This window comes from Giraffa tippelskirchi, chromosome 10, assembly GCF_054371585.1.
Source record: "Giraffa tippelskirchi isolate mGirTip1 chromosome 10, T2T-mGirTip1v1.2.pri, whole genome shotgun sequence".
Taxonomy (NCBI): domain Eukaryota; kingdom Metazoa; phylum Chordata; class Mammalia; order Artiodactyla; family Giraffidae; genus Giraffa; species Giraffa tippelskirchi.
Window position 1 is genome coordinate 48716056 of NC_137284.1, and position 72089 is coordinate 48788144.

Sequence of the window (72089 nt, forward strand, 5' to 3'; positions counted from 1 at the left end):
TCTTGGGAGGGTTACAAAATAACAAGATGCAGAATATCATCAACTATTCTAATGCATAATATTATCAAATAGTGATAGTTATATTTAGCACAGGTTTTGGTGTAAGTTCTTTGTGCATGTTTTCTGTTTGACTCTTCTTAACCTGATGAATTGAAAATGAAAGTGCAGTCGCTCAGTCATGTCCGACTTGCGACCCCATGGTCTGTACTTTCTAGGCTCTTCCATCCATGGGGTTTTCCAGGCAAAATTACTGGAGTGGGTTGCCATTTCCGTCTCCAGGGAATCTGATGAAATGTATACCCATTATTAGCCTCATTTTTCAGAGGGGGAAGTTCAGACACAAAAAAAGTCAGTTGCCTAAGGTCACACAGCTGGTAAGAGGTGAAACAGGATTTAAACACAGACAGCCTATCTCTAGGGCCCATATGATAGCTTATGGTGAACGATGTCAGATTCATGATCTCAGAAGAAGAAAATTTAGCTTTGGGACCAGGGGACCAGGTGTGATCACTCAGGAGCTTTTGTGTAGCAGAGATTTATTAAAGTATAAAAAGGGAAAGAGAAAGCTTCAGACAGACATCAGAAGGGGAACAGAGAGTGTTCCCCTCATTAGTGTTAGCAAGGGAGTTATATACTTTTTTAATTAGTTGTGACAATAAGTCGGACTTTGCTTCTATCACCAGTCACATCCACAGCTGGGTGTTGTTTTTGCTTTGGTTCCATCCCATCATTCTTTCCGGAGTTATTTCTCCACTGATCTCCAGTAGCATATTGGGCACCTACCGACTTCGGGAATTCATCTTTCAGTGTCCTATCTTTTTGCCTTTTCATACTGTTCATGGGGTTCTCAAGGCAAGAATACTGAAGTAGCTTGCCATGCCCTTCTCCAGTGGACCACATTCTGTCAGACCACTCCACCATGACCTGTCCATCTTGGGTGGCCCCACACAGCATGGCTTCATTTCATTGAAATAGACAAGGCTGCGGTCCGTGTGAACAGACTGGCTGGTTTTCTGTGATTATAGTTTCAGTGTGTCTGCCCTCTGATGCCTTCTCACAACACCTACCGACTTACTTGGTCGTGGGGTATCTCTTCACGGCTGCTCCAGCAAAATGCACCCGCTGCTCCTAACCTTGGACCAGGGGTATCTACTCATGACAGCCCCTCCTGATCTTGAATGTGGAGTAACTCCTCTCGGCCCTCCTGTGGTCAAACAGGAGATGGCAAGAGTGAACGTCGACATTCTAGGAATCAGCGAACTAAGATGGACTGGAATGGGTGAATTTAAATTAGATGACCATTGTATCTACTACTGTGGGCAGGAATTCCTTAGAAGAAATGGAGTAGCCATCATCATCAACAAAAGCATCTGAAATTCAGTACTTGGATGCAATCTCGAAAATGACAGAATGATCTCTGTTTGTTTCCAAGGCAAACCATTCAATATCACGGTAATCCAAGTCTATGCCCCGACCAGTAATGCTGAAGAAGCTGAATGTGAACGGTTCTATGAAGACCTACAAGACCTTTTAGAACTAACACCCCCCCAAAAAATGTCCTTTTCATTACGGGAGACTGGAATGCAAAAGTAGGGAGTCAGGAAACACCTGGCATAACAGACAAATTTGGCCTAGGGGTACAGAATGAAGCAGGGCAAAGGTTAATAGAGTTTTGCCAAGAGAATGCACTGGTCATAGCAAACACCCTCTTCCAACAACACAAGAGAAGACTCTACCCATGAACATCACCAGATGGTCAACACCAAAATCAGATTGATTATATTCTTTGCAGCCAAAGATGGAGAAACTCTATACAGTCAGCAAAAACAAGACCGGGAGCAGACTGTGCCTCAGATCATGAACTCCTTGTTTCCAAATTCAGACTTAAATTGAAGAAAGTAGGAAAAAACACTAGATCATTCAGGTATGACCTAAATCAAACCCCTTATGATTATACAGTGGAAGTGACAAATAGATTTAAGGGGCTAGATCTGATAGACAGAGTGCCTGATGAACTATGGACAGAGGTTCGTGACATTGTACAGGAGACAGGGATCAAGACCATCCCCATGGAAAAGAAATGCAAAAAAGCAAAATGGCTGTCTGAGGAGGCCTTAAAAATACCTGGGAAGAGAGGAGAAGTGAAAAGCAAAGGAGAAAAGGAATGATATTCTCATCTGAATGCAGAGTTCCAAAGAATAGCAAGGAGAGATAAGAAAGCCTTCCTCAGCGATCAATGCAAAGAAATAGAGGAAAACAACAGAATGGGAAAGACTAGAGATCTCTTCAAGAAAATTAGAGATACCAAGGGAACATTTCATGCAAAGATGAGCTCGATAAAGGACAGAATGGTATGGACCTAACAGAAGCAGAAGATATTAAGAAGAGGTGGCAAGAATACACAGAAGAACTGTACAAAAAAGATCTTCATGACCCAGATAATCATGATGATGTGATCACTCACCTAGAGCCAGACATCCTGGAATGTGAAGTCAAGTGGGCAATAGAAAGCATCACTATGAACAAAGCTAGTGAATGTGATGGAATTCCATTTGAGCTATTTCAAATTCTTAAAGATGATGCTGTGAAAGTGTTGCACTCGATATGCCAGCAAATCTGGAAAACTCAGCAGTAGTCACAGGACTGGAAAAGGTCAGTTTTTATTCCAATCCCAAAGAAAGGCAATGCCAAAGAATGCTCAAACTACTGCACAATTGCACTCATCTCACACGCTAGTCAAGTAATGCTCAAAATTCTCCAAGCCAGGCTTCAGCAATACGTGAACCGTGAACTTCCAGATGTTCAAGCTGGTTTTAGAAAAGGCAGAGGAACCAGAGATCAAATTGCCAATATCCGCTGGATCATCGAAAAAGCAAGAGAGTTCCATAAAAACATCTATTCCTGCTTTATTGACTATGCCAAAGCCTTTGACTGTGTGGATCTCAATAAACTGTGGAAAATTCTGAAAGAGATAGGCATACCAGACCACCTGACCTACCTCTTGAGAAACCTGTATGCAGGTCAGGAAGTGCCAGAATCCAGCTCCGGCAGCCAGGGAAACGCCCTGAAGGGATGAATGGAGTCGGCGAATGATGCAACCTCTCACTCCTTTGGACTTCACGTTTATTTTAAGCATCAGGTTTTCTTTTACACTTTTACAAAATCATTGGGTCAGAGGTATGACATCTTCAGTTTCCCGTCACCCAGATTTACTGTCTCCATAAATCATTGTTGTCCTTCAGAGTTCCCTCTTACATGTCCTTGTGATAACATTGTAACTCAAGTTTGTCTCTGGGCTGTATACCACATTCCTCTGTTTATTTCTTATCTTTCTAAATCTTGCTTGAGCTCATTAACTCCTAAAAAGACTTCTAGCTATTAGTATCTCTAAAATTCCTAGTCTCTATAAGCTATAGTAAAATACTACAACATACCTTAAACTTTGAGCTTCTAACTATTCTTAATTATTCCTAACCCCTAAACTCAGCAAACTTCTTTTGCCATAAACATTTCTCTTACAGGAAGGTTTCAGATAACAATGTTTCCCATGGCCTCAAGCTGCAGCCTATGTGTTCATCCTGGAACATTCTTTGTAAAGATCCTTGAACAAATGTCAATAGTTACCTTTATGGATTATAACATTCTTTCCAGCCAACTCAACCAGAGGTAGGAAAGGACAAGTCAGAATCACAAGACCTAACTCCTTCATCCCAGGACCGTGCCTGCAAGATGAAGAGAGGGGGTTGGGGCCGTGCTTCCATTTTGTCAATAATGCCTATCATGGCTCCCGACAAGGAAGCAACAGTTAGAACTGGACATAGAACAAAAGACTGGTTCCAAATAGGAAAAGGGGTACGTCAAAGCTGTATATTGTCACCCTGCTTATTTAACTTATATGCAGAGTACATCATGAGAAATGCTGGGCTGGAAGAAACGCAAGCTGGAATCAAGATTGCTGGGAGAAATATCAATAACCTCAGATATGCAGATGACACCACCCTTATGGCAGAAAGCGAAGAAGAACTAAAGAGCCTCTTGATGAAAATGAAAGAGGAGAGTGAAAAAGTTGGCTCAACATTCAGAAAACTAAGATCATGGCATCTGGTCCCATCACTTCATGGCAAATAGGTGGGGAAACAGTGGAAACAGTGTCAGACTTTATTTTGCGGGGCTCCAAAATCACTGGCAGATGGTGACTGCAGCCATGAAATTAAAAGACGCTTACTCCTTGGAAGGAAGGTTATGGCCAACCTAGATAGCATATTTAAAAGCAAAGACATTACTTTGCCAACAAAGGTCCGTCTAGTCAAGGCTATGGTTTTTCCAGTAGTCATATATGGATGTGAGAGTTGGATGGTGAAGAAAGCTGAGCACCGAAGAATTGATGCTTTTGAACTGTGGTGTTGGAGAAGACTCTTGAGAGTCCCTTGGACTGCAAGAAGATCCAACCAGTCCATCCTAAAGGAGATCAGTCCTGGGTGTTCATTGGAAGGACTGATGTTGAAGCTGAAACTCAAATACTTTGGCCACCTTATGCGAAGAGTTGACTCATTGGAAAAGTCCGTAATGCTGGGAAGGATTGGGGGCAGGAGGAGAAGGGGATGACAGAGGATGAGATGGTTGGATGGCATCACCGACTTCATGGACATGGGTCTGGGTAAACTCCGGGAGTTGGTGATGGACAGGGAGGCCTGGCGTGCTGCGACTCATGGGGTCGCAAAGAGTCGAACACGACTGAGCACTGAACTGAACTACAGTAAGTCAAAAGAATGTCTCAAGTTTGTGAAAATTTTACCAGACCCACTCCCACAATTTACATTTTAGGATAACAGGATTAGAACTTAACAATAGAAATATCCTACCAGATCCACTCCCATAATATACATTTTAAGATATCAGGATTAGTCAGAACGAGAAACTATCCTCAAGCAGGGTACACCGTTGTTATATAATCCCTAGTACAGAGTTTAATCTGAGTTGCTTTTTGTGTAATCATCAGTTTGGAGCATAAAGAAAAAAAATGTTTTATGTGACTAAGACTAACTAATGCAGAGGGAAAACACACATACACAAAACCACACATTGTCCTTTCATTTTCCTTGAGAATTCCAGACCCCTATCTCCTCCTCGAAAACCCCAGACCTCTTTCTCCTCCTCAGGGACCCTGGGCTTCTTATCAATCTGCCTAGGAATTGATTCTCTCACACACTGTGGTCTGGTTTGGGAGAAAAGGATTTATGAAGAGACAAAGTCACCTAAATATGAGGGCAAAATAAGTATATATTTTAGACAGGCCAAGACTGAGACAGCTTGTTTGATAATATTGCATAGAAGGAGAATAACTGCACAGAGGAAAAAAATCAAGCATCAGCTCTGAGAATTCCAACATATAGATGTTGTTGGAACACTAAGAGAATCAGGAGAGTGGAGAACTAGGAGAGTGGAGTTCCACACCCTGAGTGAAAGTGTTGCAAGAAAAAGGATTGGACTGCAGTATCAAATGCAGCTATCGGGTTGAAAGTGGAGAAGCTAAACATGTGTGTGTGCTAAGTTGCTTCAGTCTTGTCTGACTATTTGTGACCCTATGTAGGATAGCCCATCAGGTTCCTCTGTCCATGGGATTCTCCTGGCAAGAATACTGAAGTGGGTTGCTATGCTCTCTTCCAGGGGCTCTTCCAGACCCAGGGATCAAACCCCATATCTTAATGTCTCCTGCATTGGCAGGCGGATTCTTTACACTAACACAACCTGGGACGCCCCTGAAGCTAAGCATAGCCACTGGATTTGATAATGTGGAGATCACCAGAGAAGCTGGTGGAGAGTAGACATCTGACTGGTGCAGATTCATGAGGTAATGGGACAGGAAGTAGAAACCTTACCTGACTACACATCCATACATGACCATGTCCACGCATGGCATAAAGCCAGTCTACCTTGATGAAATATCTAACCTTTAAGTACAAAATTTTAGAATACTGGATAACAGTATGTAACATTCAATCATTGTGTCCACCTCTTCATGATCCTATGGACTGTAGCCTGCCAAGCTCCTCTGTCCATGGGATTCTTCAGGCAAGAATACTAGAGTGGATTGCTGTGCCCTCTTCAGGGAATCTTCCTGACCCAGGCATTGAACCAGTGTCTATTACATCTCCTGCAATGGCAAGCGGATTCTTTACCACAAGTACCACCTGGGAAATCCCAAAAGTATGTAGGGGTATACTATATCTTATACTTAGTGGGACCAACTTAAGCAGGTCATGAAATTGGGAAGTTGAACTAGAGAAAAAGTGAATATAATTGTAATCAAAAGTTAAAAAGCAACAAAAGTCTAGTGAAAGTATTTGCCCTCAATAAAGTAAGGAAAATATTTCGATTTTCAACAAAAGTAAAACAAATAAATATGAAAGCTTCAAACAATTTGAAAACACAGTTTAAAGTAGACAAAGTACAAATAAATATTACAAATATAAAAATAAAAATCTCATACATAGGACACATGGGAATACAAATTAATAAAATAAAATGTCATTCTTGTCCATTAAATTAATAAAAATTAAGACAATTTAAAATTCGCTACCTTGGGGATGATGTGAGAAAAAAAAATTACTCTCACACATCATTTCTAGAAATGTAGATTGATAAAATTTTTTTCTGCTATTGGTTTGGAGGTCTTTGTAAAATTTGATATTTAAATTTTATGATTTATTTATGCATATATAACTCATGTAAAATAAGATACGGACAGAAATGTTTATTATAATGTTATTTGCAATAGAATAAAAAAAAACTGGAAACAAGTTAAATACCAATGTTTGGCTGCCCTGTTAAATGCATTGTAGAACAGCCATACTCTGGAATATCATGCAATTTTAAAGAAAAAATATTAAATTACTTTAGTAACATGAAATTACCCTCAAGTGTTAAGTATGATAAAGCAAGTTTTGGTATAATATATTAACCAAATCTGATAACAAAATAATTAAATATTGCACATTTAAATGTAATGATATTTTTAAAAATATCTGGACATCTACATGAAAAATATGAACCTGGTAATATCTGAGTTGTTGGATTTGGGTGTGGGGGAGAAGCAATAATGGATCAATATCACATTTACTCACAGTGTAACCAAGCAGGACCCTATGAGGCCTTCCCAGAGAGAACTCCCCCCATATCTTCTGCCTGCTTCTTGTCTGTAGAAAACTTAAGCCTCCTAGGCATTCCCTGATTTCTAAAGAATAAATTTAATTAAAAGCAAACAGAAAGTCAAACAGTCAGGTAAGACAAAGTAATAATATTTTACCCATTGAATAAAATCAAAGCCATTTAGTTCCTTCTCAAGGGCTATACCTAATATCCTGAGTTATGCCCTTTGAGCTCTTTTGCAGATACTGACATCCCCACCAGGTAGAAGAACTTAACTGTATGCTGCCCATAAGCATGTAGACCCCAGGCCAGTTGGAACCAGAAGGTCAATGATATTGACTCTCAGTTACTGCACCACCAACCAATCAGAAGAATGCCCATGAGCTGAACACACAAACCAAAACCTCTATCTCTCACCCTGTCTTTAAAGACCTTTACCTTAAAGCCAATAAGGAGTTCAAGCTTTTTGAACACTAACTGCCTGGACTTCTTGCTTGATACCTGCAATAAACCCTGCACTTTTCTTTACCACAAGCTGGTGCAGTAGACTGGTTTTACTATGCATGAGTGAGAGGACCCCAAGTTTGGTTGGTTAAAGAAAGGTTTATTGCATCACATAAACTTTTTAATAAGTAATGCTTTTTTTCCTAAATTTTAGAAGAAGAGAAGCATTTTTACACCAAAAGCAATTCCACATAATTAAAAGACATAGATAAGAAGTGAAATCTAAAAGATCTAAGTGAAAGTGAAAGTGAAATTCGCTCAGTTGTGTCCGACTCTGTGACCCAATGGACTCTACAGTCCAATGGAATTCTCCAGCCCAGAATACTAGAATGGGTAGCCATTCCTTTCTCCAGGGGATCTTTCCAACCCAGGGATCAAACCCAGGTTTCCTGCATAGCACATGGATTCTTTACCAGCTGAGCCACAAGGGAAACCAAGAATGCTGCACTGGGTAGCCTATCCCTTCTCCAGTGGATCTTCCTGAGCCAGGAATTGAACTGGAGTCTCCTGAATTGCAGGCAAATTCTTCATCAACTGAGCTATGAAGGAAGCCTTAAAAGATCTAAAGACTATCACAAAATTAGAAGATTCACAATAAAGTTAAAATACTGGAAAACATTATTAAGAAGAGTGTTTTTGTTTAATATGTACATTTGCATAAAGTATCCTTGCATATTTTAACATATGCAAAGAAAATTAGATACATGGAAAAATGCAATAATGGTGACTGTTTCTTAAATGACAGCATTTTCTACTTTTACATATTTCTGTAATCTTTCTTTTTTTTAAAAATAGTAGTGATTGTGTTTTATAATAAAGTAGAATATTGTATCAAATTTATTTTATATAACTGCTTTGTAAGGATTAAGAATCTGCCATAGCCAACAGCAGAGCAAATGTGCAGCCAAACATCCAAACAGAAAGTAGATTGGCCCTGAATTTTGTGCCCATGTTTACTTTGTCATTATTAGATTCAATAATGAGAACTTGAACTGGGGGACTGGATATTGATTATTTTCATTCTTTGTTCTTAGCAGCTTGAACAAGGGAGTAAACTGTAGCTGGGTCATCATCCTCGCACAGAAACTAAGTAGGGTTTTAGATTCTGAACTCTTCCCATTTTGAATTCTTTGACTCTTCTTCCTTGGAAGTGCATCTTCCCAATGGAGGGGAAGGTGCTGCCTTTGTGTTAATGGGGCCCCAGTTCATCCGGAGAGGCCAGGTCACCACAAAATCATGTGGCTCTGAGGCATTTTGTTTGGTGAGTCTGTATTTGGGAACCTCCAGTCAAGTGCAGGGAAAGCTGCTCTAAGTTCCTTGTATTCCTGTTTCTCCTGACCATAACTCTTCATTCAATAGGAAATAGGATAACCTGACACTTCTATGGAGCAGTTGCTATGGCAGGTCTTCAGATTTCACATTTGTACCATCATGGGAAAGGCATTAAGTTGATAACTTGATTACAAGTCTAATAAGAGCTGCAAGATTATGGGCTGATTGTGTTCATTCAAATTAATTTGTTGAAGCTCTAACACTTCCAATACCTCAAACTGAGACTGTATTTGTAGACAGACCCTTTTTTGTTGTTCAGGAACTCAGTCATGTCTGACCCTTTGAGACCGCAGGGACTGTGGCACAACAGGCTTCCTTGTCCTTTACTAGCTCCTGGAGTTTGCTCAAAATCATGTCCGTTGAGTTGATGATGCCACCCAACCATCTCATTCTCTGTCACCCCCTTCTCTTCTAGCCTCAATCTTTTCCAGCATCAGGGTCTTTTCCAATGATTGGCTCTTTACATTAGGAGGCCAAAGGATTGGAGCTTCAGTACAGTATCAGTCCTTTGAATGATTATTTATGGTCGATTTCCTTTAAGATTGACTGATATGATTTCCTTGCTTTCCAAGGGACTCTAAAGAGGCTTCTCCAGCACCACACTTCGGAAGCATCAGTTCTTCGGTGTTCAGCCTTCTTTATGGTCCACATGCTCTCACATCCACACATGACTCTTGGAAAAATTGTAACTTTGACTATACAGACCTTTGTCAGCAAAGTGATGTCTCTGCTTTTTAATACTCTTTCTAGGTTCATCATAGCTTTTCTTCCCAAGAGCAAGTGTCTTTTAATTTCATGGCTGCAGCACCATCCACAGTGATTCTGGAGCCCAAGAAAATAAAATCTGTCACAGTTTCCATTTTTTCCTCATCTATTTGCCATGAAGTGATGGTACTAGATGGCATGATCTTAGTTTTTTGAATGTTGAGTTTTAAGCCAGCTTATTTACTCTCCTCTTTCACCTTCATCAAGAGCCTTTTTAGTTCCTCTTCACTTTCTGCCTAATATTAGGGTGGTGTCATCTGCATATCTGCAGTGCAGTCTTTAAAAGGGGAGTAATGAATAAATCTGAGAAATGTCCAGCCAGGACATCATGGCCAAATTTTCTGAAGCTGTTTCTTAACTTACATGTTCAAAGATGTTTGATTTTTGGTGTGTTTATTCCTCTCCATCCACTCCCAACACATGCCCTGCCCCATGTTGACATTTTGTAATATTTATTTGTGCATTCAGTTTATTTGAGAATTAAAAAAAAATTAATAACTTCTTTCTATGTGAACCTCCCTGTTATGTGATTATTCAAATCTTTGCAGTTTTAAGCTCTGAAATCAAATTGTCTCCTTTAGATTAACATTCATATACCCATCATGTGTTTCTGATGCCTCTGGATTCAACAATGATGTCTTCTTTATATTACCCTTCGTCATCACTTGCAAATGTGGATGGTAATAAAGATTGAAGACCACATTCTCCCGAATGTTACATATAGGGCTTAGAAGAATGACTATAATTATGACATAGCTAATCCTGACATGAGATCTGGACTATGGTAGATCTACTTATTTGATAGTTTCAGGCACTCCTTCAATACTACGCAGTCTCTGTGTGAACTTGATCTTGTTTAGTTTTATAAGTCTCATGTGCAAAAAGACTCTTTCGTTATTTTCCTTCTTAGTAAGAACTATAAAATAACCATAATCTTTTCCTCATGTATTCAAAATAGTCTTCCTGAAAATGTAATTAAATTCTAGAAAGCTTTATACTAACTTAAATTACAATGGCACCATAGTTTGTGCTTGTCATTATCTTTCCTAGGCTTTGTCACTTCCATGGCAACACACACTGTATTTTACTTTGTTTATAAATTATTTATGCTGAGCAATAAACTAGTTTTTATGAATATTCAACAATGCCCTCTAAGTGGTGAAATGTTCTGAGCCTTCTCTTAAATCCTTCCCACATACAACTTCTGAATTAATCCTTTGAAGTACAGCTCTGATCCTGTCACTCCCCTGCTCAAAAATCATCAATGACTCCTGGCTGTTTACCAAGTAAAGCTCACTCCTTGGTCTGATTTCTGCCTCCTTGATAATCTTATGTTGACCTGCTTTTACAGCCTTATTACATTATATCTAACTTCCTGATGTTATCAAGACCAAGCTTGTATTACTTCCTGTGGGACAGGCCAATAAATTGAGAAACGAGTTGCTGGGGCAAGGAATAATAACTTCATTCAAAAAATCAGCAGACTGAGAAGATGGTGAGCTAGTGACCCAAAGAACTATCTTGCTTAAATTAGAATTGAGGCTTCTTTTATACTTAAAAATGAGGGAGTAAAGTCAAACATTTCCTGATTCTGGTCAGCCTTGGAGAAGTTGTTAATTTCTTCCTTCTTGTAGCCATTTACAGGTGGGCCTGGTCTGGATGTTTCCTGTGAGCTAAACAAAGTTATTTTAGCTTAATACCTATTACCTGGAAGACAGGGTTCTTAGAGATGGCCCATTATGTATAATTTAAGCTTATAGAAAACAACCCTTTAGGGATTAATTTATAGTGGAATACAAAAGTTCTCCCCTATTACACTAGCATGGTCTGAGAATGCTTTGCCTACCAACAAGAGAATGATACATTAAAATGGTATAAACAACAACAACAAAAATATTCTATCACAGAAAAAATAAATAAGAAAGTGAGGGACAGTGGTAGTTTACTTGAAACTCTTATCATCATGGGCTGGCTCACTGTCTCTGCAGCAATCTCCATATTCCCTTGGTACTGCTGGCATGAGTATTTCCAATCAAATTGTCACACTGCACAAAGAAAAGAGACAAAAATCCCCATCTGTCATCAAGGATGAGAAAAACCTTCCCAGGGCTTTTCAGCAAACACCCCTTCATCTCTGCTGAGCTGGGTTTGTTTCACACCCCACTGGAACCACACACATAGTGAGGGGACTGAGGCCCTCACACTGTATGGATGGTGAATATGCAGCTCCTGGCTCAGGGAAGAGTCCAGCTTCCACAAAAGAAGGGCATGATTGCTCAGAGGAGGGTGCAGGAGTTCAAGGTTCAGCTGCTGAGGAAATGAAGAAATGGCCATGATGTAGACAACGAACTGTCTTGCTCATCAACTAAGCTGTTCATTTTAAGTTCAGTTCAGTTCAGTCGCTCAGTCGTGTCCGAATCTTCATGACCCCAAGAATCGCAGCATGCCAGGCCTCCCTGTCCATCACCAACTCCCGGAGTTTACCCAGACCCATGTCCATCGAGTCGGTGATGCCATCCAGCCATCTCATCCTCTGTCGTCCCCTTCTCCTCCTGCCCCCAATTCTACCCAGCATTAGGGTCTTTTCCAATGAGTCAACTCTTCGCATGAGGTGGCCAAAGTATTGGAGTTTCAGCTTCAACATCAGTCTTTCCAATGAACACCCAGGACTGACCTCCTTTAGGATGGACTGGTTGGATCTCCTTGCAGTCCAAGGGACTCTCAAGAGTCTTCTCCAACACCACAGCTCAAAAGCATCAATTCTTCAGTGCTCAGCTTTCTTCATTGTCCAACTCTCACATCCATACATGACCACTGGAAAAACCATAGCCTTGACTAGACGGACCTTTTTTGGTAAAGTAATGTCTCTGCTTTTAAATATACTATCTAGGTTGGTCATAATCTTCCTTCCAAAGAGTAAGCGTCTTTTAATTTCATGGCTGCAATTACCATCAGCAGTGATTTTGGAGTCCCCCAAAATAAAGTCTGACACTGTTTCCCCATCTATTTCCCATGAAGTGACGGGACCAGATGCCATGATCTTAGTTTTCTGAATGTTGAGCTTTAAGCCAACTTTTTCACTCTCCTCTTCCACTTTCATCAAGAGACCCTTTAGTTCTTCTTCACTTTCCGCCATAAGGGTGGTGTCAATCTGCATATCTGAGGTTATTGATATTTCTCCTGGCAATCTTGATTCCAGCTTGTGTTTCTTCCAGCCCAGCATTTCTCATGATGTACTTTGCATATAAGTTAAATAAGCAGGTTGACAAAATACAGCCTTGATGTACTCCTTTTCCTATTCGGAACCAGTCTGTTGATCCATGTCCAGTTCTAACTGTTGCTTCCTGACCTGCATACAGGTTTCTCAAGAGACAGGTCAGATGGTCTGGTATTCCCATCTCTTTCAGAATTTTCCACAGTTTATTGTGATCCACACAGTCAAAGGCTTTGGCATAGTCAATAAAGCAGAAATAGATGTTTTTCTGGAACTCTCTTGTTTTTTCGATGATCCAGCAGATATTGGCAATTAGATCTCTGGCTCCTCTGCCTTTTCTAAAACCAGCTTGAACATCTGGAAGTTCGCGGTTCACGTATTGCTGAAGCCTGGCTTGGAGAATTTTGAGCATTACTTTACTAGCGTGTGAGATGAGTGCAATTGGGCGGTAGTTTGAGCATTCTTTGGCATTGCCTTTCTTTGGGATTGGAATGAAAAGTGACATTTTCCAATCCTGTGGTCACTGCTGAGTTTTCCAGATTTGCTGGCATATCGAGTGCAACACTTTCACAGCATCATTTTTCAGAATTTGAAATAGCTCAACTGGAATTCCATCACTTCCAATAGCTTTGTTCGTAGTGATGCTTTCTAAGGCCCACTTGACTTCACATTCCAAGATATCTGGCTCCAGGTGAGTGATCACACCATCGTGATAATCTGGGTCGTGAAGATCTTTTTTGTACAGTTCTTCTGTGAATTCTTGTCACCTCTTCTTAATATCTTCTGCTTCTGTTCGGTCCACACCGTTTCTGTCCTTTATCGAGCCCATCTTTGCATGAAATGTTCCCTTGGTATCTCTAATTTTCTTGAAGAGATCTCTAGTCTTTCCCATTCTGTTGTTTTCCTCTATTTCTTTGTATTGATCACTGAGGAAGGCTTTCTTATCTCTCCTTGCTATTCTTTGGAACTCTGAATTCACATGAGAATATCTTTCCTTTTCTCCTTTGCTTTTCGCTTCTCTTCTTTTCCTAGTTATTTATAAGGCCTCCTCAGAAAGCCATTTTGCTTTTTTGCATTTCTTTTCCGTGGGGATGATCTTCATCCCTGTCTCCTGTACAATGTCACGAACCTTTGTCCATAGTTCACCAGGCACTCTGTCTATCAGATCTAGTCCCTTAAATCTATTTGTCACTTTCACTGTATAATCATAAGGGATTTGATTTAGGTCATACCTGAATGGTCTAGTGGTTTTCCCTTCTTTCTTCAATTTAAGTCTGAATTTGGAAACAAGGAGTTTATGATCTGAGGCACGGTCTGCTCCCGGTCTTGTTTTTGCTGACTGTATAGAGTTTCTCCATCTTTAGCTGCAAATAATAGAATCAATCTGATTTCAGTGTTGACCACCTGGTGATGTCCATGTGTAGAGTCTTCTCTTGTGTTGTTGGAAGAGGGTGTTTGCTATGACCAGTGCATTCTCTTGGCAAAACCCTGTTAGCCTTTGCCCTGCTTCATTCTGCACTCCAAGGCCAAATTTGCCTGTTATGCCAGGTGTTTCCTGACTCCCTACTTTTGCATTCCAGTCTCCTATAATAAAACGTACAACTTTTTTGGGTGTTAGTTCTAACAGGTCTTGTAGGTCTTCACAGAACCGTTCAAGTTCGGCTTCTTCAGCATTACTGGTCGGGGCATAGACTTGGATTACCGTGATATTGAATCGTTTGCCTTGGAAACGAACAGAGATCTTTCTGTCATTTTTGAGATTGCATCCAAGTACTGCGTTTTGAACTCTTTTGTTGACCATGATGGCTACTCCATTTCTTCTAAGGGATTTCTGCCCACAGTAATAAGTCATCTGAGTTAAATTCACCCATTCCAGTCCATCTTAGTTCGCTGATTCCTAGATTGTCGACGTTCACTCTTGCCATCTCCTGTTTGACCACTTCCAATTTGCCTTGATTCATGGACCTAACATTCCAGGTTCCTATGCAATACTGCTCTTTACGGCATCAGACTTTGCTTCTATCACCAGTCACATCCACAGCTCGGTATTGGTTTTCCTTTGGCTCCATCCCATCATTCTTTCTGGAGTTATTTCTCCACTGATCTCCAGTAGCTTATTGGGTACCTACCAACCTGGAGAGTTCATCTTTCAGTGTCCTATTTTTTTGCCTTTTCATATTGTTCATGGGGTTCTCAAGACAAGAATACTGAAGTGATTTGTCATGCCCTTCTCCAGTGGAGATTAGGTTTAGGCCATGGAAAATTTAATTTCATGAGTATTGTAAGAAATGATTTTCCCCCTATTACTCTATCTCTAGTAAACATAGCTTAAAAAATACATGCATTAACTCTGTCAATGTTTATACTATTTGAAATACTATACAAAGCACACAAAATTACATTTTCATTTCATGATATCATTGAATTTCTTGATACTGAAATATCTCTTCAGTAATCTAAGAAAAACTAAATACAATACCTAGTTATTCTTTCTTATTGTGCCTGTGTTGAATGTTGCTTTAATCTGATTTTTTAGGTCATGCTTAATAAATGATTTATTTCTTTCAGAGACATTAACTTTTAGAAAATAGTTACCATGGCTAAAAATTTTATGTTTTCTTTGAAAATTTATATTTCCAGGTAAGAAACAAAAAGTTTTGGCATTTTACATTAATAACTTGTCTGTTTTAATTTGTGTCAAATATATCTTTTTCAAAGTTGGTTTTATCAGGTATTCAACAATTAACATACATATTATATTTTTGAAAACTTTGTTTTAGTAATAATCTGAAGAAAGATAAAATATGTTTTAATCTTCCTCCCAAGGTGTGTCTTCTTAATTAATATGTCACACATAAACGTTAACGATTCAATGGCCTTTTCTAATAAATTACATTATATCAAATGATTTCAGCGAATTTATGATCTGTGATGATTTTTAATTCAGAGGAACTACTGAAAATGGACTTATTCAGAAGCTCCTTGCCAGTCTATGAAGCTCCTTACTTGAGTTTGCATCACAAAAGTGGCCTTTTAATCTCCAACTAGTAGGTAGCCATGAACTTGCCTCACACCTGCCATAAACCACAACACAGGGAGTCTGCTGGGGCAGGAATCCAATTTTCTCTTCTGAATCTCTACAACTCACCTGAGCTCACCTGATTTGAGAGCAAAATTGCTTGACTGACAAGGTATGCTGACACCACACAAACATACACATACAAACAGGTATACATACACACAATCTGATAAACGGTAAGAAATATTGGTGGTAAATAAACTAATGGTCTAACTCACTAGGAGAAGAGATCAACAATTAATAAAAGTTTTAGGAGGAGCTGCTTACTTGCTCTTTCTGTGTATTACTAGGTGAAACTTTATCTAAAACTTTTTAGAATGTAAACCCTGACAAGGTCCACTTTTGGCAGATGTCTTCCATAAAGAAAAATGACTGTGAGTGGCATGGTAGAATAGAATAGCATTTTCTGGTGGGGGCACTTGATAAGGATGCTCAAGTAGAATCCCATTGAGTTTTACTGGAAACCATTAAGGATCCCTGGTCCAGAATTTCTTTCTGAAGTCACCCTGTTGGCCATCAGTCTCCTCTTTTTCGTGGGGATGGGCCTTCATAATAGTCACTGTGTCTCTCTCAGAGATACTATGAGCCTTCTTTTCTCTTAAATTATTTAGTAGTATCCATTTCACAGAATTTTGTAGTCTCAGCTGGGACTCTTCAAATTTGTGTACTCTTGTGGCATTCAGGGTGATTTAGATCAGTTATATTTCAGATTCATCTGGAAGCTTTCCCAATATTAATGGATAAATGATTCAATTCATAAATCCTAAGAGCCCAGGTAATCGTGGCCAGAACTGTGGCTGGAAACTTCAATTACAATTAACTCTCAGTTGACAGTCAAGGTTCCTGACTTGTTGCCTTTCTCCTGGCAATACTCCTGGCCCCTGTGATGGACTGTTACAATGTGGCTCGACCTGAGAGTATTAGTGACAAATATTGCAGTGGATCTATGCTTTTCAATATGGAACATATCGATTGACTCCTGGAGCTAAGTTTTTGGTGTCTGAAAACCTCATTTCCATGAGTAGGAAGCTATCTATACATTTTTGTAGCACCATGTACTTCTCCTTTGCAGCATTACTGTTTAGAGTACATTATTTTTCATTACTGTCTCTATTAGAAATCTGAGACTTCTCTGCTGTGTTTATCACAGCTTTTTTAGTGCCTAGTAAATAACAAGTGACTTAGTAGTCAAATGTCTTCTTATAGATTTTAGAGACTGCAGTATTCATGTACAATGTATTTTCAAAAATATCTTGTCTTGAAATATTTTCCACTTATCCAGAAATATTTGAATTATTTGATCATTATTACTATGAATAGATTTGTTTTTATAATTACTCAGTTGCAGATACATCCAGATACTAATAATTGTATTAAATGTTCTTGAATATCAGAATTTGTCCACTCCTTAATAATTAGGCAATATGTAAATTCCAGGAGTTATTGGATTTTCTTCAGGCTACTTCATTTGCATTAACTATATGGAGTAGATTGTTTTATTTGACCCCTTCCTTGTACTAACATAGACATTAACATGTCTTTAAATTTTAAGTTCTTTTTGGCCTTTTACATAACAAACTAAGAAATGTTGGTATGTCCCACTAGGTTTTTCAAAGTTTTGTGGACACATTTGCTATAACTTTTAATGAAGATGTATAGTGCTTTGTATGCCATAAGGTGGTATATCAGTGGATTCATGGGCACTCTGTCTAGAATCACTGACACATAACCCTTTATCCTTTCAATCATTTATTTTCATGTAACCGTCTCTTGTTTTTCTGGTTATGTGAAAACTTACATGTTGCTTACTGAATAGATCAATTATATATTACTAATCTTTCCCCCCTTCAAGGATCACTGCCTTCTTGTGGAGAAGGGGCTTGTATAACTCAGTGAAGCTATGAACCAAGCCATGCAGAGCCATCAAAGATGGACAGGTGGTAGCAGAGAGTTCTGACAAAATGTTATCCACTGGAGGAGGGAATGGCAAACCACCCCAGCATATTTGCTGTGAGAACCACATGAACGGTATAAAAGGCCAAAATGATATGACACCAAATGATGAGTCCCCAAGGTCTGAAGGTGTCCAACATGCTACTGGGGAAGAGCAGAGAAGAATTACCACTAGCCCCAGAATGAATGAAACAGCTGGACCAAAACGGACATGATGCTCAGTTGTGAATGTGTCTGGTGATTAGAATAAAATCCAGTGCCACAAAGAACAGTATTATACAGGAAACTGGAATGTTAGGTCCATGAATCAAGGAAAACTGGACATGGTCAAGTGGGAGATGGTAAGAATAAGCATTGACATTGTAGGAATCAACGAACTAAAATGGATGGGAATGGATGAATTTAATTCAGATAACTATATCGAATACTGTGGGCAAGACTCCCGAAGAAGAAATGGAGTAGCCTTCATAATCAACAACAACAAAAAAATCTGAAATACAGTACTTGGGTGCAACATCAAAAAGGACAGAAAGATCTTGGTTCATTTTCAAGACAAGTCATTCAACATCACAATAATCCAAGTCTATGCCCCTGCCACCAATGCCAAAGAAGCTGAAGTTGATCAGTTCTATGAAGACCTAGAAGATCTCCTTGAACTAACACCTAAAAAAGATGGCCTATTCATCATCAGGGATTGAAATGCAAAAGTAGGAATTCAAGATATACCTGGAGTAACAGGCAAGTTTGGCCTTATAGAACAAAATGAATCAGGGCAAAGACTAATTGAATTCTGCCAAGAGAAAGCACTAGTCATAGCAAATACACTTTTTCAACAATATGAGAGACAACTTTACACATGGACATCACCAAATGTTCAATACCAAAATCAAATGATTCCGTCTCTTGTAGTTGAAGATGGAGAAGCTGTATAAAGTTAGAGAAAATAAGACCTAGAGTTGACTGTGGCTCAGATCATCAGCTTCTCATAGCAAAATGCAGGCTTAAACTAAAGAAAACTGGGAAAAATACTAGGCCAGACAGGAATGAATTAAATCAAATCCCATATGAGTTTGCAGTAGAGATAATGAATAGATTTAAGGAACTAGATAAATTTAACAGTGTGCCTGAAGAACTATGGACAGAGGTCCATAATACTGTACAGGAGGTGGTGAACAAAACTATCCTAAAGAAAAAGAAAAGCAAGAAGGCAAAGTGGTTATCTGAGAAAGCTTTACAAATAGCAGACAAACAAAGAGATGCAAAAAGCAGAGAAGAGAAAGATACATCCAATTAAACACAAAATCCTAAAGAATAGTGTGGCGAGAAAAGAAGGGCTTCTTCAATGAAGAATGCTTAATAATAGAAGAAAACAACAAAAGGGGAAAGACTAGAGATCTCTTCAGAAAAATTGGAAACATCAAGGGAGCATTCCACCCAACAATGGGCACAGGAAATGATAAAAACTGTAGAGACCTAGTAGACAATGAAGAGATCAAGATGAAGTGGAAAGAATACACAGAAGAACAGTATAAGAAAGATCTCAGTGAACCAGATTACTATGATGGTGTGGTTAGTCACCCAGAGTCAGATATTCTGGAGTGTGAAGTCAAGTGAGCCTTAAGAAGCAGTGCTGTTAATAAAGCTGATTATTATGAATGAGATGAAATTCAAGTAGAGCTATTCATATCCCTAAAGGATGATACCATCAAGGTTTTGCATCATTATGTCTGCAAATCTGGACGACCCAGCTGTGGCCACAGGACTGGTAAAGTTCAATCCCTATCCCAATTCCCAAGAAGGAGAGTACCAAAGAATGTGCTAACCATCAGACAATCACATTCATCTCCCATGCTACTAAGGTCATGCTTACAATCTTGCATCCTAGGCTTCAGCATTATATGAATCAAGAACTTCTATATGTCCAAGCTGAGATTAGAAAAGGAAGAGGAACTAGAGATCAAATTGCCAACATTCCCCGGATTGTTAAGAAAGCAAGGGAATTCCAGAAAAAAACATCTACCTCTGTTTCATTGACTATGCTAAAGCCTTTGACTGTGTGGATCATGACAAACTGTGGAAAGTTCTTCGAGAGATGGGGATAACAGAACATCTTTCTGATCTCTTAAGAAACCTGCATGAAGGTCAAGAAGCAACAGTTAGAACCCTGTATGGAATAACTGATTGGTTCAAGATTGAGAAAGGAGTAAGACAGGGCTGTCTGCTATTCACCTTGTTTGTTTAACCTGTACACTGACCACCTCATGAGAAATGCTGGGCTAGATGAGTTTCAAGCTGGAATCAAGATAGGCAAGAGAAACATCAACAGCCTCATATGTGTGGATGATACCACTCTAATGGCAAAAAGTGAAGAGGAACTGAAGAGTCTCTTGATGAGGATAAAGGAAGAGAGTGAAGGAGTTGGCTAAAGACTATACATATATATATACCCCTAAGATCATGGCATCTGGCCCCATTACTGCATAGCAAATAGAAAGGGAAAATGTGGAAGGCGGTCCTAAGATGGCAGAGGAATAGGACGGGGAGACCACTTTTTCCCCCACAAATTCATCAAAAGAACATTTAAACCCAGAGCAAATTCCACAAAACAACTTCTGAATGCTGGCAGAGGACATCAGGCACCCAGAAAGGCAGCTCATTGTCTTCAAAAGCAGGTAGGATAACATATAAAAGATAAAAAGAGAGACAAAAGAGGTAGGGAAGGAGATCTGTTCCGGGAAGAGAGTCTTAAAAAAGAGAGAAGTTTCCAAACACCAGGAAACTCTCTCTGGCGGGTCTGTGGTGAGCCCTGGAATCCCAGAGGGCAAAATAACCGGGAGAAAAAAATAAATAATTAAAACCCACAGATTACGTGCCTAACAGCAACTCCCAGTGGAGCAGCAGCCCAGACGCACGCATCCCCCACTAGCAAGAAGGGGCTGGACAGAGAGGCGCGGGCTGCATTGCTTGGGGTAACGACTGGGCCTGAATGCCCCGAGGGCAGTCTGAGGGAACTAGCTTGAGATAGCAATCCAGACTGTGGGATAACTATCCCCCGGAAAGCCTTAACCTAAGACACCGCCAGGCCCGCTCACAGAACAAAGGACTGAGCAGAGCTAGCCTGCTGCCGACTGGCCCATCCCCCACCGGAGAGAAATAGGCTAGGGTAGCCAGAGCTGAAAGGGGGCAATCACGGCCCCAGAGAGGCATCCTATACCAAACTGTAAGCAGACTTCATTGCTAACCAAGACTTCTTGGGATCCTGGATGGTCGACATCCTCTGGGAGGGTTGCAGCCAGAGATCAGCTTCCCAGAAGAGACACATGGCACACCTGAGAAGGCGTGCCAATGGTACACCCAGAAAACTGAGAGGCTGGGATGGAGAGGGGATAAGTTGCAGCCCCCAGCTGCGCTCGCGAAACTCCTGGTCACCTGAGCTGCTTGGACCTGGGAACGGCACAAAACGCAGGCCCAACCAACTCTGCACCTTTGTGGAGTACCCGAGAACATGAACCTGAGTGGCTTAGACCTGGGAAGTATAGGCAACCCAGGGGTCAGCCTCAGACAGTTCCTGGCAGAGAAACCTAGAGCCTGAGCAGTGTAGACTTGGAAAGCACACAAGCCGTGAGCACGGCAAACCCAGTGTGACTGAATCACTGTGAGCACACACCAGTGATACTTGTTTGCAGTGTTCCTTCCTCCCCACAGCACGACTGAACAAGTGAGACTAAAAAAAAATGACCACCACTACCCCCCTTGTGTCAGGGTGGAAATTAGACACTGAAGAGACCAGCAAACAGAAGAAGCTAAAAGAAATAGAGGGAACTGCTTTGGAAGTGACAGGTGCAATAGATCAAAACCCTGTAGTTAGCACCGACTACATAGGAAGGGGCCTACAGACCTCGTACAAGCTGGACCAAGGAACTATCTGAAAATGAACTGACCCACACAGTCTGCAACAGCTCCAGAGAAGGTCTTGGATATATTTTTACTATTATCACTTTTTAAATTTTATTTTTAAATTATTTTTTATTATTTTTATTGTTAAGTCCCCTATTACTCCTTCTACTTTCATTTTTATAACCTACTATTACCTTGCAAAAAAAGGCCCTATTTTTAAAGCAAACTTCATATAGATATAGATATAGATATAGATAGATATAGATATATACATATGTATATATATATATTATAATTTTGGTGACTCTGTTTTTTTTTTTTAATATTGTATTTTTAAGGATCTAGATTTTTAATCTTTGCTTTTTGGTATTTGTTATCAACTTTGTATCTTTAAGAACCCAATCTTCAGTACCCACTTTTACTGGGGAGCGAAATCACTGGCTTGAGTGCTGTCTCCCCATTTTGACTCTTCTTTTTCTCCACCAGGTCGCCTCTATCTCCCCACTCCCCCTTTTCTTCTCTACCCAACTCTGTGAATGTCTTTGTGTGTTCCGGGCTGTGGAGAACACTTAGGGTACTGATTACTGGCTGGATCTGTCTCTTTCCTTTTGATTCCTCTTTTTCTCCTGCTGGCCACCTCTGTCTCCTTCCTCCCTCTTCTCTTCCCTGCTTAACTGCATGAACATCTCTGAGGGATACAGACTGTGGAGAGTACATAGGGAAGTGATTACTGGCTAGCTTGCTCTCTCTTTTGATTTCCCTCTTCTCCTCCTGGTCACCTCTAACTCCCTCCTCCCTCTTTTTTTCTCCATGCAACTCTGTGTACCTCTCCAGGTGTCCGTCACTGTGGAGAAACTTTTCATCATTAACCTAGATGTTTTATCATTGGTGCTGCATAGATGGAGAAGTCTTGAGGCTACTGTAAGAATAAGACTGAAAACCAGAGGCAGGAGGCTTAAGTCCAAATCCTGAGAACAACAGAGAACTCCTGAATCCAGGAAGCATTAATCAATAGGTGCTCATCAAACGCCTCCATACCTACACTGAAACCAACACCACCCAAGGGCCAACAAGTTCCAGAGTAAGACATACCATGCAAATTCTCCAGCAACACAGGAACATAGCCCTGAGCTTCAATATACAGGCTGCCCAAAGTCACACCAAACACACTGACATCTCAAAACTCATTACTGGACAATTTGTTGCACTCAAGAGAGAAGAAATTCAGTTCCACCCACCAGAACACTGACACAAGCTCCTCCAACCAGGAAACCTTGACAAGCCAACCGTCCAACCCTACCCACAGCAAGGAACCTCCACAACAAAGAGGAACCACAAACTGCCAGAAAACAGAAAGGCCACCCCAAACACAGCAATATAAACAAGATGAAAAGGCAGAGAAATACTCATCAGGTAAAGGAATGAGATAAATGCCCACCAAACCAAACAAAGGAGGAAAAGATAGGGAATTTACCTGAAATTGAATTCAGAATAATGATAGTGAAAATGATGCAAAATCTTGAAAACAAATTGGAGTTACAGATACATAACCTGGAGACAAGGATCGAGAAGATGCAAGAAAGGTTTAACAAGGACCTATAAGAAATAAAAAAGAGTCAATATATAATGAGTAATGCAATAAGTGAGATTAAAAACACTCTGGGGGGAAGCAACAGTAGAATAATGGAGGCAGAAGATAGGATAAGTGAGGTAGAAGATAGAATGGTAGAAATAAATGAAATAGACAGGAAAAAAAAATTGAAATGAGGACAACCTCAGAGACCTCTGGGACAATGTCAAAAGCACCAACATTCAAATCATAGGAGTCCCAGAAGAAGAAGACAAAAAAGAAAGACCATGAGAAAATACTTGAGGATATAATAGTTGAAAACTTCCCTAAAATGGGGAAGGAAATAATCACCCAAGTCCAAGAAACCCAGAGAGTCCCAAACAGATTAAACCCAAGGTTAAACACCCCAAAACACATATTAATAGAATTAACAAAGATCAAACACAAAGAACAAATATTAAAAGCAGCAAGGGAAAAACAACAAATAACACATAAGGGGATTCTCATAAGGATAACAGCTGATCTTTCAATAGAACCTCTTCAGGCCAGAAGGGAATGGCAGAGCATGCTTAAAGTGATGAAAGAAAATAATCTACACCCCAGATTACTGTACCCAGCAAGGATCTCATTCAAATATGAAGGAGAAATCAAAAGCTTTACAGACAAGCAAAAGGTGAGTGAATTCAGCACGACCAAACCAGCTCTCCAACAAATGCTAAAGAATCTTCTCTAGACAGGAAATACAGAAAGGATGTGTAAACTTAAACCAAAAACAATAAAGTAAATGGCAACGAGATCATGCTTATCAATAATTACCTTAAATGTAAATGGGTTGAATGCCCCAACCAAAAGACAAAAACTGGCTGAATGGATACAAAAACAAGACCCCTATATATATTGTCCAAAAGAGACCCACCTCAAAACAAGGGAGACATACAGACTGAAAGTGAAGGGCTGGAAAAAGATATTCCATGCAAATAGAGACCAAAAGAAAGCAGAAGTGCCAATACTCATATCAGAAAAAATAGACTTTAAAACAAAGGAGGATATTGAAGAATCCTTGCAACCCTGGGAAAAAGCCCACTTGGTCATGATGTATGATCTTTTTAATATGTTGTTGGATTCTGTTTGCTAGGATTTTGTGAAGGATTTTTGCATCTATGTTCATCAGTGATATTGGCCTGTAGTTTCTTTTTTTCTGTAGCATCTTTATCAGGTTCTGGTATTAGGGTGATGGTGGCCTTATAGAATGAGTTTGAAAGTTTACCTTCCTCTGCAATTTTCTGGAAGAGTTTGAGTAGGATAGGTGTTAGTTCTTATATAAATTTTTGGTAGAATTCAGCTGTGAAGTCATCTGGTCCTGGGCTTTTGTTTAATGGAAGATTTCTGATTACAATTTCAATTTCTGTGCTTGTGATGGATCTGTTGAGATTTTCTATTTCTTCTTTGTTCAGTTTTGGGAAGTCATACTTTTCTAAGAATTTATCCATTTCTTCCAAGTAGTCCAATTTATTTGCATATAGTTGCTGATAATAGTCTCTTATGATCTTTTGTATTTCTGCATTGTCTGTTGTAATCTCTCCGATTTCATTTCCAATTTTGTTGATTTGATACTTCTCTATTAGTTTCTTGATGAGTCTGGCTAATGGTTTGTCAATTTTATTGATCTTCTCAAAGAACGAGCTTTTTGCTTTGTTGATTTTGGCTATGGTCTCTTTTGTTTCTTATGCATTTATTTCTGCCCTAATTTTTCAGATTTCTTTCCTTCTACTAACCCTGGGGTTCTTCATTACTTCCTTTTCTAGTTGCTTCTGGTGTAGAGTTAGGTTGTTCAATTGACTTTTTTCTTGTTTCTTGAGGTGAGCCTGTATTGCTATGAATCTTCCCCTTAGCACTGATTTTACCAATATCCGCAAATCAATCAATGTAACACATCACATAAACAAATTGAAAAATAAAAACCATATAATTATATCAATAGATGCAGAGAAAGCCTTTGACAAAATTCAACACCCCTTTATGACAAAAACCCTCCAAAGAGCAGGAATAGAAGGAACATACCTCAACATAATAAAAGCTATATATGACAAGCCCACGGCAAACATTATCCTAAATGGTGAAAAACTGAAAGCTTTTCCCCTAAAATCAGAAACAAGACAAGGGTGCCGACTCTCACCATTACTATTCAACATAGCTTTGCCAGTTTTGGCCACAGCAATCAGAGAAGAAAAAGAAATAAAAGGAATGTGGATTGGAAAAGAAGAAGTAAAACTCTTACTGTTTGCAGATGACATGATCCTCTACATAGAAAACCCTAAAGACTCCACCAGAAAATTACTAGAGTTAATCAATGAATATAGTAAAGTTGCAAGATATAAAATTAACACACAGAAATCCCTTGCATTCCTGTACACTAACAACGAGAAAACACAAAGAGAAATTAAGGAAACAATTCCATTCACCATCGCAATGAAAAGAATAAAATAATTAGGAATATATCTACCAAAAGAAAGAAAAGACATATATATAGAAAACTATAAAACACTGATAAAAGAAATCAAAGAGGACACAAATAGATGGAGAAATATACCATGTTCATGGATCGGAAGAATCAATATAGTGAAAATGATTATACTACCCAAAGCAATCTATAGATTAAATGCAATCCCTATCAAGCTACCAACAGTATTCTTCAGAGAACTAGAACAAATAATTTCACAATTTGTATGGAAAAACAAAAAACCTTGAATAGCCAAAGCAATCTTGAGAAAGAAGAATGGAACTGGAGGAATCAACCTGCCTGACTTCAGGCTCTACTACAAAGCCACAGTCACCAAGACAGTATGGTACTGGCACAAGGACAGAAGTATAGATCAATGGAACAAAATAGAAAGCCCAGAGATAAATTCACACACCTATGGACACCTTATCTTTGACAAAGGAGGCAAGAATATACAATGGAGAAAAGACAATCTCTTTAACAAGTGGTGCTGGGAAAACTGGTCAACCACTTGTAAAAGAATGAAACTATAACACTTTCTAACACCATACACAAAAATAAACTCAAAATGGATTATAGATCTAAATGTAAGACCTAAAACTATAAAACTCCTAGAAGAAAACATTGGCAGAACACTCTCCGACATAAACCACAGCAGGATCCTCTATGATCCATCTCCCAGAATACTGGAAATAAAAGCAAAAATAAACAAATGGGACCCAATTAAAATTAAAAGCTTTTGCACAACAAAGGAAACTATAAGCAAGTGAAAAGACAGCCTTCAGAACGGGAGAAAATGATAGCAACAACGCAACGGACAAACAATTAATTTCAAAAATATTCAAGCAACTCCTGAAGCTGAATTCCAGAGAAAAAACGACCCAATTAAAAAGTGGGCCAAAGAGCTAAACAGAACTTCTCCAAACAAGACATACGGATGGTGAACAAACACATGAAAAGATGCTCAACATCACTCATTATTAGAGAAATGCAAATCAAAACGACAATGAGATACCATTTCACGCCCGTCAGAATGGCTCCTATCCAAAAGACTACAAGCAATGAATGCTGGAGATGGTGTGGAGAAAAGGGAACCCTCTTACACTGTTGGTGGGAATGCAAACTAGTACAGCCACTATGGAGAACAGTGTGGAGATTCCTCAAAAAACTGGGAATAGAACTGCCATATGACCCAGCAATCCCACTGCTGGGCATACACATTGAGGAAACCAGACTTGAAAGAGACACGTGTACTCCAATGTTCATCACAGCACTGTTTGTAATAGCCAGGACATGGAAGCAGCCCAGATGTCCATCAGCAGACGAATGGATAAAGAAGCTGTGGTACATATACCCAGCAGAATATTGCTCAGCCTTTAAAAAGAATACATTCGAATCAGTTCTAATGAGGTGGATGAAACTGGAGCCTCTTATACAGAGTGAAGTAAGCCAGAAAGAAGAACACCAATACAGTATACTAGCACATATATATGGTATTTAGTCAATTAGTAAAGATAACCCTGTATGCAAGGCATCAAAAGAGACACAGATAAATAGAACAGTATTATGGACCCTATTGTAGAGGGCAAGGGCGGGATGATATGGGAGAATGGCATGGAAGCATGTAAATTATCATATGTGAATCGAATCGCCAGTCCAGGTTCAATGCATGATACAGGGTGCTCGGGGCTGGTGCACCAGGATGACCTGGATGGGTGGGATGGGGAGGGAGGTGGGAGGAGGATTCTGGAGGGGGACAACATGTACACCTATGGTAGATTCATGTCAATGTGTGTCAAAACAAATATAATACTGTAAAGTTAAAAAATAGAATACAAACTAATTAAAAAATAAATAAATAAATAAAATAAAACGAAGGCAGTGAAAATAGACAAAGATGGACACCACATAATGATCAAAGGATCAATCCAAGAAGAAGATATAACAATATAACAATAATAAAATATATATGAACCCAACATAGGCGCACCGCAATATGTAAGGCAAATGCTAACGGGTATGAAAGGGGAAATTAACAATAACACAATAATAGTGGGAGACTTTAATACCCCACTCACACCTATGGATAGATCAACTAAACAGAAAATTAACAAGGAAACACAAACTTTAAATGATACAATAGACCAGTGAGACATAATTGATATTTATAGGACATTTCACCCCAAAACAAGGAATTTCACCTTTTTCTCTAGTGCACATGGAACCTTCTCCAGAATAGATCACATCCTGGGCCATAAATCTAGTCTTGGTAAATTCAAAAAAAAATTTAAATCATTCCAAGCATCTTTTCTGACCACAATGCAGTAAGATTAGATGTAAATTACAGGAGAAAAGCTATTAAAAATCCCAACATATGGAGGCTGAACAACACACTGCTGAATAACCAACAAATCACAGAAGAAATTTAAAAAGAAATCAAAATATGCATAGAAACAAATGAAAATGAAAACACAACAACCCAAAACCTATGGGACACTGTAAAATCAGCGTTAAGGGGAAGGTTCATACCAATACAGGCTTATGTCAAGAAACAAGAAAAAAGTCAAATAAATAACCTAACTCTACACCTAAAGCAACTAGAAAAGGAAGTAATGAAGAACCCTAGGGTTAGTAGAAGGAGAGAAATCTGAAAAATTAGGGCAGAAATAAATGCAAACGAAACAAAAGAGACCATAGCCAAAATCAACAAAGCCAAAAGCTCGTTCTTTGAGAAGATCAATAAAATTGACAAACCATTAGCCAGACTCATCAAGAAACAAAGAGAGAAAAATCAAATCAACAAAATTAGAAATGAAAATGGAGAGATCACAACAGACAACACGGAAATACAAAGGATCATAAGAGACTATTATTAGCAACCATATGCAAATAAAATAGACAACTTGGAAGAAATGGATAAATTCTTAGAAAAGTACAACTTTCCAAAGCTGAACCAGGAAGAAATAGAAAATCTTAACAGACCCATCACAAGCACAGATATTGAAACTGTAATCAGAAATCTTCCAACAAACAAAAGCCCAGGATTAGACGGCTTGACAGCTGAATTCTGTCAAAAATTTAGAGAAGAGCTAACACCTATCCTACTCAAAGTCTTCCAGAAAATTGCAGAGGAAGTTAAACTTCCAAACTCATTCTATGAGGCCACCATCACCCTAATACCAAAACCTGACAAAGATGCCACAAAAAAAGAAAACTACAGGCCAGTATCACTTATGAATATAGATGCAAAATTCCTTAACAAAATTCTAGCAAACATAATCCAACAACATATCAAAAAGATCATACATCATGTCCAAGTGGGCTTTATCCCAGGGATGCAAGGATTCTTAAATATCCACAAATCAATCAATGTAATACACCACGTTAACAAATTGAAAAATAAAATAAAAAGCATATGATTATTTCAATAGATGCAGAGAAAGCCTTTGACAAAATTCAACATTGATTTATGATAAAAATCCTCCAAAAAGCAGGAATAGAAGGAACATACCTCAACATAATGAAAGCTATGTATGTCAAACCCACAGCAAACATTATCCTCAATGGTGAAAAATTGAAAGCATTTCCCCTAAAGTTCATCGCAACACTATTTATAATAGTCAGGACATGGAAGCAACCTAGATGTCCATCAGCAGACGAATGGATAAGAAAGCTGTGGTACGTTTACACAATGGAATATTACTCAGCCATTAAAAAGAATACATTCAAATCAGTTCTAATGAGGTGGATGAAACTGTAGCCTATTATACAGAGTGAAGTAAGCCAGAAAGAAAAACACCAATACGGTATACTAACGCATATATATGGAATTTAGAAAGATAGTAAGGATAACTCTGTATGCGAGAGAGCAAAAGAGATACAGATGTATAGAACAGTCTTTTGGACTCAATGAGAGAGGGGAAGGGTGGGATGATATTGGAGAATGGCGTTGAAGCATGTAAATTATCATATGTTAAACGAATCGTCAGTCCAAGTTTGATGCATGATACAGGGTGCTCAGGGCTGGTGCACTGGGATGACCCAAAGGGATAGGATGGGGAGGGAGGTGGGAGGGGGCTTCTGGACGGGGAACACATGTACACCCGTGGTGGATTCATGTCAATGCCAATACAATATTGAAAAGTAAATTAAAAAAAAAGATACATTCACCGCTATATGTTCATAGCAACACTATTTTCAATAGTCAAGACATGGGAACAACCTAAATGTCCATTGACAGATGAATGGATAAAGAAGATGCAGTACATATACATACAAAATGGAATATTACACAGCCATAAGAAAGAATGCAATAATGCCATTTGCAGCAACATGAATGGGCCTAGAAATTGTCACACTAAGTGAAGTAAGTCAGAAAAAGACAATTTCATATGATATCACTTATGTGTGGAATCGAATATATGTCACAGATGAACATATCTACAAAACAAAAGCAGACTTAGAATATAGAGAATAGACTTGTGATCGCTAAGGGGGCAGAGGGTGGGAGAAGGAAAGATTGGGAGTTTGGGATTAGCAGATGCAAACTGTTATGTGCGGGATGGACAAACCATAAGGTCCTACTCTATAGTACAGGGAACTATATTCAATATCCTGTAATAAACCATAATGGAAAAGAATATATAACTGAATCACTTTACTGTATAGCAGAAATTAAACACAACACTGTAAATCACCTATATTTCAATAAAATTTAAAAAGAAAAAAAACGAAAGGGAAAATGTGAAAGTAGTGACAGATTTCCTCTTCTTGGGCTCCAAAATCACTGTAGATGGTGACTGCAGCTAGACAGTTGCTTCTTGGTAAGAAAGTGATGACAAACCTAGACAGTTTGTTGAAAAGCAGAGACATTACTCTGCCAAAAAATGTCCATACAGTCAAGGCTATATTCTTCCCAGTGGTCATGTACAGTTGTGAGAGCTAGACCATAGAGAAGCAGCCAAAGAATGGATGCCTTCGAACTGTGGTACTGGAGAAGACTCCTGAAAGTCCATTGGACAGCAAGGAGATCAAACCAGTCAATCTTAAGGGAGATCAACCATAAATACTCACTGGAAGGACTGATGCTGTTGAAACTACAGTATTTTGGTCATCTGATGTGAACACACCACTCATTGGAAAAGTCCGATGTTGGAAAAGATTGAGGGCAGAAGGAGAAGAGGACGTCAGAAAATGAGATGGCTGGATGGCATCACCGATGCCGAACATTAACTTGAGCAAACTCCAGAAGATGGCGAGGGATAAGGAGGCCTGGCGTGCTGTACTCCATGGGTTTGCAAAGAGTTGGACATGACTGGGTGACCGAACAACAACAACAATCTTTTTCCAATGCAAGGAATAGTGTAAAGCTATCAATCTTTCACAAACATAGCAATTGCAAGTAGTGAAGTGAGATAAATGTGGCCCTGAATACAGAATAGATAAAAACATGTCATTACCTTTCCCATAATCAAATGGCCCTGAAAAAAAATCTCTCTCTGCTGGTTCATATGATTAAACTGAGATAAAACTATGACATGGTCATCCACAACTTTCATTTCCTCTGAACTGACAACTAATAAAACTCGTAACACTTAACAAGGTACTTTATTAAGGGTAAAAGAGGCAGAAAGAGAGAGAGAGGAAAAAGAAGAGGAAGAGGAACGACTGAAAGGGAGGTGAGACAGTGTCCTGAATCAAGAGAGCATTCAAACAGGTACATGCAGCAGAGGGCACAGGCAGGGTGCATGAACCACCTGGGAAAATGGAGAATGAATGGCAGTAACATAGTTATTGCCTCAAGGATCTATAATACATCATGAATGAGTCATTCAAATAAAATTCCATCTCATTCTAAAATGTCAATCTTTTTGTAGGTTTATTAAAAACAAGCCTGGTCAATTCCTTTTTTAAAACAATATTAAATCACAGCAGGATCCTCCATGACCCACCTCCCAGAATATTGGAAATAAAAGCAAAAATAAACAAATGGGACCTAATTAAAATTAAAAGCTTTTGTACAACAAAGGAAACTATAAGCAAGGTGAAAAGACAGCCTTTAGAATGGGAGAAAATAATAGCAAATGAAGCAACAGACAAACAATTAATCTCAAAAATATACAAGCAACTTCTGCAGCTGAATTCCAGAAAAATAAACGACCCAATCAAAAAATGGGCCAAAGAACTAAACAGACATTTCTGCAAAGAAGACATACAGATGGCTAACAAACACATGAAAAGATGCTCAACATCGCTCATTATTAGAGAAATGTAAATCAAAACCACAATGAGGTATCATTTCACACCAGTCAGAATGGCTGCTATCCAAAAGTCTATAAGCAATAAATGCTGGAGAGGGTGTGGAGAAAAGAGAACCCTCTTACACTGTTGGTGGGAATGCAAACTAGTACAGCCACTATGGAGAACAGTGTGGAGATTCCTTAAAAAACTGGGAATAGAACTGCCATATGATCGAGCAATCCCACTGCTGGGCATACACACCGAAGAAACCAGAATTGAAAGAGACGCGTGTACCCCAATGTTCATCGCAGCACTGTTTACAATAGCCAGGACATGGACGCAACCTAGATGTCCATCAGCAGACGAATGGATAAGGAAGCTGTGGTACATATACACAATGGAATATTACTCAGCCATTAAAAAAAAATACATTTGAATCGGTTCTATTGAGATGGATGAAACTGGAGCCCATTATACAGAGTGAAGTAAGCCAGAAAGAAAAACAACAATACAGTATACTAATGCATATATATGGAATTTGAAAGATGGTAACGATAACCCTATATGCGAGACAGAATAAGAGACACAGATGCATAGAACAATTTTATGGACTCTGAGGGAGAAGGTGAGGGTGGGACGTTCTGGGAGAATAGCATTGAAACATGTATATTATCATATGTGAAACAGAACACCATTCCATGTTCGATGCATGAGACAAGGGCTCAGGGCCGGGGCAATGGGATGACCCAGAGGGATGGGATGGGGAGGGAGGTGGGTGGGAGGTCCAGGAAGGGGAACACATGTAAACTCATGGCTGATTCATGTCAATGTATGGCAAAAACTATTACAATATTGTAAAGTAATTAGCCCCCAACTAAAATAAATAAATTTATTTAAAAAAAAACAATATTAATTAATGTTTGGACATCTGGTTTAAAATGATACGTTAAAGGAGTTTGTTTCTTTTGCTTGAATCTCTGTTGGTGCTTTTGGACTTCCCTGGTGGTCTGGTGGTTAAGAATCTACCTTTCAGTGCAGAGGACACAGGTTTGATCCCTGATTATGAAACTGTGATCTCACATGACACGGGACAGCTAAGTGTACACATCACAGCTAGAATCCAGTGTGCCACAGTGAAAAATCCCACTTGACACAAGGAAAATCCCAGGTGCTCCAACTCAGACCTGACACAGTCAAAGAAAGAAAGAAAGAAAGAAACTCAGTGGGCTCTTGAATGTCTCAAGAGACAAATCATTTGACACTCTCTCTAACTTATTCAGTATTTAACTAGAAGCGGGAGGAAGAGACTGTTATTCAGTCTGTAGAAGCCAAGTCCCTCTTCCTATTCCCCTTTGTCTCACATTTCCCTTTGGCCTCTTTTCAGGTTTTTCCCAAGAAGATGGGCTTGCACGAGAACCTTGAGTGATGAGGGAAAAGTGAATGTAGGATTCACAGGGAGGAAATGGGATTTTCAACATGGAAGTTCAACACAATTTTCTATTAGTATTTTAATGAAGTATTATCAAAGATATAAAAGTATATATTTTTAAACATGTAATCAAAATAAAATTCATTGAAATACTTTGCATTCATATTTTTCAAAAAAAAGTCTTCAAAATTTGGTGTCATTTAAACATTATTTTTTCCTTTAGCTTTATTGAGATATAACTGCCAAGTAACACTGTGTAATTTAAAGTATACAACATGATGACTTGATATATGTATATATTGTAAAGCGATCACCCCATTGAGTTAACAAAGCCATCAGTTCACATAGTTAACCATTTTTTTGGTGTGTGTGTGGTGAGAACATTCAAGATACTCATGTCAAGCTACTCTTGGCTACTTTCAAGTGTATAATAATACACTACTGTAACTATAGTCACTATGCTGTACATTCTATCCCTAAAATGTGCTCATTGTATAATGGAAAGTTTGTTCCCTTTGACCAACATCACTTCTTTCTACTCTCCCTACACCTGACCCCAATTATATTCAAAATATTATTATTAATATTATATTAAAGTAGTATTAGCTGCAAGACATAGACATAGACTTAGTGTTTGTTAGTGGATGGATAGATTAAAAAATACTGCAGTGAGTATTGTCATTGTGCTAGTTGCTCAGTTGTGTCTGACTCTTTGCAACTTTATGGACTATAGCCTGCCAGGTTCCTCTACCCTTGGAATTCTCCAGGTAAGAATACTGGAGTGGGTTGCTGTTCCCTTCTCCAAGGGATCTTCCTGACCCAGGGACTGAACTCAGGTCTCCTGCACTGCAGGAAGACTCTTTACCATCTCTCTCTATATATACTATACATAATGAATAATGCAGTGAACATGGGGATTCAGAGATCTCTTCAAGACAGTGATTTCATTCCCTTCAGATATTTACCTAGAAGTGGGATTGTTGGATCATATGGTAGCTGCATGTTTAATTTTTTGAGGAACTTCCATATTGGTTTCCATAGTGGCTGCAACAATTTACATTCTTCTCTACATGAGCGAAGCTTCCCTTTTCTCCACATCCTCATCAACACTTATTTCTTATTTTCCTGGTAATAATAATTATACAAGTATGAGGTGATATCTCACTGTGGTGTTTCCCCCACTCTGTACACCACAGCTTGCAGAATCTTAGATTCTGAGCAGGAGTCAAACCCATACCCCCTGCATTGAAAGTGCAGAGTTTTAACCAATGGACCACAAGGGAGGTCCTCACTATGGTTTTTGATTGGCATTTCCCTGATTACTCCTATATCACTCTAAAGTTTTCTTTATTTATACTTTAAAAACTCTTTTGAATATCAATGAATTCAAAAGTTCTCCAAATGTTCCTCTTTCCCTTCCCTCTCTCTTCCTTTTCCTTATCCTCCTACTCCTACTCCTCTTTCTTCTCTTTATTTCTTTGTGTAATCAATGAAGAACCTTTTCTATTTTCTGAGAAAGTAGATTATTGATGTTCTTTGAGTTCTCTTCTGCTTTCTGCATCCAGTTTTCAATGCAAGCCATGACCTAGCAGGTAGAGTTATCTTTAAAAAAAAAAATGTTAAAAACATAATTTCACAATATATTTTATTCCTCATCTTATCATTGGTGTCTTATTAGTGTCTCTGAAATTGTTTCTTCATGACATTTGCTTCTATCTAAAATTATGTTTCTTTTTCTTTTTCTTTTTTTTTATGAATTTCTTGCTCCTTGAGGCTTCCCTGGTGGTTCAGGTGGTAAGGAGTCTGCCTACAATGAGGGAGACCTGGGTTCAATCCCTTGGTTGGAAGATACCCTGGAGAAGGGAATGGCAACCTACTCCAGTATTCTTGCCTGGGAAATCCCATGGGAAGAGGAGCCTGGTGAGTTATAGTCCATGGTGTCACAACAGTCAGACATGACTTAGCGACTAAACTACCACTTGTGATTACTTCCTTAGTGGCTCAGACGGAAAGAAGTCTGCCTGCAGTGCAGAAGACCAGGATTCGATCCCTGGGTTGGGAAGATCCACTGGAGAAGGAAATGGCAACCCACTCCAGTATTCTTGCCTGGAAAATCCCATGGACGGAGCCACCTGGAAGGCTACAGTCCACAGTGTCACAAAGAGTGATGACTGAGCAACATCACTTGTTCCTTGGAATAAAAGCATGACAAACCTAGACAAAGGTCCATCTAGTCAAAGCCATGGTTTTTCCATCAGTCATGTATGGATGTAAGAATTGGACCATAAAGAAGGCTGAGTGCTGAAGAATTGATGCTTTTGAACCATGATGTTGAAGACTCTTGAGAGTCCCTTGGACAGCAAGAAGAACAAACCAGTCAATCCTAATGAAAATCAATTTTGAATATTCATTAGGACTGATGCTGAAGCAGAAGCTGCAATACTTTGACTCCCAGACACAATGAGCCAACTCCTTGGAAAAGACTCTGATGGGAAAGATTGAGGGCAAGAAGAGAATGGGGTGACAGAGGATGGGATGTTTGGATGACATCATCGACTAAATGGACATTAGTTTGAGAAAACTCTGGGAGATAGTGAAGGACAGGGAAGCCTGGCAAGCTACAGTCCATGGGGATGCAAAGAGTTGGACAGGACTGAGTAGCTGAAAAACAACAACCTGATAGTCTGTGCTCTACACCCTCTTCAAAATAAATCCCCTGAGGAAGGGATGTCCTCTGTCTTATGAACACTAAGGTTCCTGCATCGAGAACAGCACTCACAAATAGGTACCAATGGATCAATAGGAGATTAACTAAAAATATACTGACTTTCTCTGGAAAGTCATGAAGAGATAAACTTCCTTGAAAAGGTTGCTAGAACCTTTTTATTGTCTTCTCTTGGTTTACTGGCCATTTAACCCACTGATTCAAAATACATGTTGTTGTTGCTCAGTTGCCAGTTCATGTCTGACTCTTTGTGACCCCATGCACTACAGCATGCCAATCTCCTTTGTTCTCCAGTGTCTCTCAGAGTTTTCTCAATTTCGTGTCCAGTGCATCAGTGATGCTACCTAACTATCTCATCCTCTGCCACCTTCTTTTCCTCTTGCCCTCAATCTTTCCCATCAGAGTGTTTTCTAATGATTCAGCTCTTTGCATCAGGTGGCCACAGTATTAGAACTTCAGCTTCATCAACAGTCCTTCCAATGAATATTCAAGGTTTATTTTATTTAGGATTGACTGGTGAGACTTGCTGTCCAAGGAACTCTCAGGTTCAAAATGCATAGGTGAGTCTAACAATAACCCCCCCAAAAAAATGAGGAGAAATATTGTTAACAATTCAAGTATCCTGCTTTTGATTCAGTCATAAAACCTACATAGAATCAAGTAAGTCTAGTATGAAATCAAAGCATAAAACAAACATGGAGCCTGTGGAAAGATCTTGGACTCCAATAGTAGTGACTGGTGTAGTTAATAGGCTTCTATAGGATGATAACAACACATGAGTAGAGGAAGGACAGGGTGGAGACTTTCCATACTTGCCCCGGGCGGGGGCGAAGGATGCTGTAACCATGCACTGAAACTTTGGTCAATTTATGGGAGAAACAGATGAACAGATTCGGAAAGAGCCTAGAAATTGAGATTCGCTTCTTGAAAAAGCGACTCCCATTGGCCATGTGATTTCACCAGGATGACCCAGAGGGATGGGATGGGGAGGGAGGTAGGAAGGGGGTTCTGGAAGGGGAATACATGTACACCCATGGTGGATTCATGTCAATGTATGGCAAAACAAATACAATATTGTAAAGTTAAAAAATAGGTAAATAAACTAATTAAAAAAAAAAAAAGGATCATGTAGCAAAATTGTACCAGCTCCTCCTGGCTCAGCACAAAAGAGGCAGGGGGAAAATACACATAGCTGGGGAGCAAATGAAGGGAAATATTACACTGCTTGTTCACTGAGAGAAAAATGCATGAGGAGCAGGTAAAGTGTGGCAGCCTGGATTGCTAGTGAAGAAAATGTTAGCACTTTTCTTGCTAAAGCCAAGGACCACAACAAGCACAGGAAATGCAGTTTGTTTCTAAATATGGCACTCATTTTGGCGAGTTCCTTTGGTTTTAATTCTCTCCTCTCTGACAATCTGATTCATATGGAGCCATGTATATGTGGAAACTACCCCCTTTTTCTTTTGATCTGCAAATAATTTGAACAGGTGTTCACTTCTGAAAGCAGATTTTGATTCAATCAAAAAATGTTCCTGAAAAACAAACAAACAAACACTATGTGAAGAAGTAGCACAGTTTGTTGAGAATAAAATTAAACTTAAATAATTAATTTAATATGAGGTAAGACATGTACTGTTAAAATTGTGATACATAAACATACATTTACCGTTCTGATCTGAACTCAGTAAATTATGTGCTGCATATGTTGCAGGCAAATGACTAGCTTCCACAATTCTAAAAATTCATCAAGAATTAGTAACAAATTACCCATCACTTTCTCCAGTGAAATGGCAAGTCAGATATTTGTGCTCTATAGCAATCAAAGAAAATTTAATTGAAAAACGAATGTTCCCCTGAATTCTCACGTTACCTGAAAAATAAACCACCATTTAGGCAAGTAAGGAAAGAGTCCTGGCTAGACTGTGAGGTAGTTATTGGGGGTGTTGAATGTATAAAATGGGCAGAAACATTTTACAGAAACATTTGGGAAGATGCATACACCAATCTTAAAACTTTGCATTGGCTTTGATGAAACAATTCCTCTTCCAATAATTTCCCATACTTTTTGTACAGATATATGATCTTGTTTAGCATTATTTAAAATAGCAAAAAGCTAACAACTTTATATGGATAGCATATAAGATAATGTATATTTATGCATCTCTAATAGAGAGGCAGTTCAGTTCAGTTCAGTTCAGTCGCTCAGTCATGTCCGACCTTTTGCTACCCAAGAAGAATATACCATTTTAAGTGTTTATCATCTCCTTTTTTCCTATATTTCCAAGAATTTTAACTGCTAGTGCAAAGTGTTACTATCCATCCAGGGATGAAGATAACACCCCAGCCAACAGAGTCTCAATACTTGGTCCAATCCTGTACATGTGGTCCATCTAGAATCCAGAACATCACACAACGAAGTCATGAAAATGTATATCATAGAGTGATATTCACTGGCTTGAGAAAATGTTCACAGTATATTATGATATGAAACAGATTTATGTTATAATATTTTTCAAAAGCACATGCAGGTACATAGAATATGTGCTGTTTGTGTATATGCTCCCTGTGATGAGATTAAAAATTAATCTAAAGAAATGAAAATTTAGAGATTCTATTTTTGCATTTTTCTTATTTATGCATTGAACATAGAGCATTATGTAATATGAAAAGTATGCAAAATTCTGATTTATTTCGGCTTTACTAAATTTTTTAAAAATGCATTTTTAGCCCAACACTGGGTGTTTTGGCAGTTGGGAGACCCAGCCTGTCACCGTACCACTCCTTCCCATCCTTTTTCCCTCCTGGAATTAAGACTTATAGAGAGAAAGTCAAGCCAAACTATTACTCTACACCTCACTTCTTGTGCTACAGGTTTAGCATTACTTTTGTTGGAAACAACACAGTCTGGGCAGGAACCAGTAATCTTCTCCATAGAGAGGGTCAGTGAGGTGATCACAGGAAGTGACATTTCAGTTGTTCTTTAAAGATAAACATCTTTCTGACAAGTGAAAATATAAACAAAAGCACACCTCAAGTACTGAGAGCTCCATGGCAAAAAGTAAGGAAGCTTACCATTGCAAGAGGAATAAAAGCAAGGAAGCTAAATGTTTTTTAGCATCTTTAGTAATCACAGAGTAATAGTATAACTGTAATTTTGGCAGAAATTCCTACGTGACAAGCCCCTCATGGTTGACTCACTCTGCGTTTTGCATTTAACTCTCGCAGGCATGGGTCTTACTTATTCTTCTCCCTCTCTTGCTTTCCGTCCCCTCCTCAATTCTGCTTCTGGAAAAAGTGAAATTAGAAATTTGACGAATTTTGCAGAAGAATTAAATGAAATGAAAACGAAGGACACACTTGGATGAGGTGATTATTTGATTCCTTTTGCCTTTCCGATTCTGTGAAATTTAGACCAGTAGTGAAGGGCACATGGATAGGAGAAAGCTCATATCTGAAGGCTTAATAATAATTGTTTTTCTTACTTGTAATGAATTTTAAGGCCCACTTATTAACAGTCATATAAGGCAAAAAGCATTTATTGAGTGCATACGAGATCTGCTGCTACTGCTGCTGCTAGTCGCTTCAGTCGTGCGACCCCATAGACGGCAGCCCACCAGGCTCCGCCATCCCTGGGATTCTCCAGGCAAGAATACTGGAGTGGGTTGCCATTTCCTTCTCCAGTGCATGAAAGGGAAAAGTGAAAGTGAAGTCGCTCAGTCGTGTCTGACTCTTAGCGACCCCATGGACTGTAGCCTACCAGTCTCCTCCGTCCATGGGATTTTCCAGGAAAGAGTACTGGAGTGGGGTGCCATTGCCTTCTCCGATACGAGGTCTAGGGAGTACAAAATCAGTTAAACATGATCCCATTCTCAGAAATCTCATGGTGGAACTGCTTTTTTGTACTTTGGTTAATTGTCTGCTTACACGTGGGCAGAATGAATGTATGAATGAATAGGTGAATGGATAATAAGTTTGGCTAACAGAATATGCAGAATCACTCACTGTGCAGCAGTCACTGGAGTCAAGGTCAACTAGAACCTCTATTTGCTATGAAGTCAACAGATAACATTGTTACCTATCTGACCAAAGGAAACAAACAAACAAACAAAAACTTAAATAGCCTCTCTTCAGGTTGTAAATTTATTTCAGATCCTCATTGAAGTATTGCCAGTGCCCTACGCTTGCACCTCAGATGAGCCTGTGTGAGGATCTGTGCTCACCCTGAGCCCAGATAAGGCAGAGAAGGAGTCAGGAGTGAGGTGAGGGACAGTCACCATTTGCTGTGGCCCCATGGAGGCACTAGGAAGGGGACACTGAAAGGCAACATAAGACAAGAACAAAAATGCTTGCTTTTACCTGTTGACTGAAATTAAATCTGCCTGTGAGTTTTAGTTTCTTTATACAAATATCTGTCAAGGAAAAAAATTTCTGGTAAGTCATATTACATCATACTGGCAAGTTATACATTTTATTAAATATATTAGTGTTGCTTTAAAGAAACACATGGTTATATCAAACATTTTGTGAGAATGAAAAAAAAGAAAAGAAAAACAGCTTTCCATAAATGAAAATTTCTTCCAATGCTTACAGATCAGAAACATTTAAAAATATGTTAATTAAAATTACAGGCTTCATTCCCATTTCATGATTTCCTATACTGAGTGCTATTCACATGTAATAAAGGATATAGGAATAAATGAAAGATTGAAACATAAAATCAAGTTAAATCATCAGTAGTGTAATAGTCAGAACTGAACTATGTATTTGATTCTATTTTTACTACTTGGCTGTTATTATGTAGTTCCTTCTGCCCTTCCCTAAATCAGTCTCATTGATTCTGTCCTCCTTTTCTTTGTTCTCTAATTCCAGCCAGTTCATGTCATCATTCTTCTATCTGAGTCATCAGCACAGAACAGAGTATTCCAGGTCCAGGTCAGCAGAACATTTCAGTGTCCAAAAATGAACTGTAATTTTTCTGTTCCATGACATAATATCCATATTGAATCTCAAACATTGTTATTAGTTTTCCTTGGCTTAAAAGATCAGACAAACTATTATGTTTATAATTTTGCCTCTAAAATAAATCATAAAAATGATTTAATTGGAACCATGCTTTAATATATTGAAATCATAGACATTAGGTCATTATTTATTGCTCCAGGCATTTAAAACCATGTAGCTCAGCCAAGGAATTGTATATCTATATATCGATGTCTCTATTCACCTGACCCAGAGCATGTACAGCCTTCTAGAGAAGCCTGAGCTATTAAAAATCTTCAAAGATGATGCTGTGAAAGTGCTGCACTCAATATGCCAGCAAATCTGGAAAACTCAGCAGTGGCCACAGGACTGGAAAAGGTCAGTTTTCATTCCAATCCCAAAGAAAGGCAATGCCAAAGAACGCTCAAACTACCTCACAATTGCACTCATCTCACACACTAGTAAAGTTTAGCTCAAAATTCTCCAAGCCAGGATTCAGCAATACATTAACCGTGAACTTCCAGATGTTCAAGCTGGTTTTAGAAAAGGCAAAAGAAGCAGAGATCAAATTGCCAACATCCGCTGGATCATCGAAAAAGCAAGAGAGTTCCAGAAAAACATCTATTTCTGCTTTATTGACTATGCTAAAGTCTTTATGTGAATCACAATAAACTGTGGAAAATTCTGAAAGAGAAGGGAATGGCAGACCATCTGACCTGTCTCTTGAGAAACTTGTATGCAGGTCAGGAAGCAACAGTTAGAACTGGACATGGAACAACAGACTGGTTCCAAATAGGAAAAGGAGTATGTCAAGGCTGTATATTGTCACCCTGCTTATTTAACTTATATGCAGAGTACATTGTGAGAAATGCTGGGCTGGAAGAAGCCCAAGATGGAATCAAGATTGCCGGGAGAAATATCAGTAACCTCAGATATGCAGATGACACCACCCTTATGGCAGCAAGTGAAGAAGAACTAAAGGGCCTCTTGAAAGTGAAAGAGGAGAGTGAAAAAATTGGCTTAAAACTCAACATTCAGAAAACTAAGATCATGGCATCTGGTCCCATCACTTCATGGGAAATAGATGGGGAAACAGTGGAAACAGTGTCAGACTTTATTTTGGGGGGCTCCAAAATCACTGCTGATGGTAATTGCAGCCATGAAATTAAAAGACACTTACTCCTTGGAAGGAGGTTATGACCAACCTAGATAGCATATTTAAAAGCAGAGACATTACTTTACCAACAAAGGTCCGTCTAGTCAAGGCTATGGTTTTTCCAACGGTCATGTATGGATGTGAGAGTTGGACAATGAAGAAAGCTGAGCGCCGAAGAATTGATGCTTTTGAACTGTGGTGTTGGAGAAGACTCTTGAGAGTCCCGTGGACTGCAAGGAGATCCAACCAGTCCATCCTAAAGGAGATCAGTCCTGGGTGTTCATTGGAATGACTGATGTTGAAGCTGAAACTCCAATACTTTGGCCACCTTATACGAAGAGTTGACTCATTGGAAAAGACCCTAATGCTGGGTAGGATTGGGGGCAGGAGGAGAAGGGGATGACAGAGGGTGAGATGGTTGGATGGCATCACTAACTAGATGGACATGGGTTTGGGTAAACTCCGAGAGTTGGTGATGGACAGGGAGGCCTGACGTGCTGCGATTCATGGGGTCACAAAGAGTCGGACATGACTAAGCGACTGAACTGAACTGAGAGAAGTTTAGAAAGCCGCTACTACTGTGGTACTACCACTCAGGCTTCAAGAGATGGTTCCACCATTATATCAAACCAGGATGGTGCTTCAGGATGGTGGGAAACGTGGTAAAATCAATCAATTCCATAAGCATGATACCACTGCTGCATTTACTTTGCTGTGAAGTTTGTTCACTGATCAGAAGCAATGTTATGTGTAATATTAAGGCATTCAGTACATCCACAGATGATAGTTTAGTTAAAAGTATTATGCAAGGGGAAGGCAAATTTGTATCCAAGCTCTGTGTATTCCTGAAAGAATAAAATGCTGCCCTGTCCAGTGTGAAAGAGACACAGTGTAATCAAGTTGCAATCAGGTAACTCACTGATCACACTGGGGTATGATGTCCTACTAGAAACTCAGTGTTTGCTGCGGCAGACTGGGTGCTCAATGGTGGTTTTTGGGAGTGAAATCCTGTGTTGCTGAGAACACACTTCCTTCCCTGTCAGCGGAACCCATTGGGTGATGACAGAAGAGCTCCAGGGAAAGATGCTGAGTGATGCTCACAGAAGTGAAAGTGAAGCTGCCCTGTCATGTCTGACACTTTGTGACCCCATGGACTGTAGCCTGCCAAGCTCCTCCATCCATGAGATTTTCCAGGCAAGAATACCAGAGTGGGTTGCCAATTCCTTCTCCACAGAATGGGTCATCTATCCATCTGATTATTAGATCCCCTGCTTGGATCACCCTGTGAAACATATTGAAGTGGGACATAAATATCTTCATGCTTTTTACTCATGCCAAGAGCTGTACATACATACTCCTTCTTTAGACCTCCTTTTCACTAATTTCCCAATTATATTATTTCCAAGTTCCTGACAGTACTGCCAAATCATAGGCCACAGTCTATGAATCAGCAAATGATCACAAGTCTTGGTATTTCTCCTACTAAGTACAGTGCACACCCAGCTGCACTTCTCAGAGTCCTGGCCACTGGGGGGATTTCCCTTCACAGTGTTTTGCAGGAGTATCCCAGGGAGGGGCTGCAGGGCTCTAACTGTGCTATCAGGTGACGCCTGAATATTGTGCAGGACCACCTGTAAACCAGGCATGGGTTTTCTCTTTCCTCAGCCAACTGATTATAAGAAATTCCTCTTGAGAGTGTAGCTGGAAACTGGGAGGGAGAAAGAAAGGTGAGATAAGTGTGGGCCATGGGTATCTGGACCACCTCCTCATGCAACTTGCTTGTGCCTTCGAGGCTTACTTGGATCCAGTTTCCTTCATGCTCTTTCTATTGTAAGATGGACTGTTGCCAAGCACACTCAACTTTATAATTTGGGTCAGACAACATCCAGTTCACAAAGAGTGGTTCAGGTTTTGTGGTATCATGCTGATTCATGCTAAAGGTTCAGTCTTTACTAAGACCCAGTAGCTGACCAAAAACTGTCTTCCAAAAGCAGTTATTTGCATTGAATGTCAGGGCTTTGCTCCAAAATCCTAAGGGTCTGCACTGTGATTTACCTACAGGAGCTCACACAAGGCTCCAAAGAACACCCCTACCTGCCACTGTAGATTTGCGTGGCCTAGGAGAGTGTGAGCCAGCTGCCCAACCCACTCCTGTTCTGGGCTTCCCCCAAAACTAGCAGCTCTTCAGACCACAGGGAAAACGAGCTGGAGCAGCACACTCAAGTGAGAAATTTTGTTTCCAATATCCTAAAAGGACTACCTGGCATTGTGCCTCCTTTTTGTTACAGAGGTGACCCTGTGCAGTGATTTTCCTTTGCTTTAGAGAGGTTATCACGACATGTCCACACTACTGACCGCTAGAAATTTCACTGAGGTGGAAGGCCTCTGAGTTTTCATTGGATTTGTTTCTCATCTTGTGACACACTAATGTCTAATAGCAAGCCTAGAGCAATTGATAAATCTTGCTTATCAGTGTAATTCCATCAGTGTAATGGACCAGTGTGTTACCTTGTGGAGGGAAAGGTGTTGGAGAGCCCTGCATCCTAGACAGTGATGTAGGGATGGAGAGTGGGCATAGCCCTGAGATAGCACAGGAAGGTACATTGCTGGCCTTGACAGCTTTCTGAAAACTTCTTCTAATGTGAAGATTCTGCCAGTTGCTGATTTAATCTATTCCAATTATACATTTTGGAACTGGGAAAATAACCACAGAATGGGATTGGGGGGAGCGTCCTTTGGTCACACTGTAAGATGGATTGGAACTAAAATTCCATTGATCTCCTGACTTTCATAAGCCCCAATCCAATGGGTAGACTGGAATAACATTTTCAATTCCCTGGAGTTAGTATGAATTCTGAGGTAGTGTCCAGCAATCCTTCAAAAGTCTGATTCTTTCCTTTTCTGCAGTGCACAATAATCCTGGTGAAAGGCCATGTCTTCCTTTGAAGGCTGGTATAAAGATTAATAGTGTCAATTTTGGCAGTATACCAGGATTCTTCCTCAAGGTGACATGACCTCCATTTCATTCAAAGCATCTGGATTTTATGTTTGGAAGTTGAATGAGGGGTTGGTGCTCTTTAGAAGAATTTTAGACCTAAAATTCTTCCCCTTGTATAGATCAAGTAAGACTGATCAATCAATTCTCTTCTAGAAACATTGTGATCAAATAGACAACACCATAAGTCTCTACAAGTCATAGTCTTATTATAGCTTTGCCTCCACTGTGTGTTTTCGTAACCACACCCACCTCGTCTTTCACAATTGATTACTGCCCATTGGCCTCTGCCCCCATGGGTTCAATTATCCTCATTGCATTTAAGATCATTGGCAGCAGTTCCCACTGTAATTTTTTATCTACAGACTTCTTCAGAAACCCAGGTATTTCCCTCAAAAATGTATTTCTCACAATTTTAGTGAAAGGTATGTCCACTGGACCCTCCTGGGGTAGGTGAACAGGTCAGACATGATAAATCCACTCTAACATCCTGATCTTTGTACACTTTCTCTTACAGAAAACCAAGGCAGCTCTGGCATTTCAACTTTACCTAGTGTAGCAGGGACAATTTTGTCCATGTTCTAACCAGCCAATGAACCAATCAAACAAACTGTTAGAGCTCTTTTTAACCCTACTGATTATATATTAAATTCATAATCTCTGGTTAGTGGCTCATATCTAGTTTTCTGTTCTTTTTATCTTCTTCTTACATCCTTGTTATTTATTCATATACCTACTTCTTGGATTTACTCCATATAAATTGAAAAATTTATGCAGTTCTTTTGGAATGTAGTGCATTTGCTCATGGGTCACATTCTGTATCTCAATTTTTTGGGGCCTTCCAGGACTTGAGTCTGCATATAAGTCTAGAGGCAAAGAAGAGGGAGTCCTGGGGGGAATAAGAACGCTTTTCAAGGTAAGTGCCACAGGAAGAGCATAATTACCCTTTTCAGGCAGGGGTAGGTGGGCAGTCTCTAGTGTCAAAGAAGATTCAGCAATACTTAGTAAAATTTAACTCAAAGTCCTCAGTTTCACCAGAATTTGCCCATAGGTCCCCATGCTTAATCCTAGGATCCCATTATTTCCCAAGTAATGTCCTCACTTCACCAACAGACACCCTGCACTTTGTGTATAGTTCAACCACTCACAGGATGAAATTCAGGTTCTGTTTTTAGCAGTCTTACTTCTGTCTCTGAAAGAGATAAGGGTTTTTTTCAGGGCAGACAAAGAAAATTTAAAGTCACTTACAAAGCATTTGAGCTGAGAATCTGAAGCCCTGAGGCTTTGAGCTCCTCCATTTCTTTCCCTATTTGTCTACCACAATTAGGAGCAAACTGCCAATCTCAATATACTCCTTAGTAGGATAAAAACATAGAAAAGTATCCAATATATGGTCAGCCAGAAATTTGCCTCTTGTTAAGTACTTGATTAAAAGTATCCAGTGTCATTAAAAATATTCTACTCAGCCCTCCTGGTGCTCAAACTCAAGGAATGATAACTCTCTTCCAGGAATCTCTTTCTTATTGTGGAGGCCCATGATGATCTGTCTGGAACCATATGATGGTATACCTGCGATAATAAGTCCTTCTCAAACCATGACCAAACAATTAAAAGTAAGTGGGGATTAATTTGTTATATTTTCTTGGCACTAGAGATTTTTAAAGTTTTTTTTTTTTTTAATTCTACTAAACCATTCTTCCAAACAATTAGGGTCAGGATTTTGGACTCCTATCAGATTAATTTCAAACTTAATTTGAATAGAAAGTCACCTGAAAGTCATTAATCAACTAGGATATTTGAAAACTTACATCAAAATTTCATCTGAGTTCATTAATTATGAATTAAATCTTAATCCATAAGAAGATGTTGTTGTGTGTGTATGTCTGTATATATTGTTTGCATTACAAAGATATCCATTTTATGGTAAAAAAAAAAAAAAACAATATCCAACGGTGTTATTTTGCATATGTTTGTGACTATATTGAGGGCTTCCCTGGTAGCTCAGCTGGTAAAGAATCTGCCTGCATTGCAGGAGACCCTGGTTCAATTTGTGGGTCAGGAAGATCCTCTGGAGAACTGATAGGGTACCCATTCCGGTATTCTTGGGCTTCCCTGGTGGCTCAGTTGGTAAAGAAACTGCCTCCAATGTGGGAGACCTGGGTTTGATACCTGGGTTGGGAAGATCTTCTGGAGGAGGGCACTGGAACACACTCCAGTATTTTTGCATAGAGAATCCCCATGGGCAGAGGAGCCTGACAAGCTCCAGTCATGGACCATCAGTGCTCTCTTTAATAGTGGAAATGTCTTATGTTTTATGAAATGAAAATATAGAGCCAATTCTAGAAGCCAAGAACCAATTCAGTAAAGTCATCCTTAAGATTTTGTTCCTCTAGAAACATACTCAGTACTATAATACGTATCAGTCAGTGCTGTCCAGAGACACAGAAGCAATAGTGTATATAATGTTTTAGATATAGATATGAACTTTTGTACTCTAGTCCCCCCTAATGAAAAGAACATCTTTTGGGGTGTTATTTCTAGAAGGTCTTGTAGGTCTTCATAGAACCGTTCAGCTTCAGCTTCTTCAGCATTACTGTTTGGGGCATAGACTTGGATTACTGTGATATTGAATGGTTTGCCTTGGGAAAGGACAGAAATCATTCTGTCGTTTTTGAGATTGCATCCAAGTACTACATTTCAGACTCTTTTGCTGACTATGAGGGCTGCTCCATTTCTTCTAAGGGATTCCTGTCCACAGTAATAAGTCATCTGAGTTAAATTCACCCATTCCAGTCCATCTTAGTTCGCTGATTCCTAGATTGTCGACGTTCACTCTTGCCATCTCCTGTTTGACCACTTCCAATTTACCTTGATTCATGGACCTAAAGTTCCAGGTTCCTTTGCAACATTGCTCTTTACAGCATCAGACTTTACTTCCATCACCAGTCACATCCATAACTGGGTGTTGTTTTTGCTTTGGCTCAGTCTCTTCATTCTTTCTGGAGTTATTTCTCCACCAATCTCCAGTAGCATATTGGGCAACTGCCGACCTGGGCAATTCATCTTTGAGTGTCCTGTCTTTTTGCCTTTTCATACTGTTCATGGGATTCTCAAGGCAAGAATACTGAAGTGGTTTGCCATTCCCTTCTCCATTGGACCACATTTTTTCAGAACTCTCCACCATGACCCATCCATCTTGGGGGGCTCAACACGGCATGGGTCATAGTTTCTGAAGCACAAGCTGGAATCAAGATTGCTGGGGGAAATATCAATAATCTCAGATATGCAGATGACACCACTCTTATAGCAGAAAGTGAAGAAGAAATAAAGAGGCTCTTGATGAAAGTGAGAGGAGAGTGAAAAAGTTGGCTTAAAACTCCACATTAAGAAAACTAAGACCATGGCATGCAGTCCGATCACTTCATGGTAAATAGATGGGGAAACAATAGAAACAGTGAGTGACTTTATTTGTTTATTTATTTATTTATGGACTCCAAAATCACTGCAGATAGTGACTGCAGCCATGAAATTAAAGGACATTTTCTCCTTGGAAGGGAAGTTATGACCAACCTAGACAACGTATTAAAAAGTGGAGACATTACTTTGCCAACAAAGGCCCGTGTAGTCAAAGATATGAATTTTCTAGTAATCATGTCTGCATGTGAGTGTTGGATCAGAAAGAAAGCTGAGTGCCGAAAAATTGATGCTTTTGAACTGTGGTGTTGGAGAAGACTCTTGAGAGTCTCTTGGATTGCAAGGAGATCCAATCAGTCCATCCTAAAGAAAATGAATCCTGAATATTCATTGGAAGGACTGAAGCTGAAACTCCAATATTTTGGCCACCTGATGAAAAGAACTGACTCACTAGAAAAGACCCTGATGCTGGGAAAGATTGAAAGCGGGAGGAGAGGGCACGACAGAGGATGAGATGGTTGGATGGCATCACTGACTCAGTGGACATGAGTTTGAGTAAGCTCTGGGAGTTGGTGATGGACAGGGAGGCCTGGCGTCTTGTAGTCAGTGGGGTCACAATGAGTTGGACACGACTGAGTGATTAAACTGAACTGATAGATATGAACATGGATACTTATGATGTATATACAGGGATTTATTTTAACAATATGGCTCAAATGATTATAGGACCTGACAAGTTCAAAATTCCTAGGGCAGTCTGATAGGCTGGAAACTCAATAATTCAGTTTAGTTCAGTTCAGTCACACAGTCATGTCCAAATCTTTGTGACCCCATGGACTGCAGTATGCCAGGCCTCCCTGTCCATCACCAACTCCCGGGGTTTACTCAAATTCATGTCCATTGAATCAGTGATGCCATCCAACCATCTCATCCTCTGTTGTCCCCTTCTCCTCCTGCTTTCAGTCTTTCCCAGCATCAGGGTCTTTTCAAATCAATCAGTTCTTTGCATCAGGTGGCCAAAGTATTGGAGTTTGAGCTTCAGCATCAGTCCTTCCAATGAATGTTTAGGAGTGATTTCCTTTAGGATGGACTGGTTGGATCTCATTGTGGCCAAGGGTCTCTCAAGAGTCTTCTCCAACACCACAGTTCAAAAGCATCAATTCTTCGGTGCTCAGCTTTCTTTATAGTCCAACTCTCACATCCATACATGACCACTGGAAAAACCATAGCCTTGACTAGACAAACTTTTGTTGGCAAAATAATGTCTCTGCTTTTGAATATGCTGTCTAGATTGGTCATAACTTTTCTCCCAAGGAGCAAGTGTCTTTTAATTTCATAGCTGCAGTCACCATCTGCAGTGATTTTAGAGACCAAAAAAATAAGCTCCGTCTCTGTTCACCCATCTATTTGCCATGAAGTGATGGGACTAGATGTCATGCTCTTAGTTTTCTGAATGTTGAGTTTTAAGCCAATTTTTTCACTCTATTCTTTCACTTTCATCAAGAGGCTCTTTAGTTCTTCTCTGATTTCTGCCATAAGGTTGGTGTCATCTACATATCTGAGGTTATTGATATTTCTCCCGACAATCATGATTCCAGCTTATGTTTCATCCATTCCAGCATTTCTCACAATGTACTCTGCATATAAGTTAAATGAGCAGGGTGAAAATATACAGACTTGACATACTCATTTCCCTATTTGGATCCAGTCTGTTGTTCCATTTCCATTTCTAACTGTTGCTTCTTGACCTACATACAGATTTCTCAGGAGGCGGGTCAGGTGTTCTGCCATTTCCATCTCTTGAAGAAGTTTCCACAGTTTATTGTGATCCAGATAGTCAAAGATTTTGTCATGGTCAATAAAGCAGAAGTAGATGTTTTTCTGAGACTCTCTTGCTTTTTCATTGATCCAACAGATGTTGGCAATTTGATCTCTGGTTCCTCTGCCTTTTCTAAGTGCAGCTTGAAGATCTGGAAGTTCACGGTTCATGTACTGTTGAAGCCTCGTTTGGAGAATTTTGAGCATCACTTTGCTAGCATGTGAGATGAATGCAATTGTGTGGTATTTTGAGCATTCTTTGGCTTTACCTTTCTTTGGGATTGGAATGAGAACTGAAATTTTCCAGTCCTGTGGCCACTGCTGAGTTTTCTAAATTTGCTGGCATATTGAATGCAACACTTTCACAGCATTGTCTTTAAGATTTGAAATAACTCAGTAGTATTGCTTCTTAAATCTCTAGGTGAACCAGTAGGTCATAAAATCAGGAAGGATTTCTGTGTTACAATTTTGAGACAGAATTCCTTATTTTCTGGGAAATCTATTTTTGGTTTTAAGGTCTTCAACTGATTGAATTAAGCCCCTTACCCACCACCCCTTACCTTTTCAACATTGAGGATAATGTCTTGTACTTAAAGTCTTATTTAAGATTTGTAAACATTAATCTCTCTTAAAAAAAAGTCTTTACAGTAACATCTGGATTAGCCTTTGACCAAACAACTGAACGCCATAGCTTGGCCAAGTTGATGCATGCAATTAGCCGCCTTGTTCCTCACAGTCCTACTGAGTGTCAGTTTTCATCTTTAGTACCCTGTGCCCCCTAGAAATGGGCACCTGAGCCTGGGGGAATTCAAGTAGGATCTGGTATGCAACTTATATCTTATGATCTACAAGTAAAATGTATAATGTACCCAGAGTTTTTATTCTAGGAAAACAGTTGGAAATATCAAAATTTGAGAAACAACCAGAAAGGAAAATGGTAAAATTTTATATAACTTTAAGCAGTCAAGGCAATGAAAATTACCTATAAACTAAAATTATGAAGAAAAAACAAATAAGAAGTATTTAGGTGTTGGAAAACTTTTGTTTCTGAGAACACAAAAAGTGACATAAAATAAAAATGGAAACAGTAAGAAGGAGATGATGAAGAGGCCTTCATTCTAATTTCAATTTTCATGAAATCTATTATAGTTGAAGTTCTTATTTTTAAAGTTACCCAATGTATCTTGAAAAGTCACAGTTCCTACCCAATTTGAGTTAATTTGAGTCTTTTGTAAAATGAGAAGCCCTATACCAAAGAGAATTCAATAAATATTTTTCAGGGGAAGTGTTGTTTACTCTGAAGTTTGAGGAATGAATAAGAGCAGAAAACCAGGGGCACAAGTTCAAATGCACCTGCCTGTTTTTTCCATCACAGTCTGTGCTCCAACATGCGAGGAACAAGAGAGGGAAGGTGAAAAAAGGAGCTCTAAGGAGAGTGTAATCCATTCTGGCAGCACCGAAAAGCCACTGGAGAAATTTAATTCCTGGGAAAGACACAATGCACTGTCAACACTGATTATTATTTTTTCAGTTTTACATTTAAGAATATGTACTCTTTGAATTTTTTAAAGTAAGCATCTATTTGTTTTCAGTAAATGAAGTGAAAGTAAAAATTATTTATATATTTCTGCAGCACAAGATACAAAATTGAAAAGTCAAAAACTAGTTGAATTTATAAATATGTAAGAAGTATCTTTAGAATCATAAAGGTCTGAATGTGAGTCCAAAAATAACACCAGATTTGGTTACTTAAGATCTCTGGAATCATGGGGATAAACTGGGGCAGACTAGAGATGCACACAGGACAGGAACAGCAGATGGTCAATGGCATCCCTGGATGGGAGGGATGGGGAAAGCTGTGCAAAAGATAATATATCCAAACATTCTGGGATGATTTGACCACACTTAGTACCCAGTGGAGTTTGGAAATAATGAAAATGGAAAGCAAGATGACTTCCAAGTTCTTGCCTTAAGAAGTAGAAAGATATCAATGCTCTCGGTGAGAATATAAATTAAAATGCATTATGGATTTTGTATAGTTTAAAGGAAAATGCACCAGGAATATTTTGAACTGAAGAAATACAATTCATTTCTCAAATATTTATACGGAAGAGCTAAGGGCATTTTTGAACGGGAAAGATCATGAGTTACACTTGTTTAGGAAATATTTGCAAATTTTGTTTATGTGAGAGCATAGTAGGAACTCTACTGTTTTTGTTTTTTTTATAAATTTATTTATTTTAGTTGGGGGCTAATTACTTTACAATATTGTAATAGTTTTTGCCATACATTGACATGAATCTCTACTGTTGTCACAGAAGTGGGGGAAAAAGAGAGAGAGAAAACTGCACCCCATTTACTATCTTTTATTTTAGACACCTCTGGGCCCCTGGACTCAGTCACTGAAAACAAAGTCTGCCATGACCCCCTGTAGGAAGTGGAAGTGGAAGGGGTGCACCACTCAAGCTGGCTAAACCTCAAATTACATGGCTTTGCACCAAGACCCTGAAACTGATGAGGCAGTGTATCCAGTTTGCTAGAGACTTGATTGGAAAACACTTTACTTTAAGTCATTTACATTTATCATAAATATTTAATCAAAGTTGCCAAGTGTACTTTGAAGTATCAAATGGCAGTCATTTCTTAACTCAGGTGTCTAGACTAATCAAACCTTAAGAAAAAGTGCCACATTTATAACGATACCATCATTTTATTGAATCATTTCAGTAAAATTTGATTTCAGTGCAGAAATCACAACATTTGCTTTTCTTTGATAGAAATGCTGCTCAGGGCTATGATTTTCATTTCACTGAAGGGCAGCCAGCTTGTGGGGTTTGGGGCAACATGTGAAGTTTAAAACCATATGACTCTCATTCAGCCCCACCTTTGTGACTCTGCTTTAAACTGAAGAAAGCAAATTGAAAATGTTTTTTTACACCTATCTCTTATATTTCTTCTTTTTTCAAGCTACATTTCTACTCTCCTGAAACAGTCAATCTTTTGCTAAAGTTGTTAAACTATGCCAGTAATATATATTATTTCTGAAACATCAAGAAAATGATATTGTTGGAATTTTTATTCATATTTTGCTGACTCCTAGATTGAGAAAAACCAAGATGATATACATGGAGGCTACAAATGTTATTCTTAGAAAAATAAATCATGAAACTGTGTAATCTCTTGCTACAAACTTGTTGAAACGTTATTTCTTTGGGTTCCATTAACTTATCTAAAATGTTTTAGATACATGTATCCCAATGTCCATTGTAACAGTATTTACAATAACCAGGACATGAAAGCAACCTAAATGTCCATCAACAGAGGAATGGGTGAAGAAGATGTGGTACATGTGCAAAATAGACTATTACTCAGTCATAAAAACAAAATAATTCCTTTTGCAGCAATATGAATGAACGTAGAGATTGTCATACTGAGGTAAGCCAGATAGAGAAAGGCCTATATCATATGATATCATTTATATGTGGAATCTAGAAAAAATGGTACAAATGATCTTATTTACAAAGCAGAAATAATGTCACAGATGTAGAAAACAAACTTATGGTTACCAAGAAGGAAACAGGGGTGGGAAGGGATAAAATGAGAGATTGGAATTGACAAATACACACTACTATATATAAAATATAAATAAATAACTAATAAGGACCTACTATATAGCACACGGAACTCTACCCTGTAATGACCATGTGGGAAAATAATCTTAAAAAAGAGTGTATATTGGTTCAGATGGTAAAGAATCTGTGTTCAGTGCAGGAGACCAGATTCCATCCCTGGGTCAGGAAGATCCCCTGGAGAAGGGAATGGCGACTCACTCCAGTATTTTTGCCTTGAGAATTCCATGGACAGGGGAACCTGGTGGGCTACATATAGTTCACAGGGTTGAAAAGAGTCAGAAACGACTGAGCAACTAACACTTTTCACTTTCACATTTTCATATGTATATTATAACAGTTTTACTTTACAGCAGAAACTAATACAACATTGCAAATCAACTGTACTCCAATAAATTTTTTTTAATGTTTTAAAGAGCATATTTGATTATATTGATTATATATACTTTTGGATATTGCCTAGCACAAAAAAAGATTGCTGTATTTGGACATTATAAAACTATATTAGTCTTCAGTGCTTAACACATTGTTCTTTAATTTTTAATAAGTTGCTCTTCATAATTCTATGTTTAACTTATTGAGGAAATGCCAAACTGTTTGGGGAAACACTTATACCATGTAAATATTTCTTCAGAGAATCATCAATGTAATGTATATGAGAGATTTCCTATTTCAATAGAAATATAGATTTGTGCACTCTAGGACCCATTGTAATAGTAATTCTAATTATTACTATTATAATCATGTTTATGGATAGTAAAATACATTGTGATTTTTCATATGCTTTGACAATCATTTATCTTAGCTTTATGACAATGCAACTTGGATATTTGATACTATGCATTTTGGGCTTCCCTAGCAGCTCAGTGGTAAAGAATCAACCTGCAATTCAGGAGACCTGGGTTAGATTCCTGGGTTGGGAAGATCCCCTGGAGAACAGAGTAGCTACTCACTTCATTATTCTTGCCTGGAGAATTCCATGGATAGACTAGCCTGGCAGGCTACCATTCATGGAGTCACAAACTTATGTATTTTATGCAAACTTAATTAACATACATTCTTCTAAAATGTGATCTATTTTTCCTTAATTTTAGATCACTGAAGATTAGATTTTATTTTCTTAATTCATAGAGTAAATCTTGTATCTATAACTTTGAAATAAAATATTGACCACATGCCCTAGAGAGATTTTGAAATCAAAAAGTAATTTCAGAAGAGCATAGCTGGATTTTATCAAGAATAAATTTCCAAGATTGAAAGCATTTCATAAGATTAGATATATGCATCTCTAAGTGATTTTATTAGTGACTTACTCACTAAATGGCTTGTTCCCATTAATTTTGAGGGCTAAAATTTTAAGGGAATTAGGAAAAAGGCAGCAAAATCCTATTGATTCATGTCAGCCAATGATATATTTAATTTCTTCTACTCCTGTTGCCTACCACCTAAGATAAGTACTTTATTAAAAAGTCACTCTTAAGAAAGAATATTTTTCAGGAAAGAGAAAATTAGAGGATAGAGAACATTTAAGCAATAAGAAGGTTAGAGATAAGTTCTTTTACAACAATCTTATCTGTTTCCTAACAAGAATGAAAGACAAAATGTAAATTAAAAAACGTAAATTTAAATGATAAAGTTTTATTCATTGAAACATTGATTTATACGGTAGATTAAATTGGATAAGTATTAGATACAAGTTGCTAGGGATACAAAGATGACTCAAGAATGGTTCTTTGAAGAGACAGATAAACAACAACAACAACAACAAAACTTAACTGCCTTGGATTGGATCAGGGAAGTGAAAAAATATCTCTCAGTTTCTTCTCTGGGCTTCTTACTCTCCCTCCATGTCAATTTGCTTTAGGATTCTATTCCTTGCTGTCTTCCCTTCCTGGATTATTCTGTCACAGAATATATTCCAACTTAAAGCTGAGAGTCTCCAAATCTATATCTCTGGCCCAGACTTCTCTTCTGAGGACCAGACTCTCATATCTACTACTTCAAAGTGGTTGTTCTGGGACATTTTATGAGCATTATGTGGAAAATGGAACTCATCCCTAATCCTTCCTCTCAGATTTATGTCATCTGTGATTTCAATGATTCATTCATTCTTTATATTTATATAGTGAACTCTATTTTAAGTCAAATTCAGAATAAAGCATTAGAAATAAAAGCTTAACATGACAGACTGTATTTATGGAGCTTATAAATTTATTATACACATTGATACACATATCAAGATTGCCAGTCACTATTCTAAGTGATTTGAATTAAAGATAGCTTTAATAAAGCCTTAGCCAAGCCAAAAAATAATAGTCCATGTTCTTAAGCAAGCATATTAGTGAGGAGTAGCTTTGACAGAAAGTGAGAGAAACACTCTTTATGAAGCCACAGTCAGCTAGAGCCCTAGAGGATAAAGAGGGTTTGGGGGGTGCAGAATGAGTCACAGAATATTATGGGGAAAGAAGGTGGTTGAAGATGTCAGCAAAACATCTTAGAAACTTGTAATCATAAAATGTTTACAAATATTCACCATTTTCCAATTCATTAAGAAATTTCAAAGAATCAATGTAATAAAAATCACAGTCTCTGACCATTATGTTTAATTTGAAAATCAGTAGTGACAAATATAAACACAATCATAAAGATGACAGATGAACCTGGACTACATAGATGCTTATCTCTCTCTCTCTCTTTGGTAGCTCAACAGAGAACTGACTTGAATATCTAGATTAACTCAATAGAACAGCTATTTCCAGTCCCGAGAGCCATTGGCTTCATTTTTCCACTAGGCTCATACTGAATAGAAAGGTTTACTGTTTCAGCTGCATGGATATCCCAGCCAGTCCTTCATGGCCATACAGATGTGGTATCACAGGGCCAAGCTGTACCCCAGAACTCCTTTCCATGTGCACTCAGGCCCTTTCCCCTGTCCTGCCCTCACCCTCAAGGTACTTTATTAAGGGTGGTGAGGGGAAGGGGTGACATTTCCCACTGTCTCCTCTGCCTGTACATTGGACAGGAAATCTTATTTTACATTTATTCTGCATGACTTTAATGATGTGTGCCTGGACCCATTCAGCACAGAATCATAGTAACAAAAGTTCAAATTTAAGGTCTTGTATGTAGTGTTTTATTTTATTTTTTAAATTTATTAATTTTTATTGAAGGATATTTGCTTTACAGAATTTTGTTGTTTTCTGTCAAACCTCACCATGAATCAACCATAGGTATACATATACCCCTTCCCTTTTGACACTTCCTCCCATCTCCCTCCCCATCCCACCCCTCTAGGTTGATACAGAGCCCCTGTTTGAGTTTCCTGAGTTATACAGCAAATTCCCATTGGCTATCTATTTTACATATGCTAATGTAAGTTTCCATGTTACTCTTTCCATACATCTCACCCTCTCTTCCCCTCTCCCCATGCCCATAAGTCTGTTCTCTGTGTCTATTTCTTCACTGTTGCCCTGTAAATAAAGTCTTCAGTACCATTTTCCTAGATTCTGTATATATGCGTTAGAATATGGCATTTATCTTTCCCTTTCTGATTTACTTCACTCTGTATAAGAGGTTCTAGGTTCATCCACTTCAAATGTGTTCCTTTTTATGGCTGAGTAATATTCCATTGTGTATATGTACGACCTATTCTTTATCCATTCATCTGTCAATAGACATCTAAGTTGCTCCCAAGTTCTAACTATTTTAAATAGTGCTGCTATGAACAATGGAATACATGTGTCTTTTTAAATTTTGGTTTCCTCAGGGTGTATGCCTAGGAGTGGGATTTCTGGATCATATAGTGATTTCATTCCTAGTTTTTTAAGGAATCTCCGTACCATCTTCCATAGTGGCTGTATCAATTTACACTCCCACCAACAGTGCAAGAGTGTTCCCTTTTCTCCACACCTTCTACAGTACTTATTGTTTGTAGACTTTTTGATGATGGCCATTGTGATCAGTGTGAGGTGATATCTTATTGCAGTTTTGATTTATATTTTTCTAATAATGAGCCATGTTGAGCATTTTTTCATGTGTTTGTTAGCCATCTGTATGTCTTCTTTGGAGACATGTCTCTTTAGGTCTTTTTCCCACTTTTTGATTGGGTTGTCTGTTTTTCTGGTATTGAATTGTATGAGCTGCTTGTATATTTTGGAAATTAATCCTTTGTCAGTTGTTTCATTTGATATTATTCTCTCCCATTCTGAGGGTTATCTTTTCACTTTGCTTAGAGTTTCCTTTGCTGTGCAAAAGCTTTTAAGTTTAATCAGGTCCCACTTGTTTACTTTTGTTTTTATTTATGTTGCTCTAGGAGATGAGTCATAGAGTATCTTGCTTTGATTTACGTCATGGAGTGTTCTGCCTATGTTTTCCTCTAAGAGTTTTATACTTTCTGGTCTTACATTTAGGTCTTTAATCCATTTTGAGTTTATCTTTGTGTATGGTGTTAGGAAGTGTTCTAATTTCATTATTTTACATGTAGCTGTCCAGTTTTCCCAGCAACATTTATTGAAGAGGCTGTCTTTGCCCTATTGCATATTCTTGCCTCCTTTGTCAAAAATAAGGTACCCATAGGTGCATGGGTTTATTTCTGGGCTTTCTATCTTGTTCCACTGGTCTATGTTTCTGTTGTGTGTTTGTGTGTGTGTGTGTGTGTGTGTATGCGTGAGTACCATACTGTATTGATGACTGTAGCTTTGTAGTATAGTCTGAAGTGAGGAAGGTTGATTCCTCCAGTTCCATTCTTCTCTCTCAAAACTGCTTTGGCTATTTGGGGTCTTTTGTGTTTCATATGAATTGTGAAATTTTTTGTCCTAGGTCTTTGAAAAATGTCATTGGTATTTTGATAAGGATCACACTGAATCTGTAGATTGCATTCAGTAGTATAATCATTTTCGCAATATTGATTCTTCCTGCCAAGGACCATGGAATATCTCTCCATCTGTTTTGTGTCATCTTTGATTTCTTTCAGTAGTGTTTTTTAATTTTCTGTGTACAGTTCTTTTGTCTCCTTGGGTAAGCTTACTCCTAGATATTTAATTATTTTTGTTGCAATGGTGAATTGGGATCTATTCTTTAATTTCTCTTTCTGATTTTTCATTGTTAATATGTAGAAATGCAAATGATTTTTGTGTATTGATTTTGTATCCTGCAACTTAGCTAAATTCACTGATTAGCTCTAGTAATTTTCTAATACTATCTTTAGAGTTTTCTATGTACAGTATCATGTTATCTGCAAGCAGAGAGAATTTTGCTTCTTCTTTTTTGATCTGGATTCCTTTTATTTCTTTTTCTTCTCTGATTGCTATAGCTAGGCCTTCCAGAACTATGTTAAATAATAGTGGTGAAAGTGAACACTTTGCCTTGTTTCTGACATTAGAGGGAATGCTTTCAGTTTGTCACCATTGAGAACAATGTTTTCTGTAGGCTTATCATATATGGCCTTTACTATGTTGAGGTCGGTTCCTTCTATGCCCATTTTTTGAAGAGTTTTAATTATAAATGGCTGCTGAATTTTGTCAAAGGTTTTTACTGCATCTATTGAGATTATCACATGGTTTTTATATTTTCATTTGTTAATATGGTGTATCACATTGATTGGCTTGCATATATTGAAGAATCCTTGCATCCCTGGAATAAACCCAATTTGATAATGGTATACAAGCTTTTTGATGTGTTGCTGAATTCTGTTTGCTAAAATTTAGTTGATGATTTTTGCATCTATGTTCATCAGTGATATTGGCCTGTAGTTTTCCTTTTCTGCATTGTCTTTGTCTGGTTTTGGTATCAGGGTGATTGTGGCCTCATAGAATGAGTTTGGAAGTGTTCCTTCCTCTGTAATTTTTTGAAAGAATTTTAGAAGGATAGGCATTAGCTCTTCTCTCAATATTGGATAGAATTCTCCCATGAAGCCATCTGGTCCTGGGCTTTTGTTTTTTGGGAGATTTTTGATCACAGCTTCAATTTCAGTGCTTGTAATTGGGTTGTTCATAATATCTATTTTTTCCTGGTTCAGTTTTGGAAGATTGAACTTTTCTGAGAATCTGTCCATTTCTTCCAGGTTATCCATTTCCTTGCCAAACCATTGTTCATAATAGTCTCTTATAATCCTTTATATTTCTGCATTGTCTGTTGTAACCTCTCCTTTTTCATTTCTAATTTTGTTGATATGATTCTTCTCACTTTTTTTCTTGATGAGTATGGCTAAAATTTAGTCCATTTTGTTTATCTTCTCAATGAACCAGCTTTTAGTTTTATTAATCTTTACTATTGTTTCTTTCATTTCTTTTTCATTTATTTCTGCTCAGATCTTTATTTCTTTCCTTCTACTGTTTTTTTTTTTCTTCTTTAACCAGCTGTTCTAGGTGTAAAGTTAAGTTGTCTATTCAATGATTTTCTTGTTTCTTGAGGTATAATTGTATTATTATAAACTTCCCTCTTAGAACTACTTTTGCTGCATCTCATAGGTTTTGATTTGTCATGTTTGCATTGTCATTTGTTTCTAGAAATATTTTGATTGCCTTTTTGATTTCTTCAGTAACCCGTTGGTTATTTAAAAACATGTTGTTTAATCTCCATGTGTTTGTGTTTCTTACAGTTTTTTTTTTTCTTATAATTGATATCTAGTCTCATAGTGTTGTGGTCAGAGAAGATGCTTGATACTATTTCAATTTTCTTAAATTTACTGAGGTTTGATTTACTTGATTTAAAACCAACAGATTTACTGGGGTTTGTGGCCCAAAATGTGGTCTATCTTAGAGAATGTTCCATGTGCAGTTGAGAAGAAGGTGTATTTTGCATTTGGATGGAATGTCCTGAAAATATCAATGAGATCTACCTCATCTAATGTATCATTTAAGACTTGTGTTTCCTTATTAATTTTCTGTTTTGATGATCTGTCCACTGGTGTGAGTGGGGTGTTAAAGACTCCTCCTAGGATTGGGTTACTGTCAATTTCTCCTTTTATGTCTGTTACTGTTTGTGTTATGAATTGATGTGTTCCTATGTTGGGTACATAGATATTTACAATTGTCATGTCTTCCTCTTGAATTGATCCCTTGATCATCATGAAGTGTCCTTCCTTACCTCTTGCAATATTCTTTATTTTAAGGTCCATTTTGCCTGATATGAGGATTACTACTCCAACTTTCTTTTGCTTCCATTTTCATGGAATATATTTTTCCATCTTTTCATTTTCAGTCTATATGTGCCTTTAGGTCTTAAGTGAATTTGTTGTAGACAGCATATATATGGGTCTTGTTTTCATATCCATTCAGCCAGTCTCTGTCTTTTGGTTGGAGCATTTAATCCCTTTACATATAAAGTAATTATTCACACACACACACACACACACACACACACATGTTCCTATTGTCATTTTCTTAATTGTTTGGGGTTGATTTTGTAGGTCTTTTTTCTTTTCTTGTATTTCTTGACTATTTAAGTTCCTTCAACATTTGTTGTAAAGCTGGTTTGGTGGTCCTAAATTCTCTTACTTTTGCTTGTCTGAAAAGCTTTTTATTTCTCCATCAATTTTGAATGAGTTTGTTTCTGGCTACAGCAATCTTGGTTGTAGATTTTTCCCTTTGAGTACTTCAAATATATCCTGCCATTCCCTTCTGGCCTGCAAAGTTTCTGTCGAAAGATCAGCTGTTAAACGTATGGGGTTTCCCCTGTATGGTACTTGTTGCTTTTCCCTTGCTGCTTTTAATATTCTTTTTTGTGTTTAGTCTTTGTTAGTTTGATTAGTATGTGTCTTGGCATGTTTCTCCTTGGGTTTATCCTGTATGAGACTCTGTGCCTTTTGGACTTGATTGACTATTTCCTTTTCCATGTTGGGGAAATTTTCAACTATAATCTCTTCAAAAATTTTCTCATACCTTTTTTTTTTCTCTCTCTTCCTGTTCTGAGACCCCTATAATTTGAATATTTATGCATCTGATACTGTCTCAAAGGTCTCCGAGGCTATCTCCAGTTCTTTTCATTCCTTTTACTTTATTCGGCTCTTCAGAAACTATTTCCCCCATTTATCTTCCAGCTCACTGATTCATTCTTCTGCTTCCGATATTCTGCTATCGATTCCTTCTAGAGTATTTCTAATTTCAGTAATTGTGTTGTCTGTCTCTGTATGTTTATTCTTTAATTCTTCTAGGTCTTTGTTAATAGATTCTTGCATTTTCCTCATTTTATTTTTAAGGTTTTTGATCATCTTTACTATCATTATTCTGAATTCTTTTTCAGGTAATTTGCCTATTTCCTCTTCATTTATTTGGACTTCTGTGTTTCTAGTTTGTTCCTTAATTTGTGTGATATTTCTCTGCCTTTTCTTTTCTTTTTTTTTAACTTATTGTGTTTGAGGTCTTCTTTTCCCATGCTTCAAAGTTGAATTATTTGTTCCTTTTGGGTTCTGACCTCCTAAGATTGATCCAGTGGTCTGTGTAAGCTTCGGGAAGGGTGAGTTTTGTGCTGAGGTTTTTTGTTTGTTTGTTTTTCCTCTGATAGGCAAGGCTAAGTGAAGTGGTAATCCTGTATGCTGATGATTGGATTTATATTTTAGTTTTGTTTGTTGTTTAGATTAGGCGTTCTGCACATGGTGCTACTGGTGGCTGGACAATGCTGTGTCCTGTATTCAAGTGATTTACTTTGTGTGAGTTCTCAGTATTTGATACTCCCTAGGGTTAGTTTCAGAGAAGGCACTGGTGACCCACTCCAGTACTCTTGCCTGGAATATCCCATGGACAGAGGAGCCTGGTAGGCTGTAGTCCCTAGGGTCGCTAAGAGTTGGAAACAACTGAGCAACTTCACTTTCACTTTTCACTTTCATGCATTGGAGAAGGAAATGGTAACCCACTCCAGTGTTCTTGCCTGGAGAATCCAAGGGATGGAGGAGCCCGGTGGGCTGCCCTCTATGGGGTCGCAGAGTCGGACACGACTGACGCGACTTGGAAGCAGCAGCAGCAGCTGCCGGGTTAGTTCTCTGGTAGTCTAGGGTCTTGGAGTCAGTGCTCCCACTCCAAAGGTTCAGGGCTTGATCTCTAAATTCTCAGCTTATGTGGAGTCTAATTACTTGAATATATCCTGAAGCATCTGAGAATCCTTCAGCAACAATACTGTTTTCGCCAGGTCGATCCAGGAACTTGCAGCTGAGCATCTAAAGATCCAGGAGCCCAGTCCAGATGTTAGTCTGCAGCAGCTCGCGAGGGATGCATTTACTGTCTCATTGCACAGCGCCTGCCTCAGAGTGCAGCCAGCATCCCCCAGTGCACCTGGCTACCACTATGCTCCCACAGCCACCCCAATTGCTGCCACTGCTTGCTCCAGGCATGGAGCAAGTATTTTTAATTTTGGAAAAATTATAGTCATTGTTCTAAGATTTGTTTGTTTTGGTATCATTTACTCTTTTCTCTGTTTCTGGTTTTCTCATTAAAATGCTATTGACATTATTCTTCTATATTCTTTAAATTTTCTCTCTTTTCCAACTTTTTATTGTGTCCTAATATCTTGAAGTAAATCTTTAATATACCTGTCAAGATTCAAGCATTTACTAATGGCCTAATACTATCTCTGTCTCATTAAAGTTTGTTATATATTTCTTTTGTTTCATTAATTGTAGACTAATAATAATTGCAATAAAAAGTGAGAAGAGCATTTTAACTTATATTGCCTTACAGATATGGGAAAAAATTTTAAATATTAAAAATTAAATAAAAGTTTCATAGTGCTATATAAAGATTGATATGGGATTTTCAAAATAAAATTGCATTTCATGAAAATAAAATTTTATGAAGAAAATAAAACAGAAATATGGGTTCAAGTAAAAGTGTTATTTGTTTTGTGTTTAGTCACTCAGTCATGTCCAATTCTTTGCGACCCTTTGGACTGTAGCCCACCAGGCTCTTCTGTCCATAGGATTTTTCAGGCAAGAATACTGGAGTGGGTTGCCATTTCTTGCTCCAGGGGATCTTCCCAATCCAGGGATTGAACATTTGTCTCTTGAATCTCCTGAACTGCAGGCAGATTATTTACCCACAGAAGCAACAGGGAAGCCCAAATAGAAGGAATGATGTGGATTACTATTGATGACTGAAGAGCATATTTTTAATAAAAGATTCAAAGATATCAAAGTGTTGTAATATTTAGGTAACATTTAATACATTTAAAAGACAAGTGAAAAATTTTATTTTAAATGAGACTATGCTGGGAATTACATCTTTTGCAGCTAAACTTATGATGATAATTCTAGATGTCAATTTAGTATGAAATATAAAAATGCATGTATATATGTATTTGGAATTTTAAAATAATTGTTGATTTATTTGGTGGCACTGGGTCTTCTTTCCCACCTTCAGGCTTTCTCTAGTTATAGCAATTGGAGCCCTACTCTCTAGCTGTGGTGCATGATCTTCTCTTGTTGCAGAGTACAGGCTCTAGGCACACAGGCTTCTATAGCTGTATCATGTAGGTTCAGAAGTTGCAGCTCAAAAGCTCTTGAGTACAGGCTCAGTAGTTGTGGCACACAAGATTAGTTGCTCCACAAATGTGGAATCCTTCTGGACCAGGGATCAAACTTGAGCCCCATGCATTGGCAGTTGGATTCCCAGGTGTACCACCAGGGAAGTGCTTAGCTTGTTTTATTTTTTTTATTTTTATTTTTTTTAACTAAGTGATTGCAGCAAGCAGATAACACATGATACAGTGCTAGTTTCCTAACCATAGCAATGAAACAAAACATTTAAGAATTGGAAAGGAAAAAATATAAAAGTCATATTTCACAGATAATATAATTGTATAAATAGAAAACAACAACAGCAACAAAAAATTTATTGGCTGGATTATGAGTCTTAGTAAATAAGTTTAACAAACTTGTGTAGTTAAAGGTCAACATACCAAAGTAACTTATTTATATACCCTGCAACAAATGGAAAATCAAATTTAAAATAATACCGTTTGCTATAACATCACAAAATCAAATACCTAGAAATAATTTAACAACAGATTTATAAGACCTCTAAGTGTAAATCTCTAAAATACTATTGAGAGAATTTTTAAAAGTGTTAGGTCAGTGGAGGGATATACCATGCTTACATTTGGAGTACTCAGTATTATAAATATGTCATTTTCCTCACAAGTATGTATATGCTTATGACAAAGATGGCAGTGTGGATCAGTGTGGAAAGGGCAGTTTTGTCAATAAGTAATTCTGGGTCAACAGGATATCTAGACTGAAGATAATGACTCACAAAATATAAAAATTCATTTAAATGTTGCCAGGCTCTGGGCTGAGTCCTGGGTCCTCTTCTCCTACTAATGTGCACACAGTTTCTTCCCAGTCTCTTCTTCCAGTCCATGACTTTAAATGCCAGCTGAATGCCAGCTGTACACATTCAGACATCTCTAAGTTCTAACCTCTCTCCTGAAATATCCAGCTGCAATTGACAGCTCTATTGCAAAGTCCATTACATGCTTGGTTTTCCTCATGTGTCCTCCCACAACTTTTCCAACACCCACCAAACCTCTTTCTCTTCCACTTTTCCAAATTTTAATCAATAACACCAAACCCCATGAATTTCCTAGGACTCAGCCTTTCTTTTGCTCTCACCTCCCCGGTTCAATCCATGTTTCCCAGAAGCATGAGGATAACTGTGTGTACTTCTTTGCATCCAAACTCCTGCCATGCCGGAGTTCTCATCTTTTATGCTTCAACTGGCCTCACCATTTTTACTTATGCCCCCTATGGTCTGTACTTTAAAAATTATACATTAGATTATTTTCTTCTGTTTTTAAAATGCCCTAATAGCACCTATGACGGTAAGATATAATTTAAATTAGTTATAAGGGCTTATGAAACCCTGCACTCCCTCACCTCTGACTACCCCTCCTGCTTCACCATTCTCCTCTCTTCTTATTAAGTTCCAGTCACACTGGCTTCTTTCTTTTCTTGGAACAAATAATGTCATTGCTGACTTAGGTACTCAGCACTGCTCTGGTAGATTTTGTATTGCTGGGTTAGGTACTGTTGTTGTTGTCCTGTTGCTAAGTTGTGTCCAACTCTTTGCGACCCTATGGACTGTAGCACTCCAGGCTTCCCTGTCCTTCACTATCTCCTGGAGTTTGCTCAAGTTCATGTTTATTGAGCCAGTGATGCTAGTATATAAAACAAATAGAGACCAAACATCAATCATCCCCATCATATATTTTTATTATAGCACTTATATATCTGCAAGGTAATTTATTTGTTTAGTTCAGTGGTTCTCAAAGGGTAGTCCATGCCACCACTGTGACCCAATCAGCCATTTAAAGAGGTAAAACATATTTTTTATAATAATACTAAGACATTATTACAAATGCAAATGTATTATATTTGTACTGATGGTGCGAAAGCAATTATAGGTAAAACTATTGATGACTTGGCATAAATTAAGACAGTGGGGACAAATTGTAGCATTGAATTCTTCATTGTCCCACACTTGCAGTCAAAAAAATTAAAAAAGAAAGCCAGTTTCACTCAAAATGTCTTTTGATGAAGCAGAAAAAGGTTCATATGTTGAAACCTTAACCCCCAAGATGATAGTATGAGGAGGTGGGAACTTTGGGAGGGTTAGAGGTCTCTGAAAGAGATCCAGAGAGTTAGCTTATCCCTTCTATCTGTAAGAACACCCCAGGAATATGCATCTACAAACCAAGAAGTCTAACACACTTCAGACAAATCTGCCATCACCTTGATCTTGTTTGTTGTTTATGGGGCTTTTGTTATAGTAGCTGGATGAACTAAGACAATAGCTGAACAGAGGATGATGGAGTTCTTGTGGAGAAGCCTCTGTTAATTTATTTGAGTTGTGAACTGCATGTTTTCATATAGAACCATCTTTATTTAAAACAAAAAATAACATAAGGCAATAGTTTCTTGAAAATGAACATAGCCTGTTGCCAATAATAAAATTAAAGCTTTGAGGTAAATAAATAGAATTTTAGAATACTATTTTTGTTGCCATTGATAGCTTCCCAATAATTAAAGTCTTTTCAAGTGTATGTAGGGTGGTATTAACAAAAGTGAATGCATATGTATGGGAGAAAGAAAGAGGACAATGTGCCAACATTTGGAAGACCTGTGTAAATCCATGAATGATTTTCTGAATGATCTATGAACTATTTTGCAGAATCATGAATGTGTAAAATATTCATGCAAAGAGCTAGATAGATAAAAGATGTTAGTCTATGGCTATTTCATTAATATGATTTCAGACTCCACATTGTGATCAATCTTTATGAAGCTCCCTTTTGTAGAGTTTTAGTGAAATATTGAAAAAGAATATCTATAAAGCAGTCTTGTTTTCCTTTTTTTTCCCCCAAGGTAGATTTTCTTCATGTGCTTCATCCAAAACAACATATTCTCAACATTTAATGCAGACATAGACGTGAGAATCTAGCTACGTTACATCAAAGCAAATGTTCCAGACATTTGTAAAATTGTAAAACAGTTTTTTGTTTTAATTTACAATTTGTAAAGTAGTAAAATAACTTTCCCCATTTTTTTTGGTCTTGAATAACAGTTATTTTTCACCAGAAGATATATTTTCTAAGTTAACATGCAATAGTTTTATTACTGTTATTTATCAGTGAGTATTCAAAATCATTTTAGAGTCAATTCTGAATATGGTGAATATCACTGAATGTAACTGATATAAACAAAAGCTTTGGGGTTCTTAATTTTTAAGAGTATATGTGGGTCCTCAGACAAAAAGAGAGTACTACTCATGTGCCCATTTGTTCTCTGTCTCTCTCTGTCTCTTTGCATTCAAATGTGAGGATCATGAGAATGGAGGCTTGACTTTGCCTCCACTTCTGTTCCCACTGCCTGGACCAGTGCTTGGCAGATGTCACTGGAAATGTGTTCTCTGCTTTCATGCTTGCAAATCAGGTTTCACTTTCCCATATCCTGTTAAATGCTTGCCCATAGGCCCAGGGGTTTCTCTCCACCTCTCAGTCCTGCCATTTTCCTGTGCCAAGTTCAAGCTCCCCAGATATTTGCTCTGTCTTCACTGGGTTGCTAGTTTCTACAGACCTTACCAGAACCAGGAGAGATGACAGGATGGTATTTTAGCATTCTAAAAATATTATTTCTTAACTTATTTCTGAAACTTATTTAGGGAAATTCATACTATGTTGGGATATTTTAAATTACTCTGCAGTTAAGTCTTGTGTCTTGGCAGAACTTTCAAAAGTTAAATAGATCTTCCACTTTATTTGTTCAATTATTTTGGAGACCATATTCTATTTTCTACTATTGTAGATTGTGAATTTGTAAACATTGCTGTTTTAAGGACTGACACTTTTCTTCAGCCAAAACTGCACTTCAGAAATGGTACTGGCCATCTTCATGTACTGCTTTTCAAAAGTACCTTGCAGAAGTGTTATAAGAACAACTAATTGTTTGCAATTTGATTTTAGATCTCCAGGCAGGAAAGATGAAATGTAATTTCCAAGTTGTTATGCTTACCTTTATGGCTTAATGACATATGTTAGCCAAACAAACCCAAAGGGGACATAGCCTGGGGATAAGATTCTAGTACTTTATGCACGGAGGCAACCAAGCAATTCTCATTAATGTTAATGGGAGTCAAACCCATTGTAAACCTTAAGGCAGTTATCACAACACATTGCCTGGTGCTGTTACAAGTAAACATCATCTATGGGAGAATAGTTTTGCACATGCGTTTCAAAAACTCTTTCACTATATTATTCACATGAGTATAAACCAGTAATGAAAGTGTATATAGGCACAAATGGAACATACTCCATTTTAGTTAGTAGTGCTTTAAAAGCTGTAGCTCAGTACAGAATTTTCAAGCAGAAATAATCACAGCAAAAGTAGTAGCATATTTTCTGCTAGAGAGACTAACTAGATTCAAAATCCGTTTTTTCCATTACATTTGAAATACTAATATTTCCTCTTATGTACTTGGAACTGAGATTGATATTAGGAATAAGTTACTGAGTTCATCAGTCATAGTTTCCATTTTTTCAAGTTTCATAAGGCATTAATAATGAACAAGCCTACACAAAGAGCTGTGTGCATCAAAGGTTGTGTGGTCCTGAGCTTTGGTTAGGCATGCCACGAGCTTGAAAGTTGTTACTCCATCCTAATAACAGGTGAAAAACCAGGTGAGCTGAAAATAAAGAATTCTTTTAAAATACAGAGAAGTGAGGTCACAGGACAAAAGTACGGTCCCCTAGTCTCCAAAATTAGAGACAGACAAGCAGATATAAAAATATAAAAAGTCACAACTTACAGAAGCAGAAATCCATGAATAGAAACTTTCACAGAATACAGTACCTAGTATCCATATCTAGTTTTCAACAAAAATTTACAAGGCACACTAAAAAACAAAAAAGTACAGTTTGAAGAGACAGAGCAAACCTCAAAACCAGCCAGACTCAGATATGGCAGGAATGATGTAATTATAAGACTGATAATATTAAGCAACTATTATCAATATGATAAAGGCTCTTATAGATAAAGTAGACACTATGCAAAAATAGATGCTTAAATTGGTAAGCAGAGAGATGGAAATTCTAAAAAAGATCCATATAGAAATGCTAGAGATGAAAGACACTGTAACAGAAGTTGAAGAATGCTTTTGATGGGCCCATTACTAGACTGGATGTGGCTGAGGAAGGAATCTTTGAGGTAGAGGATGTGTCAATATCCTCTAAAATTTGAAAAGTTAAGAGGAAAAAAAAAGATTGAAAAACAATAGAATATCCAAAAACTGTGCAGCAACTAAAAAAGTTGCATAAGTGTAATGGGAGGACAGGAAGAGAAAAAGTGAGAGGAAAAGAAAAAAAATATTTAAAACCACAGTGATCTAGAATTTCCCAAATTAGTATCAGACATCAGACCACAAATTCATAAGGATCAGAGAGCACAGAACAGGGTAGTATCAAAAAGTCTACTCAAATTGCAGAAATTCCAAGATAAAGAAGAAGTCTTGAAAGAAGGCAGAGGAAAAAATATTTTACTATGGGAGACCAAAGATAAGAATTACATCTGACTTCTCCGCAGAAACTATACAAGCCAAAAATGAGTAGAGTGAAAATTAAAAGCACTGGGGAAAAAAGACCAGAAACCTAGTCCTGTGCCCTGCAAATATATCCTTCAAAACTGAAGAAAAATTTCTTTCTCAGAAAAATGAAAATTGAGAAAATGTGTTACTAGTAGACCTAGTTTGCAAGAAATGTTAGAAATTCTCCAGAGGAAAGGAAAATTATATAGTTCAGAAACTTGGATCTATATAAAGGAACTGAGTTAGAAAATAAGTTAATGAAGGTAAAATAGAATAACATATTTTTTTATTTCTAATTGATATAACAGATAATGGATTATTCAAAATAATTCATCACCATTGTATTCAATGATCACAGTTTATTATAAGTAAAATGAGTGATATCAGAGATACATGGGACAGGAGGAAGGACCTAGAAATTTTCATTATTATAAAAAATGTGAAGGGTGTTATAAAAGAGTAAAATAGTAAGTAGTAATTTAAATTGGATGGTTGTGGAAGGCCTCATATATAGGATTGATTGCCTGTCAAAAATCAAGATGAGAAACACAGATACTGTATTGTTCTGGGAGAAGTGGCTGTTGGTCTAGATAGTTAGAAATGAAATGATAAATGTGAGTAAATATTACACACACACACACACATATATGTATATATATCACAAAGAATGTTTGTTTCTATAGAAAAATTACTAAAACTGTTGGTTTGGTGGTAATTTCAGTAGTAAAGATTTTAATTGGAACCATCTGTAATTTTATCAAGATTATCTCTTTTCTGCTCTATTTCAAGCCTCTCCCATTTTCTCCAACAATGACACAGGCTATTTTCTGCCAAAGGTTCAATCATTCTAAAGTCTTGAAGCCCTGGGCATATCTATGAATCTCCTTCATTTATTATCTCCCAAATTTGACTATACATTTTTGTCTTTACAGTTAGCTGTTATCACATTTCTTCAGTGTATTTGTAATGACACAGTATCAAGCTTATATCCACCCTGCATTAGACACTCTAGCAGGTGTTTCCTGATGCACTTGTGCAAAGCACCTTGGGAAATTTTACTGAACAAGGGCCAGTGCTCCATGAATTTGGAAAATATTATTCCCTTGTCTATAGTTTCCATTGATTTGTTGATAAGCTTGTTGTTGGTCTAATTGCCATTCTCTTGTAGGAAATCTCTCTGTTCTCTTGACTGTTTCAAGCTTGTTGTTGGTCTAATTGCCATTCTCTTGTAGGAAATCTCTCTGTTCTCTTGACTGTTTCATATTCTCTTTTTTTTCTTTCTTTTTTTGGTCTTTCCTGTTTTATAACTTTACTCTATTTTTTCTACATGTTAAATTTGAGTTTCATTAGTATTCCTGAGTCTAAGTGATTCTGTCCATTAATTCTAGGAAATTCTCATCTATTATCTCTCAGAATATTACCCAGTCTTACTAACTGTCTCACTATTTCCTTTTGAATCTGATCAGAAGTATGTTTGAGCTCCTCATTTTCTCACTTATATCTTTTAACCTCTAGTTTATATTTCCACTTTGTCTTCAGGCTGCTGTCTAAGTAGTTTCTTCAAATATACCTTCCAATTCAGTAATGCTCTCTTCAAGCTTGCCTTACATGTTATTTCCCCATTTATTATATTTCTAGACTTTTTGTTAGATTCAATTCCCAATTCACCTTTTCAA